We start from the raw sequence: 71,108 nt of genomic DNA, 5'->3' as shown, positions 1-71,108 counted from the left end.
AGCTTGTAGATGCGACTGTGGTAAAACGAGGAGCAAGTGGCAGGAGTAACTATGACTCTCTTAAGGTAGCCAAATGCCTCGTCAACAGGCGAATTCCAACGGCAAACTCGAGGAGCTCCCAGCAGGAGTACTGTGAAAGTCTTAAGGTCAACAAATAATGGCGTATCGCTTCTGGTGAACTAGCCAGAGTAAGCTTGTAGATGTGACTGTGGTAAAATGGGGAGCAAGTGGCAGGAGTAACTATGACTCTCTTAAGGTAGCCAAATGCCTCGTCAACAGGAGAATTCCAACGGCAAACTCGAGGAGCTCCCGGCAGGAGTACTGTGAAAGTCTTAAGGACAACAAATAATGGCGTATCGCTTCTGGTGAACTGGCCAGAGTAAGCTTGTAGATGCGACTGTGGTAAAACGAGGAGCAAGTGGCAGGAGTAACTATGACTCTCTTAAGGTAGCCAAATGCCTCGTCAACAGGCGAATTCCAACGGCAAACTCGAGGAGCTCCCGGAAGGAGTACTGTGAAAGCCTTAAGGTCAACAAATAATGGCGTATCGCTTCTGGTGAACTAGCCAGAGTAAGCTTGTAGATGTGACTGTGGTAAAATGGGGAGCAAGTGGCAGGAGTAACTATGACTCTCTTAGGGTTGCCAAATGACTCGTCAAAAGGCGAATTACATCGGCAAACCCGAGGAGCTCCCGGAAGGAGTACTGTGAAAGTCTTAAGGTCAACAAATAATGGCGTATCGCTCTGGTGAACTGGCCAGAGTAAGCTTGTAGATGCGACTGTGGTAAAACGAGGAGCAAGTGGCAGGAGTAACTATGAGTCTCTTAAGGTAGCCAAATGCCTCGTCAACAGGCGAATTCCAACGGCAAACTCGAGGAGCTCCCGGCAGGAGTACTGTGAAAGTCTTAAGGTCAACAAATAATGGCGTATCGCTTCTGGTGAACTGGCCAGAGTAAGCTTGTAGATGCGACTGTGGTAAAATGGGGAGCAAGTGGCAGGAGTAACTATGACTCTCTTAGGGTTGCCAAATAACTCGTCAAAAGGCGAATTTCATCGGCAAACCCGAGGAGCTCCCGGAAGGAGTACTGTGAAAGTCTTAAGATCAACAAATAATGGCGTATCGCTTCTGGTGAACTAGCCAGAGTAAGCTTGTAGATGCGACTGTGGTAAAACGAGGAGCAAGTGGCAGGAGTAACTATGACTCTCTTAAGGTAGCCAAATGCCTCGTCAACAGGCGAATTCCAACGGCAAACTCGAGGAGCTCCCAGCAGGAGTACTGTGAAAGTCTTAAGGTCAACAAATAATGGCGTATCGCTTCTGGTGGACTGGCCAGAGTAAGCTTGTAGATGCGACTGTGGTAAAACGAGGAGCAAGTGGCAGGAGTAACTATGACTCTCTTAAGGTAGCCAAATGCCTCGTCAACAGGCGAATTCCAACGGCAAACTCGAGGAGCTCCCAGCAGGAGTACTGTGAAAGTCTTAAGGTCAACAAATAATGGCGTATCGCTTCTGGTGAACTAGCCAGAGTAAGCTTGTAGATGTGACTGTGGTAAAATGGGGAGCAAGTGGCAGGAGTAACTATGACTCCTTTAAGGTTGCCAAATGACTCGTCAACAGGCGAATTCCAACGGCAAACTCGAGGAGCTCCCGGAAGGAGTACTGTGAAAGTCTTAAGATCAACAAATAATGGCGTATCGCTTCTGGTGAACTAGCCAGAGTAAGCTTGTAGATGCGACTGTGGTAAAACGAGGAGCAAGTGGCAGGAGTAACTATGACTCTCTTAAGGTAGCCAAATGCCTCGTCAACAGGCGAATTCCAACGGCAAACTCGAGGAGCTCCCAGCAGGAGTACTGTGAAAGTCTTAAGGTCAACAAATAATGGCGTATCGCTTCTGGTGAACTAGCCAGAGTAAGCTTGTAGATGTGACTGTGGTAAAATGGGGAGCAAGTGGCAGGAGTAACTATGACTCTCTTAAGGTAGCCAAATGCCTCGTCAACAGGAGAATTCCAACGGCAAACTCGAGGAGCTCCCGGCAGGAGTACTGTGAAAGTCTTAAGGACAACAAATAATGGCGTATCGCTTCTGGTGAACTGGCCAGAGTAAGCTTGTAGATGCGACTGTGGTAAAACGAGGAGCAAGTGGCAGGAGTAACTATGACTCTCTTAAGGTAGCCAAATGCCTCGTCAACAGGCGAATTCCAACGGCAAACTCGAGGAGCTCCCGGAAAGAGTACTGTGAAAGTCTTAAGATCAACAAATAATGGCGTATCGCTTCTGGTGAACTAGCCAGAGTAAGCTTGTAGATGCGACTGTGGTAAAACGAGGAGCAAGTGGCAGGAGTAACTATAACTCTCTTAAGGTAGTCAAATGCCTCGTCAACAGGCGAATTCCAACGGCAAACTCGAGGAGCTCCCGGAAGGAGTACTGTGAAAGCCTTAAGGTCAACAAATAATGGCGTATCGCTCCTGGTGAACTGGCCAGAGTAAGCTTGTAGATGTGACTGTGTGAAACGGGGTGCAACTGGCAGGAGTAACTATGACTCTCTTAAGGTAGCCAAATGACTCGTCAAAAGGCGAATTACATCGGCAAACCCGAGGAGCTCCCGGAAGGAGTACTGTGAAAGTCTTAAGATCAACAAATAATGGCGTATCGCTTCTGGTGAACTAGCCAGAGTAAGCTTGTAGATGTGACTGTGGTAAAACGAGGAGCAAGTGGCAGGAGTAACTATGACTCTCTTAAGGTAGCCAAATGCCTCGTCAACAGGCGAATTCCAACGGCAAACTCGAGGAGCTCCCGGAAGGAGTACTGTGAAAGTCTTAAGATCAACAAATAATGGCGTATCGCTTCTGGTGAACTAGCCAGAGTAAGCTTGTAGATGCGACTGTGGTAAAACGAGGAGCAAGTGGCAGGAGTAACTATGACTCTCTTAAGGTAGCCAAATGCCTCGTCAACAGGCGAATTCCAACGGCAAACTCGAGGAGCTCCCGGCAGGAGTACTGTGAAAGTCTTAAGATCAACAAATAATGGCGTATCGCTTCTGGTGAACTAGCCAGAGTAAGCTTGTAGATGCGACTGTGGTAAAACGAGGAGCAAGTGGCAGGAGTAACTATGACTCTCTTAAGGTAGCCAAATGCCTCGTCAACAGGCGAATTCCAACGGCAAACTCGAGGAGCTCCCGGCAGGAGTACTGTGAAAGTCTTAAGGACAACAAATAATGGCGTATCGCTTCTGGTGAACTAGCCAGAGTAAGCTTGTAGATGCGACTGTGGTAAAACGAGGAGCAAGTGGCAGGAGTAACTATGACTCTCTTAAGGTAGCCAAATGCCTCGTCAACAGGCGAATTCCAACGGCAAACTCGAGGAGCTCCGAGCAGGAGTACTGTGAAAGTCTTAAGGTCAACAAATAATGGCGTATCGCTTCTGGTGAACTAGCCAGAGTAAGCTTGTAGATGTGACTGTGGTAAAATGGGGAGCAAGTGGCAGGAGTAACTATGACTCTCTTAAGGTAGCCAAATGCCTCGTCAACAGGAGAATTCCAACGGCAAACTCGAGGAGCTCCCGGCAGGAGTACTGTGAAAGTCTTAAGGACAACAAATAATGGCGTATCGCTTCTGGTGAACTGGCCAGAGTAAGCTTGTAGATGCGACTGTGGTAAAACGAGGAGCAAGTGGCAGGAGTAACTATGACTCTCTTAAGGTAGCCAAATGCCTCGTCAACAGGCGAATTCCAACGGCAAACTCGAGGAGCTCCCGGAAGGAGTACTGTGAAAGCCTTAAGGTCAACAAATAATGGCGTATCGCTTCTGGTGAACTAGCCAGAGTAAGCTTGTAGATGTGACTGTGGTAAAATGGGGAGCAAGTGGCAGGAGTAACTATGACTCTCTTAGGGTTGCCAAATGACTCGTCAAAAGGCGAATTACATCGGCAAACCCGAGGAGCTCCCGGAAGGAGTACTGTGAAAGTCTTAAGGTCAACAAATAATGGCGTATCGCTCTGGTGAACTGGCCAGAGTAAGCTTGTAGATGCGACTGTGGTAAAACGAGGAGCAAGTGGCAGGAGTAACTATGAGTCTCTTAAGGTAGCCAAATGCCTCGTCAACAGGCGAATTCCAACGGCAAACTCGAGGAGCTCCCGGCAGGAGTACTGTGAAAGTCTTAAGGTCAACAAATAATGGCGTATCGCTTCTGGTGAACTGGCCAGAGTAAGCTTGTAGATGCGACTGTGGTAAAATGGGGAGCAAGTGGCAGGAGTAACTATGACTCTCTTAGGGTTGCCAAATAACTCGTCAAAAGGCGAATTTCATCGGCAAACCCGAGGAGCTCCCGGAAGGAGTACTGTGAAAGTCTTAAGATCAACAAATAATGGCGTATCGCTTCTGGTGAACTAGCCAGAGTAAGCTTGTAGATGCGACTGTGGTAAAACGAGGAGCAAGTGGCAGGAGTAACTATGACTCTCTTAAGGTAGCCAAATGCCTCGTCAACAGGCGAATTCCAACGGCAAACTCGAGGAGCTCCCAGCAGGAGTACTGTGAAAGTCTTAAGGTCAACAAATAATGGCGTATCGCTTCTGGTGGACTGGCCAGAGTAAGCTTGTAGATGCGACTGTGGTAAAACGAGGAGCAAGTGGCAGGAGTAACTATGACTCTCTTAAGGTAGCCAAATGCCTCGTCAACAGGCGAATTCCAACGGCAAACTCGAGGAGCTCCCAGCAGGAGTACTGTGAAAGTCTTAAGGTCAACAAATAATGGCGTATCGCTTCTGGTGAACTAGCCAGAGTAAGCTTGTAGATGTGACTGTGGTAAAATGGGGAGCAAGTGGCAGGAGTAACTATGACTCCTTTAAGGTTGCCAAATGACTCGTCAACAGGCGAATTCCAACGGCAAACTCGAGGAGCTCCCGGAAGGAGTACTGTGAAAGTCTTAAGATCAACAAATAATGGCGTATCGCTTCTGGTGAACTAGCCAGAGTAAGCTTGTAGATGCGACTGTGGTAAAACGAGGAGCAAGTGGCAGGAGTAACTATGACTCTCTTAAGGTAGCCAAATGCCTCGTCAACAGGCGAATTCCAACGGCAAACTCGAGGAGCTCCCAGCAGGAGTACTGTGAAAGTCTTAAGGTCAACAAATAATGGCGTATCGCTTCTGGTGAACTAGCCAGAGTAAGCTTGTAGATGTGACTGTGGTAAAATGGGGAGCAAGTGGCAGGAGTAACTATGACTCTCTTAAGGTAGCCAAATGCCTCGTCAACAGGAGAATTCCAACGGCAAACTCGAGGAGCTCCCGGCAGGAGTACTGTGAAAGTCTTAAGGACAACAAATAATGGCGTATCGCTTCTGGTGAACTAGCCAGAGTAAGCTTGTAGATGCGACTGTGGTAAAACGAGGAGCAAGTGGCAGGAGTAACTATGACTCTCTTAAGGTAGCCAAATGCCTCGTCAACAGGCGAATTCCAACGGCAAACTCGAGGAGCTCCCAGCAGGAGTACTGTGAAAGTCTTAAGGTCAACAAATAATGGCGTATCGCTTCTGGTGAACTAGCCAGAGTAAGCTTGTAGATGTGACTGTGGTAAAATGGGGAGCAAGTGGCAGGAGTAACTATGACTCTCTTAAGGTAGCCAAATGCCTCGTCAACAGGAGAATTCCAACGGCAAACTCGAGGAGCTCCCGGCAGGAGTACTGTGAAAGTCTTAAGGACAACAAATAATGGCGTATCGCTTCTGGTGAACTAGCCAGAGTAAGCTTGTAGATGTGACTGTGGTAAAATGGGGAGCAAGTGGCAGGAGTAACTATGACTCTCTTAAGGTAGCCAAATGCCTCGTCAACAGGAGAATTCCAACGGCAAACTCGAGGAGCTCCCGGCAGGAGTACTGTGAAAGTCTTAAGGACAACAAATAATGGCGTATCGCTTCTGGTGAACTAGCCAGAGTAAGCTTGTAGATGCGACTGTGGTAAAACGAGGAGCAAGTGGCAGGAGTAACTATGACTCTCTTAAGGTAGCCAAATGCCTCGTCAACAGGCGAATTCCAACGGCAAACTCGAGGAGCTCCCAGCAGGAGTACTGTGAAAGTCTTAAGGTCAACAAATAATGGCGTATCGCTTCTGGTGAACTAGCCAGAGTAAGCTTGTAGATGTGACTGTGGTAAAATGGGGAGCAAGTGGCAGGAGTAACTATGACTCTCTTAAGGTAGCCAAATGCCTCGTCAACAGGAGAATTCCAACGGCAAACTCGAGGAGCTCCCGGCAGGAGTACTGTGAAAGTCTTAAGGACAACAAATAATGGCGTATCGCTTCTGGTGAACTGGCCAGAGTAAGCTTGTAGATGCGACTGTGGTAAAACGAGGAGCAAGTGGCAGGAGTAACTATGACTCTCTTAAGGTAGCCAAATGCCTCGTCAACAGGCGAATTCCAATGGCAAACTCGAGGAGCTCCCGGAAGGAGTACTGTGAAAGCCTTAAGGTCAACAAATAATGGCGTATCGCTTCTGGTGAACTAGCCAGAGTAAGCTTGTAGATGTGACTGTGGTAAAATGGGGAGCAAGTGGCAGGAGTAACTATGACTCTCTTAGGGTTGCCAAATGACTCGTCAAAAGGCGAATTACATCGGCAAACCCGAGGAGCTCCCGGAAGGAGTACTGTGAAAGTCTTAAGGTCAACAAATAATGGCGTATCGCTCTGGTGAACTGGCCAGAGTAAGCTTGTAGATGCGACTGTGGTAAAACGAGGAGCAAGTGGCAGGAGTAACTATGAGTCTCTTAAGGTAGCCAAATGCCTCGTCAACAGGCGAATTCCAACGGCAAACTCGAGGAGCTCCCGGCAGGAGTACTGTGAAAGTCTTAAGGTCAACAAATAATGGCGTACCGCTTCTGGTGAACTGGCCAGAGTAAGCTTGTAGATGCGACTGTGGTAAAATGGGGAGCAAGTGGCAGGAGTAACTATGACTCTCTTAGGGTTGCCAAATAACTCGTCAAAAGGCGAATTTCATCGGCAAACCCGAGGAGCTCCCGGAAGGAGTACTGTGAAAGTCTTAAGATCAACAAATAATGGCGTATCGCTTCTGGTGAACTAGCCAGAGTAAGCTTGTAGATGCGACTGTGGTAAAACGAGGAGCAAGTGGCAGGAGTAACTATGACTCTCTTAAGGTAGCCAAATGCCTCGTCAACAGGCGAATTCCAACGGCAAACTCGAGGAGCTCCCAGCAGGAGTACTGTGAAAGTCTTAAGGTCAACAAATAATGGCGTATCGCTTCTGGTGGACTGGCCAGAGTAAGCTTGTAGATGCGACTGTGGTAAAACGAGGAGCAAGTGGCAGGAGTAACTATGACTCTCTTAAGGTAGCCAAATGCCTCGTCAACAGGCGAATTCCAACGGCAAACTCGAGGAGCTCCCAGCAGGAGTACTGTGAAAGTCTTAAGGTCAACAAATAATGGCGTATCGCTTCTGGTGAACTAGCCAGAGTAAGCTTGTAGATGTGACTGTGGTAAAATGGGGAGCAAGTGGCAGGAGTAACTATGACTCCTTTAAGGTTGCCAAATGACTCGTCAACAGGCGAATTCCAACGGCAAACTCGAGGAGCTCCCGGAAGGAGTACTGTGAAAGTCTTAAGATCAACAAATAATGGCGTATCGCTTCTGGTGAACTAGCCAGAGTAAGCTTGTAGATGCGACTGTGGTAAAACGAGGAGCAAGTGGCAGGAGTAACTATGACTCTCTTAAGGTAGCCAAATGCCTCGTCAACAGGCGAATTCCAACGGCAAACTCGAGGAGCTCCCAGCAGGAGTACTGTGAAAGTCTTAAGGTCAACAAATAATGGCGTATCGCTTCTGGTGAACTAGCCAGAGTAAGCTTGTAGATGTGACTGTGGTAAAATGGGGAGCAAGTGGCAGGAGTAACTATGACTCTCTTAAGGTAGCCAAATGCCTCGTCAACAGGAGAATTCCAACGGCAAACTCGAGGAGCTCCCGGCAGGAGTACTGTGAAAGTCTTAAGGACAACAAATAATGGCGTATCGCTTCTGGTGAACTAGCCAGAGTAAGCTTGTAGATGCGACTGTGGTAAAACGAGGAGCAAGTGGCAGGAGTAACTATGACTCTCTTAAGGTAGCCAAATGCCTCGTCAACAGGCGAATTCCAACGGCAAACTCGAGGAGCTCCCAGCAGGAGTACTGTGAAAGTCTTAAGGTCAACAAATAATGGCGTATCGCTTCTGGTGAACTAGCCAGAGTAAGCTTGTAGATGTGACTGTGGTAAAATGGGGAGCAAGTGGCAGGAGTAACTATGACTCTCTTAAGGTAGCCAAATGCCTCGTCAACAGGAGAATTCCAACGGCAAACTCGAGGAGCTCCCGGCAGGAGTACTGTGAAAGTCTTAAGGACAACAAATAATGGCGTATCACTTCTGGTGAACTAGCCAGAGTAAGCTTGTAGATGTGACTGTGGTAAAATGGGGAGCAAGTGGCAGGAGTAACTATGACTCTCTTAAGGTAGCCAAATGCCTCGTCAACAGGAGAATTCCAACGGCAAACTCGAGGAGCTCCCGGCAGGAGTACTGTGAAAGTCTTAAGGACAACAAATAATGGCGTATCGCTTCTGGTGAACTAGCCAGAGTAAGCTTGTAGATGCGACTGTGGTAAAACGAGGAGCAAGTGGCAGGAGTAACTATGACTCTCTTAAGGTAGCCAAATGCCTCGTCAACAGGCGAATTCCAACGGCAAACTCGAGGAGCTCCCAGCAGGAGTACTGTGAAAGTCTTAAGGTCAACAAATAATGGCGTATCGCTTCTGGTGAACTAGCCAGAGTAAGCTTGTAGATGTGACTGTGGTAAAATGGGGAGCAAGTGGCAGGAGTAACTATGACTCCTTTAAGGTTGCCAAATGACTCGTCAACAGGCGAATTCCAACGGCAAACTCGAGGAGCTCCCGGAAGGAGTACTGTGAAAGTCTTAAGATCAACAAATAATGGCGTATCGCTTCTGGTGAACTAGCCAGAGTAAGCTTGTAGATGCGACTGTGGTAAAACGAGGAGCAAGTGGCAGGAGTAACTATGACTCTCTTAAGGTAGCCAAATGCCTCGTCAACAGGCGAATTCCAACGGCAAACTCGAGGAGCTCCCAGCAGGAGTACTGTGAAAGTCTTAAGGTCAACAAATAATGGCGTATCGCTTCTGGTGAACTAGCCAGAGTAAGCTTGTAGATGTGACTGTGGTAAAATGGGGAGCAAGTGGCAGGAGTAACTATGACTCTCTTAAGGTAGCCAAATGCCTCGTCAACAGGAGAATTCCAACGGCAAACTCGAGGAGCTCCCGGCAGGAGTACTGTGAAAGTCTTAAGGACAACAAATAATGGCGTATCGCTTCTGGTGAACTAGCCAGAGTAAGCTTGTAGATGCGACTGTGGTAAAACGAGGAGCAAGTGGCAGGAGTAACTATGACTCTCTTAAGGTAGCCAAATGCCTCGTCAACAGGCGAATTCCAACGGCAAACTCGAGGAGCTCCCAGCAGGAGTACTGTGAAAGTCTTAAGGTCAACAAATAATGGCGTATCGCTTCTGGTGAACTAGCCAGAGTAAGCTTGTAGATGTGACTGTGGTAAAATGGGGAGCAAGTGGCAGGAGTAACTATGACTCTCTTAAGGTAGCCAAATGCCTCGTCAACAGGAGAATTCCAACGGCAAACTCGAGGAGCTCCCGGCAGGAGTACTGTGAAAGTCTTAAGGACAACAAATAATGGCGTATCGCTTCTGGTGAACTAGCCAGAGTAAGCTTGTAGATGTGACTGTGGTAAAATGGGGAGCAAGTGGCAGGAGTAACTATGACTCTCTTAAGGTAGCCAAATGCCTCGTCAACAGGAGAATTCCAACGGCAAACTCGAGGAGCTCCCGGCAGGAGTACTGTGAAAGTCTTAAGGACAACAAATAATGGCGTATCGCTTCTGGTGAACTAGCCAGAGTAAGCTTGTAGATGCGACTGTGGTAAAACGAGGAGCAAGTGGCAGGAGTAACTATGACTCTCTTAAGGTAGCCAAATGCCTCGTCAACAGGCGAATTCCAACGGCAAACTCGAGGAGCTCCCAGCAGGAGTACTGTGAAAGTCTTAAGGTCAACAAATAATGGCGTATCGCTTCTGGTGAACTAGCCAGAGTAAGCTTGTAGATGTGACTGTGGTAAAATGGGGAGCAAGTGGCAGGAGTAACTATGACTCCTTTAAGGTTGCCAAATGACTCGTCAACAGGCGAATTCCAACGGCAAACTCGAGGAGCTCCCGGAAGGAGTACTGTGAAAGTCTTAAGATCAACAAATAATGGCGTATCGCTTCTGGTGAACTAGCCAGAGTAAGCTTGTAGATGCGACTGTGGTAAAACGAGGAGCAAGTGGCAGGAGTAACTATGACTCTCTTAAGGTAGCCAAATGCCTCGTCAACAGGCGAATTCCAACGGCAAACTCGAGGAGCTCCCAGCAGGAGTACTGTGAAAGTCTTAAGGTCAACAAATAATGGCGTATCGCTTCTGGTGAACTAGCCAGAGTAAGCTTGTAGATGTGACTGTGGTAAAATGGGGAGCAAGTGGCAGGAGTAACTATGACTCTCTTAAGGTAGCCAAATGCCTCGTCAACAGGAGAATTCCAACGGCAAACTCGAGGAGCTCCCGGCAGGAGTACTGTGAAAGTCTTAAGGACAACAAATAATGGCGTATCGCTTCTGGTGAACTAGCCAGAGTAAGCTTGTAGATGCGACTGTGGTAAAACGAGGAGCAAGTGGCAGGAGTAACTATGACTCTCTTAAGGTAGCCAAATGCCTCGTCAACAGGCGAATTCCAACGGCAAACTCGAGGAGCTCCCAGCAGGAGTACTGTGAAAGTCTTAAGGTCAACAAATAATGGCGTATCGCTTCTGGTGAACTAGCCAGAGTAAGCTTGTAGATGTGACTGTGGTAAAATGGGGAGCAAGTGGCAGGAGTAACTATGACTCTCTTAAGGTAGCCAAATGCCTCGTCAACAGGAGAATTCCAACGGCAAACTCGAGGAGCTCCCGGCAGGAGTACTGTGAAAGTCTTAAGGACAACAAATAATGGCGTATCGCTTCTGGTGAACTAGCCAGAGTAAGCTTGTAGATGTGACTGTGGTAAAATGGGGAGCAAGTGGCAGGAGTAACTATGACTCTCTTAAGGTAGCCAAATGCCTCGTCAACAGGAGAATTCCAACGGCAAACTCGAGGAGCTCCCGGCAGGAGTACTGTGAAAGTCTTAAGGACAACAAATAATGGCGTATCGCTTCTGGTGAACTAGCCAGAGTAAGCTTGTAGATGCGACTGTGGTAAAACGAGGAGCAAGTGGCAGGAGTAACTATGACTCTCTTAAGGTAGCCAAATGCCTCGTCAACAGGCGAATTCCAACGGCAAACTCGAGGAGCTCCCAGCAGGAGTACTGTGAAAGTCTTAAGGTCAACAAATAATGGCGTATCGCTTCTGGTGAACTAGCCAGAGTAAGCTTGTAGATGTGACTGTGGTAAAATGGGGAGCAAGTGGCAGGAGTAACTATGACTCCTTTAAGGTTGCCAAATGACTCGTCAACAGGCGAATTCCAACGGCAAACTCGAGGAGCTCCCGGCAGGAGTACTGTGAAAGTCTTAAGATCAACAAATAATGGCGTATCGCTTCTGGTGAACTAGCCAGAGTAAGCTTGTAGATGCGACTGTGGTAAAACGAGGAGCAAGTGGCAGGAGTAACTATGACTCTCTTAAGGTAGCCAAATGCCTCGTCAACAGGCGAATTCCAACGGCAAACTCGAGGAGCTCCCAGCAGGAGTACTGTGAAAGTCTTAAGGTCAACAAATAATGGCGTATCGCTTCTGGTGAACTAGCCAGAGTAAGCTTGTAGATGTGACTGTGGTAAAATGGGGAGCAAGTGGCAGGAGTAACTATGACTCCTTTAAGGTTGCCAAATGACTCGTCAACAGGCGAATTCCAACGGCAAACTCGAGGAGCTCCCGGAAGGAGTACTGTGAAAGCCTTAAGGTCAACAAATAATGGCGTATCGCTCCTGGTGAACTGGCCAGAGTAAGCTTGTAGATGTGACTGTGTGAAACGGGGTGCAACTGGCAGGAGTAACTATGACTCTCTTAAGGTAGCCAAATGACTCGTCAAAAGGCGAATTACATCGGCAAACCCGAGGAGCTCCCGGAAGGAGTACTGTGAAAGTCTTAAGATCAACAAATAATGGCGTATCGCTTCTGGTGAACTAGCCAGAGTAAGCTTGTAGATGTGACTGTGGTAAAACGAGGAGCAAGTGGCAGGAGTAACTATGACTCTCTTAAGGTAGCCAAATGTCTCGTCAACAGGCGAATTCCAACGGCAAACTCGAGGAGCTCCCGGAAGGAGTACTGTGAAAGTCTTAAGATCAACATATAATGGCGTATCGCTTCTGGTGAACTAGCCAGAGTAAGCTTGTAGATGCGACTGTGGTAAAACGAGGAGCAAGTGGCAGGAGTAACTATGACTCTCTTAAGGTAGCCAAATGCCTCGTCAACAGGCGAATTCCAACGGCAAACTCGAGGAGCTCCCAGCAGGAGTACTGTGAAAGTCTTAAGGTCAACAAATAATGGCGTATCGCTTCTGGTGAACTAGCCAGAGTAAGCTTGTAGATGTGACTGTGGTAAAATGGGGAGCAAGTGGCAGGAGTAACTATGACTCCTTTAAGGTTGCCAAATGACTCGTCAACAGGCGAATTCCAACGGCAAACTCGAGGAGCTCCCGGAAGGAGTACTGTGAAAGTCTTAAGATCAACAAATAATGGCGTATCGCTTCTGGTGAACTAGCCAGAGTAACCTTGTAGATGCGACTGTGGTAAAACGAGGAGCAAGTGGCAGGAGTAACTATGACTCTCTTAAGGTAGCCAAATGCCTCGTCAACAGGAGAATTCCAACGGCAAACTCGAGGAGCTCCCGGCAGGAGTACTGTGAAAGTCTTAAGGACAACAAATAATGGCGTATCGCTTCTGGTGAACTAGCCAGAGTAAGCTTGTAGATGCGACTGTGGTAAAACGAGGAGCAAGTGGCAGGAGTAACTATGACTCTCTTAAGGTAGCCAAATGCCTCGTCAACAGGCGAATTCCAACGGCAAACTCGAGGAGCTCCCAGCAGGAGTACTGTGAAAGTCTTAAGGTCAACAAATAATGGCGTATCGCTTCTGGTGAACTAGCCAGAGTAAGCTTGTAGATGTGACTGTGGTAAAATGGGGAGCAAGTGGCAGCAGTAACTATGACTCCTTTAAGGTTGCCAAATGACTCGTCAACAGGCGAATTCCAACGGCAAACTCGAGGAGCTCCCGGCAGGAGTACTGTGAAAGTCTTAAGATCAACAAATAATGGCGTATCGCTTCTGGTGAACTAGCCAGAGTAAGCTTGTAGATGCGACTGTGGTAAAACGAGGAGCAAGTGGCAGGAGTAACTATGACTCTCTTAAGGTAGCCAAATGCCTCGTCAACAGGCGAATTCCAACGGCAAACTCGAGGAGCTCCCAGCAGGAGTACTGTGAAAGTCTTAAGGTCAACAAATAATGGCGTATCGCTTCTGGTGAACTAGCCAGAGTAAGCTTGTAGATGTGACTGTGGTAAAATGGGGAGCAAGTGGCAGGAGTAACTATGACTCCTTTAAGGTTGCCAAATGACTCGTCAACAGGCGAATTCCAACGGCAAACTCGAGGAGCTCCCGGAAGGAGTACTGTGAAAGCCTTAAGGTCAACAAATAATGGCGTATCGCTCCTGGTGAACTGGCCAGAGTAAGCTTGTAGATGTGACTGTGTGAAACGGGGTGCAACTGGCAGGAGTAACTATGACTCTCTTAAGGTAGCCAAATGACTCGTCAAAAGGCGAATTACATCGGCAAACCCGAGGAGCTCCCGGAAGGAGTACTGTGAAAGTCTTAAGATCAACAAATAATGGCGTATCGCTTCTGGTGAACTAGCCAGAGTAAGCTTGTAGATGTGACTGTGGTAAAACGAGGAGCAAGTGGCAGGAGTAACTATGACTCTCTTAAGGTAGCCAAATGCCTCGTCAACAGGCGAATTCCAACGGCAAACTCGAGGAGCTCCCGGAAGGAGTACTGTGAAAGTCTTAAGATCAACATATAATGGCGTATCGCTTCTGGTGAACTAGCCAGAGTAAGCTTGTAGATGCGACTGTGGTAAAACGAGGAGCAAGTGGCAGGAGTAACTATGACTCTCTTAAGGTAGCCAAATGCCTCGTCAACAGGCGAATTCCAACGGCAAACTCGAGGAGCTCCCAGCAGGAGTACTGTGAAAGTCTTAAGGTCAACAAATAATGGCGTATCGCTTCTGGTGAACTAGCCAGAGTAAGCTTGTAGATGTGACTGTGGTAAAATGGGGAGCAAGTGGCAGGAGTAACTATGACTCCTTTAAGGTTGCCAAATGACTCGTCAACAGGCGAATTCCAACGGCAAACTCGAGGAGCTCCCGGAAGGAGTACTGTGAAAGTCTTAAGATCAACAAATAATGGCGTATCGCTTCTGGTGAACTAGCCAGAGTAAGCTTGTAGATGCGACTGTGGTAAAACGAGGAGCAAGTGGCAGGAGTAACTATGACTCTCTTAAGGTAGCCAAATGCCTCGTCAACAGGAGAATTCCAACGGCAAACTCGAGGAGCTCCCGGCAGGAGTACTGTGAAAGTCTTAAGGACAACAAATAATGGCGTATCGCTTCTGGTGAACTAGCCAGAGTAAGCTTGTAGATGCGACTGTGGTAAAACGAGGAGCAAGTGGCAGGAGTAACTATGACTCTCTTAAGGTAGCCAAATGCCTCGTCAACAGGCGAATTCCAACGGCAAACTCGAGGAGCTCCCAGCAGGAGTACTGTGAAAGTCTTAAGGTCAACAAATAATGGCGTATCGCTTCTGGTGAACTAGCCAGAGTAAGCTTGTAGATGTGACTGTGGTAAAATGGGGAGCAAGTGGCAGGAGTAACTATGACTCCTTTAAGGTTGCCAAATGACTCGTCAACAGGCGAATTCCAACGGCAAACTCGAGGAGCTCCCGGCAGGAGTACTGTGAAAGTCTTAAGATCAACAAATAATGGCGTATCGCTTCTGGTGAACTAGCCAGAGTAAGCTTGTAGATGCGACTGTGGTAAAACGAGGAGCAAGTGGCAGGAGTAACTATGACTCTCTTAAGGTAGCCAAATGCCTCGTCAACAGGCGAATTCCAACGGCAAACTCGAGGAGCTCCCAGCAGGAGTACTGTGAAAGTCTTAAGGTCAACAAATAATGGCGTATCGCTTCTGGTGAACTAGCCAGAGTAAGCTTGTAGATGTGACTGTGGTAAAATGGGGAGCAAGTGGCAGGAGTAACTATGACTCCTTTAAGGTTGCCAAATGACTCGTCAACAGGCGAATTCCAACGGCAAACTCGAGGAGCTCCCGGAAGGAGTACTGTGAAAGCCTTAAGGTCAACAAATAATGGCGTATCGCTCCTGGTGAACTGGCCAGAGTAAGCTTGTAGATGTGACTGTGTGAAACGGGGTGCAACTGGCAGGAGTAACTATGACTCTCTTAAGGTAGCCAAATGACTCGTCAAAAGGCGAATTACATCGGCAAACCCGAGGAGCTCCCGGAAGGAGTACTGTGAAAGTCTTAAGATCAACAAATAATGGCGTATCGCTTCTGGTGAACTAGCCAGAGTAAGCTTGTAGATGTGACTGTGGTAAAACGAGGAGCAAGTGGCAGGAGTAACTATGACTCTCTTAAGGTAGCCAAATGCCTCGTCAACAGGCGAATTCCAACGGCAAACTCGAGGAGCTCCCGGAAGGAGTACTGTGAAAGTCTTAAGATCAACATATAATGGCGTATCGCTTCTGGTGAACTAGCCAGAGTAAGCTTGTAGATGCGACTGTGGTAAAACGAGGAGCAAGTGGCAGGAGTAACTATGACTCTCTTAAGGTAGCCAAATGCCTCGTCAACAGGCGAATTCCAACGGCAAACTCGAGGAGCTCCCGGCAGGAGTACTGTGAAAGTCTTAAGATCAACAAATAATGGCGTATCGCTTCTGGTGAACTAGCCAGAGTAAGCTTGTAGATGCGACTGTGGTAAAACGAGGAGCAAGTGGCAGGAGTAACTATGACTCTCTTAAGGTAGCCAAATGCCTCGTCAACAGGCGAATTCCAACGGCAAACTCGAGGAGCTCCCGGCAGGAGTACTGTGAAAGTCTTAAGGTCAACAAATAATGGCGTATCGCTTCTGGTGAACTAGCCAGAGTAAGCTTGTAGATGTGACTGTGGTAAAATGGGGAGCAAGTGGCAGGAGTAACTATGACTCTCTTAAGGTAGCCAAATGCCTCGTCAACAGGAGAATTCCAACGGCAAACTCGAGGAGCTCCCGGCAGGAGTACTGTGAAAGTCTTAAGGACAACAAATAATGGCGTATCGCTTCTGGTGAACTAGCCAGAGTAAGCTTGTAGATGCGACTGTGGTAAAACGAGGAGCAAGTGGCAGGAGTAACTATGACTCTCTTAAGGTAGCCAAATGCCTCGTCAACAGGCGAATTCCAACGGCAAACTCGAGGAGCTCCCAGCAGGAGTACTGTGAAAGTCTTAAGGTCAACAAATAATGGCGTATCGCTTCTGGTGAACTAGCCAGAGTAAGCTTGTAGATGTGACTGTGGTAAAATGGGGAGCAAGTGGCAGGAGTAACTATGACTCTCTTTAAGGTAGCCAAATGCCTCGTCAACAGGCGAATTCCAACGGCAAACTCGAGGAGCTCCCGGAAGGAGTACTGTGAAAGTCTTAAGATCAACAAACAATGGCGTATCGCTTCTGGTGAACTAGCCAGAGTAAGCTTGTAGATGCGACTGTGGTAAAACGAGGAGCAAGTGGCAGGAGTAACTATGACTCTCTTAAGGTAGCCAAATGCCTCGTCAACAGGCGAATTCCAACGGCAAACTCGAGGAGCTCCCGGCAGGAGTACTGTGAAAGTCTTAAGATCAACAAATAATGGCGTATCGCTTCTGGTGAACTAGCCAGAGTAAGCTTGTAGATGCGACTGTGGTAAAACGAGGAGCAAGTGGCAGGAGTAACTATGACTCTCTTAAGGTAGCCAAATGCCTCGTCAACAGGCGAATTCCAACGGCAAACTCGAGGAGCTCCCGGCAGGAGTACTGTGAAAGTCTTAAGATGAACAAATAATGGCGTATCGCTTCTGGTGAACTAGCCAGAGTAAGCTTGTAGATGCGACTGTGGTAAAACGAGGAGCAAGTGGCAGGAGTAACTATGACTCTCTTAAGGTAGCCAAATGCCTCGTCAACAGGCAAATTCCAACGGCAAACTCGAGGAGCTCCCGGCAGGAGTACTGTGAAAGTCTTAAGGACAACAAATAATGGCGTATCGCTTCTGGTGAACTAGCCAGAGTAAGCTTGTAGATGCGACTGTGGTAAAACGAGGAGCAAGTGGCAGGAGTAACTATGACTCTCTTAAGGTAGCCAAATGCCTCGTCAACAGGCGAATTCCAACGGCAAACTCGAGGAGCTCCCAGCAGGAGTACTGTGAAAGTCTTAAGGTCAACAAATAATGGCGTATCGCTTCTGGTGAACTAGCCAGAGTAAGCTTGTAGATGTGACTGTGGTAAAATGGGGAGCAAGTGGCAGGAGTAACTATGACTCTCTTAAGGTAGCCAAATGCCTCGTCAACAGGAGAATTCCAACGGCAAACTCGAGGAGCTCCCGGCAGGAGTACTGTGAAAGTCTTAAGGACAACAAATAATGGCGTATCGCTTCTGGTGAACTAGCCAGAGTAAGCTTGTAGATGCGACTGTGGTAAAACGAGGAGCAAGTGGCAGGAGTAACTATGACTCTCTTAAGGTAGCCAAATGCCTCGTCAACAGGCGAATTCCAACGGCAAACTCGAGGAGCTCCCAGCAGGAGTACTGTGAAAGTCTTAAGGTCAACAAATAACGGCGTATCGCTTCTGGTGAACTAGCCAGAGTAAGCTTGTAGATGTGACTGTGGTAAAATGGGGAGCAAGTGGCAGGAGTAACTATGACTCTCTTAAGGTAGCCAAATGCCTCGTCAACAGGCGAATTCCAACGGCAAACTCGAGGAGCTCCCGGAAGGAGTACTGTGAAAGTCTTAAGATCAACAAACAATGGCGTATCGCTTCTGGTGAACTAGCCAGAGTAAGCTTGTAGATGCGACTGTGGTAAAACGAGGAGCAAGTGGCAGGAGTAACTATGACTCTCTTAAGGTAGCCAAATGCCTCGCCAACAGGCGAATTCCAACGGCAAACTCGAGGAGCTCCCGGCAGGAGTACTGTGAAAGTCTTAAGATCAACAAATAATGGCGTATCGCTTCTGGTGAACTAGCCAGAGTAAGCTTGTAGATGCGACTGTGGTAAAACGAGGAGCAAGTGGCAGGAGTAACTATGACTCTCTTAAGGTAGCCAAATGCCTCGTCAACAGGCGAATTCCAACGGCAAACTCGAGGAGCTCCCGGCAGGAGTACTGTGAAAGTCTTAAGATCAACAAATAATGGCGTATCGCTTCTGGTGAACTAGCCAGAGTAAGCTTGTAGATGCGACTGTGGTAAAACGAGGAGCAAGTGGCAGGAGTAACTATGACTCTCTTAAGGTAGCCAAATGCCTCGTCAACAGGCGAATTCCAACGGCAAACTCGAGGAGCTCCCGGCAGGAGTACTGTGAAAGTCTTAAGGACAACAAATAATGGCGTATCGCTTCTGGTGAACTAGCCAGAGTAAGCTTGTAGATGCGACTGTGGTAAAACGAGGAGCAAGTGGCAGGAGTAACTATGACTCTCTTAAGGTAGCCAAATGCCTCGTCAACAGGCGAATTCCAACGGCAAACTCGAGGAGCTCCCAGCAGGAGTACTGTGAAAGTCTTAAGGTCAACAAATAATGGCGTATCGCTTCTGGTGAACTAGCCAGAGTAAGCTTGTAGATGTGACTGTGGTAAAATGGGGAGCAAGTGGCAGGAGTAACTATGACGCTCTTAAGGTAGCCAAATGCCTCGTCAACAGGAGAATTCCAACGGCAAACTCGAGGAGCTCCCGGCAGGAGTACTGTGAAAGTCTTAAGATCAACAAATAATGGCGTATCGCTTCTGGTGAACTAGCCAGAGTAAGCTTGTAGATGCGACTGTGGTAAACCGAGGAGCAAGTGGCAGGAGTAACTATGACTCTCTTAAGGTAGCCAAATGCCTCGTCAACAGGCGAATTCCAACGGCAAACTCGAGGAGCTCCCAGCAGGAGTACTGTGAAAGTCTTAAGGTCAACAAATAATGGCGTATCGCTTCTGGTGAACTAGCCAGAGTAAGCTTGTAGATGTGACTGTGGTAAAATGGGGAGCAAGTGGCAGGAGTAACTATGACTCTCTTAAGGTAGCCAAATGCCTCGTCAACAGGAGAATTCCAACGGCAAACTCGAGGAGCTCCCGGCAGGAGTACTGTGAAAGTCTTAAGGACAACAAATAATGGCGTATCGCTTCTGGTGAACTAGCCAGAGTAAGCTTGCAGATGTGACTGTGGTAAAATGGGGAGCAAGTGGCAGGAGTAACTATGACTCTCTTAAGGTAGCCAAATGCCTCGTCAACAGGAGAATTCCAACGGCAAACTCGAGGAGCTCCCGGCAGGAGTACTGTGAAAGTCTTAAGGACAACAAATAATGGCGTATCGCTTCTGGTGAACTAGCCAGAGTAAGCTTGTAGATGCGACTGTGGTAAAACGAGGAGCAAGTGGCAGGAGTAACTATGACTCTCTTAAGGTAGCCAAATGCATCGTCAACAGGCGAATTCCAACGGCAAACTCGAGGAGCTCCCAGCAGGAGTACTGTGAAAGTCTTAAGGTCAACAAATAATGGCGTATCGCTTCTGGTGAACTAGCCAGAGTAAGCTTGTAGATGTGACTGTGGTAAAATGGGGAGCAAGTGGCAGGAGTAACTATGACTCCTTTAAGGTTGCCAAATGACTCGTCAACAGGCGAATTCCAACGGCAAACTCGAGGAGCTCCCGGAAGGAGTACTGTGATAGTCTTAAGATCAACAAATAATGGCGTATCGCTTCTGGTGAACTAGCCAGAGTAAGCTTGTAGATGCGACTGTGGTAAAACGAGGAGCAAGTGGCAGGAGTAACTATGACTCTCTTAAGGTAGCCAAATGCCTCGTCAACAGGCGAATTCCAACGGCAAACTCGAGGAGCTCCCGGAAGGAGTACTGTGAAAGTCTTAAGATCAACAAATAATGGCGTATCGCTTCTGGTGAACTAGCCAGAGTAAGCTTGTAGATGCGACTGTGGTAAAACGAGGAGCAAGTGGCAGGAGTAACTATAACTCTCTTAAGGTAGCCAAATGCCTCGTCAACAGGCGAATTCCAACGGCAAACTCGAGGAGCTCCCGGAAGGAGTACTGTGAAAGCCTTAAGGTCAACAAATAATGGCGTATCGCTCCTGGTGAACTGGCCAGAGTAAGCTTGTAGATGTGACTGTGTGAAACGGGGTGCAACTGGCAGGAGTAACTATGACTCTCTTAAGGTAGCCAAATGACTCGTCAAAAGGCGAATTACATCGGCAAACCCGAGGAGCTCCCGGAAGGAGTACTGTGAAAGTCTTAAGATCAACAAATAATGGCGTATCGCTTCTGGTGAACTAGCCAGAGTAAGCTTGTAGATGTGACTGTGGTAAAACGAGGAGCAAGTGGCAGGAGTAACTATGACTCTCTTAAGGTAGCCAAATGCCTCGTCAACAGGCGAATTCCAACGGCAAACTCGAGGAGCTCCCGGAAGGAGTACTGTGAAAGTCTTAAGATCAACAAATAATGGCGTATCGCTTCTGGTGAACTAGCCAGAGTAAGCTTGTAGATGCGACTGTGGTAAAACGAGGAGCAAGTGGCAGGAGTAACTATGACTCTCTTAAGGTAGCCAAATGCCTCGTCAACAGGCGAATTCCAACGGCAAACTCGAGGAGCTCCCGGCAGGAGTACTGTGAAAGTCTTAAGATCAACAAATAATGGCGTATCGCTTCTGGTGAACTAGCCAGAGTAAGCTTGTAGATGCGACTGTGGTAAAACGAGGAGCAAGTGGCAGGAGTAACTATGACTCTCTTAAGGTAGCCAAATGCCTCGTCAACAGGCGAATTCCAACGGCAAACTCGAGGAGCTCCCGGCAGGAGTACTGTGAAAGTCTTAAGGACAACAAATAATGGCGTATCGCTTCTGGTGAACTAGCCAGAGTAAGCTTGTAGATGCGACTGTGGTAAAACGAGGAGCAAGTGGCAGGAGTAACTATGACTCTCTTAAGGTAGCCAAATGCCTCGTCAACAGGCGAATTCCAACGGCAAACTCGAGGAGCTCCCAGCAGGAGTACTGTGAAAGTCTTAAGGTCAACAAATAATGGCGTATCGCTTCTGGTGAACTAGCCAGAGTAAGCTTGTAGATGTGACTGTGGTAAAATGGGGAGCAAGTGGCAGGAGTAACTATGACTCTCTTAAGGTAGCCAAATGCCTCGTCAACAGGAGAATTCCAACGGTAAACTCGAGGAGCTCCCGGCAGGAGTACTGTGAAAGTCTTAAGGACAACAAATAATGGCGTATCGCTTCTGGTGAACTGGCCAGAGTAAGCTTGTAGATGCGACTGTGGTAAAACGAGGAGCAAGTGGCAGGAGTAACTATGACTCTCTTAAGGTAGCCAAATGCCTCGTCAACAGGCGAATTCCAACGGCAAACTCGAGGAGCTCCCGGAAGGAGTACTGTGAAAGCCTTAAGGTCAACAAATAATGGCGTATCGCTTCTGGTGAACTAGCCAGAGTAAGCTTGTAGATGTGACTGTGGTAAAATGGGGAGCAAGTGGCAGGAGTAACTATGACTCTCTTAGGGTTGCCAAATGACTCGTCAAAAGGCGAATTACATCGGCAAACCCGAGGAGCTCCCGGAAGGAGTACTGTGAAAGTCTTAAGGTCAACAAATAATGGCGTATCGCTCTGGTGAACTGGCCAGAGTAAGCTTGTAGATGCGACTGTGGTAAAACGAGGAGCAAGTGGCAGGAGTAACTATGAGTCTCTTAAGGTAGCCAAATGCCTCGTCAACAGGAGAATTCCAACGGCAAACTCGAGGAGCTCCCGGCAGGAGTACTGTGAAAGTCTTAAGGTCAACAAATAATGGCGTATCGCTTCTGGTGAACTGGCCACAGTAAGCTTGTAGATGCGACTGTGGTAAAATGGGGAGCAAGTGGCAGGAGTAACTATGACTCTCTTAGGGTTGCCAAATAACTCGTCAAAAGGCGAATTTCATCGGCAAACCCGAGGAGCTCCCGGAAGGAGTACTGTGAAAGTCTTAAGATCAACAAATAATGGCGTATCGCTTCTGGTGAACTAGCCAGAGTAAGCTTGTAGATGCGACTGTGGTAAAACGAGGAGCAAGTGGCAGGAGTAACTATGACTCTCTTAAGGTAGCCAAATGCCTCGTCAACAGGCGAATTCCAACGGCAAACTCGAGGAGCTCCCAGCAGGAGTACTGTGAAAGTCTTAAGGTCAACAAATAATGGCGTATCGCTTCTGGTGGACTGGCCAGAGTAAGCTTGTAGATGCGACTGTGGTAAAACGAGGAGCAAGTGGCAGGAGTAACTATGACTCTCTTAAGGTAGCAAATGCCTCGTCAACAGGCGAATTCCAACGGCAAACTCGAGGAGCTCCCAGCAGGAGTACTGTGAAAGTCTTAAGGTCAACAAATAATGGCGTATCGCTTCTGGTGAACTAGCCAGAGTAAGCTTGTAGATGTGACTGTGGTAAAATGGGGAGCAAGTGGCAGGAGTAACTATGACTCCTTTAAGGTTGCCAAATGACTCGTCAACAGGCGAATTCCAACGGCAAACTCGAGGAGCTCCCGGAAGGAGTACTGTGAAAGTCTTAAGATCAACAAATAATGGCGTATCGCTTCTGGTGAACTAGCCAGAGTAAGCTTGTAGATGCGACTGTGGTAAAACGAGGAGCAAGTGGCAGGAGTAACTATGACTCTCTTAAGGTAGCCAAATGCCTCGTCAACAGGCGAATTCCAACGGCAAACTCGAGGAGCTCCCAGCAGGAGTACTGTGAAAGTCTTAAGGTCAACAAATAATGGCGTATCGCTTCTGGTGAACTAGCCAGAGTAAGCTTGTAGATGTGACTGTGGTAAAATGGGGAGCAAGTGGCAGGAGTAACTATGACTCTCTTAAGGTAGCCAAATGCCTCGTCAACAGGAGAATTCCAACGGCAAACTCGAGGAGCTCCCGGCAGGAGTACTGTGAAAGTCTTAAGGACAACAAATAATGGCGTATCGCTTCTGGTGAACTAGCCAGAGTAAGCTTGTAGATGCGACTGTGGTAAAACGAGGAGCAAGTGGCAGGAGTAACTATGACTCTCTTAAGGTAGCCAAATGCCTCGTCAACAGGCGAATTCCAACGGCAAACTCGAGGAGCTCCCAGCAGGAGTACTGTGAAAGTCTTAAGGTCAACAAATAATGGCGTATCGCTTCTGGTGAACTGGCCAGAGTAAGCTTGTAGATGCGACTGTGGTAAAATGGGGAGCAAGTGGCAGGAGTAACTATGACTCTCTTAAGGTAGCCAAATGCCTCGTCAACAGGAGAATTGCAACGGCAAACTCGAGGAGCTCCCGGCAGGAGTACTGTGAAAGTCTTAAGGACAACAAATAATGGCGTATCGCTTCTGGTGAACTAGCCAGAGTAAGCTTGTAGATGTGACTGTGGTAAAATGGGGAGCAAGTGGCAGGAGTAACTATGACTCTCTTAAGGTAGCCAAATGCCTCGTCAACAGGAGAATTCCAACGGCAAACTCGAGGAGCTCCCGGCAGGAGTACTGTGAAAGTCTTAAGGACAACAAATAATGGCGTATCGCTTCTGGTGAACTAGCCAGAGTAAGCTTGTAGATGCGACTGTGGTAAAACGAGGAGCAAGTGGCAGGAGTAACTATGACTCTCTTAAGGTAGCCAAATGCCTCGTCAACAGGCGAATTCCAACGGCAAACTCGAGGAGCTCCCAGCAGGAGTACTGTGAAAGTCTTAAGGTCAACAAATAATGGCGTATCGCTTCTGGTGAACTAGCCAGAGTAAGCTTGTAGATGCGACTGTGGTAAAACGAGGAGCAAGTGGCAGGAGTAACTATAACTCTCTTAAGGTAGCCAAATGCCTCGTCAACAGGCGAATTCCAACGGCAAACTCGAGGAGCTCCCGGAAGGAGTACTGTGAAAGCCTTAAGGTCAACAAATAATGGCGTATCGCTCCTGGTGAACTGGCCAGAGTAAGCTTGTAGATGTGACTGTGTGAAACGGGGTGCAACTGGCAGGAGTAACTATGACTCTCTTAAGGTAGCCAAATGACTCGTCAAAAGGCGAATTACATCGGCAAACCCAAGGAGCTCCCGGAAGGAGTACTGTGAAAGTCTTAAGGACAACAAATAATGGCGTATCGCTTCTGGTGAACTAGCCAGAGTAAGCTTGTAGATGCGACTGTGGTAAAACGAGGAGCAAGTGGCAGGAGTAACTATGACTCTCTTAAGGTAGCCAAATGCCTCGTCAACAGGCGAATTCCAACGGCAAACTCGAGGAGCTCCCAGCAGGAGTACTGTGAAAGTCTTAAGGTCAACAAATAATGGCGTATCGCTTCTGGTGAACTAGCCAGAGTAAGCTTGTAGATGTGACTGTGGTAAAATGGGGAGCAAGTGGCAGGAGTAACTATGACTCTCTTAAGGTATCCAAATGCCTCGTCAACAGGAGAATTCCAACGGCAAACTCGAGGAGCTCCCGGCAGGAGTACTGTGAAAGTCTTAAGGACAACAAATAATGGCGTATCGCTTCTGGTGAACTGGCCAGAGTAAGCTTGTAGATGCGACTGTGGTAAAACGAGGAGCAAGTGGGAGGAGTAACTATGACTCTCTTAAGGTAGCCAAATGCCTCGTCAACAGGCGAATTCCAACGGCAAACTCGAGGAGCTCCCGGAAGGAGTACTGTGAAAGCCTTAAGGTCAACAAATAATGGCGTATCGCTTCTGGTGAACTAGCCAGAGTAAGCTTGTAGATGTGACTGTGGTAAAATGGGGAGCAAGTGGCAGGAGTAACTATGACTCTCTTAGGGTTGCCAAATGACTCGTCAAAAGGCGAATTACATCGGCAAACCCGAGGAGCTCCCGGAAGGAGTACTGTGAAAGTCTTAAGGTCAACAAATAATGGCGTATCGCTCTGGTGAACTGGCCAGAGTAAGCTTGTAGATGCGACTGTGGTAAAACGAGGAGCAAGTGGCAGGAGTAACTATGACTCTCTTAACGTAGCCAAATGCCTCGTCAACAGGCGAATTCCAACGGCAAACTCGAGGAGCTCCCGGCAGGAGTACTGTGAAAGTCTTAAGGTCAACAAATAATGGCGTATCGCTTCTGGTGAACTGGCCAGAGTAAGCTTGTAGATGCGACTGTGGTAAAATGGGGAGCAAGTGGCAGGAGTAACTATGACTCTCTTAGGGTTGCCAAATAACTCGTCAAAAGGCGAATTACATCGGCAAACCCGAGGAGCTCCCGGAAGGAGTACTGTGAAAGTCTTAAGATCAACAAATAATGGCGTATCGCTTCTGGTGAACTAGCCAGAGTAAGCTTGTAGATGCGACTGTGGTAAAACGAGGAGCAAGTGGCAGGAGTAACTATGACTCTCTTAAGGTAGCCAAATGCCTCGTCATCAGGCGAATTCCAACGGCAAACTCGAGGACCTCCCAGCAGGAGTACTGTGAAAGTCTTAAGGTCAACAAATAATGGCGTATCGCTTCTGGTGAACTGGCCAGAGTAAGCTTGTAGATGCGACTGTGGTAAAACGAGGAGCAAGTGGCAGGAGTAACTATGACTCCCTTAAGGTTGCCAAATGACTCGTCAACAGGCGAATTCCAACGGCAAACTCGAGGAGCTCCCGGAAGGAGTACTGTGAAAGTCTTAAGATCAACAAATAATGGCGTATCGCTTCTGGTGAACTAGCCAGAGTAAGCTTGTAGATGCGACTGTGGTAAAACGAGGAGCAAGTGGCAGGAGTAACTATGACTCTCTTAAGGTAGCCAAATGCCTCGTCAACAGGCGAATTCCAACGGCAAACTCGAGGAGCTCCCAGCAGGAGTACTGTGAAAGTCTTAAGGTCAACAAATAATGGCGTATCGCTCCTGGTGAACTGGCCAGAGTAAGCTTGTAGATGTGACTGTGTGAAACGGGGTGCAACTGGCAGGAGTAACTATGACTCTCTTAAGGTAGCCAAATGACTCGTCAAAAGGCGAATTACATCGGCAAACCCGAGGAGCTCCCGGAAGGAGTACTGTGAAAGTCTTAAGATCAACAAATAATGGCGTATCGCTTCTGGTGAACTAGCCAGAGTAAGCTTGTAGATGTGACTGTGGTAAAACGAGGAGCAAGTGGCAGGAGTAACTATGACTCTCTTAAGGTAGCCAAATGCCTCGTCAACAGGCGAATTCCAACGGCAAACTCGAGGAGCTCCCGGAAGGAGTACTGTGAAAGTCTTAAGATCAACAAATAATGGCGTATCGCTTCTGGTGAACTAGCCAGAGTAAGCTTGTAGATGCGACTGTGGTAAAACGAGGAGCAAGTGGCAGGAGTAACTATGACTCTCTTAAGGTAGCCAAATGCCTCGTCAACAGGCGAATTCCAACGGCAAACTCGAGGAGCTCCCGGCAGGAGTACTGTGAAAGTCTTAAGATCAACAAATAATGGCGTATCGCTTCTGGTGAACTAGCCAGAGTAAGCTTGTAGATGCGACTGTGGTAAAACGAGGAGCAAGTGGCAGGAGTAACTATGACTCTCTTAAGGTAGCCAAATGCCTCGTCAACAGGCGAATTCCAACGGCAAACTCGAGGAGCTCCCGGCAGGAGTACTGTGAAAGTCTTAAGGACAACAAATAATGGCGTATCGCTTCTGGTGAACTAGCCAGAGTAAGCTTGTAGATGCGACTGTGGTAAAACGAGGAGCAAGTGGCAGGAGTAACTATGACTCTCTTAAGGTAGCCAAATGCCTCGTCAACAGGCGAATTCCAACGGCAAACTCGAGGAGCTCCCAGCAGGAGTACTGTGAAAGTCTTAAGGTCAACAAATAATGGCGTATCGCTTCTGGTGAACTAGCCAGAGTAAGCTTGTAGATGTGACTGTGGTAAAATGGGGAGCAAGTGGCAGGAGTAACTATGACTCTCTTAAGGTAGCCAAATGCCTCGTCAACAGGAGAATTCCAACGGCAAACTCGAGGAGCTCCCGGCAGGAGTACTGTGAAAGTCTTAAGGACAACAAATAATGGCGTATCGCTTCTGGTGAACTGGCCAGAGTAAGCTTGTAGATGCGACTGTGGTAAAACGAGGAGCAAGTGGCAGGAGTAACTATGACTCTCTTAAGGTAGCCAAATGCCTCGTCAACAGGCGAATTCCAACGGCAAACTCGAGGAGCTCCCGGAAGGAGTACTGTGAAAGCCTTAAGGTCAACAAATAATGGCGTATCGCTTCTGGTGAACTAGCCAGAGTAAGCTTGTAGATGTGACTGTGGTAAAATGGGGAGCAAGTGGCAGGAGTAACTATGACTCTCTTAGGGTTGCCAAATGACTCGTCAAAAGGCGAATTACATCGGCAAACCCGAGGAGCTCCCGGAAGGAGTACTGTGAAAGTCTTAAGGTCAACAAATAATGGCGTATCGCTCTGGTGAACTGGCCAGAGTAAGCTTGTAGATGCGACTGTGGTAAAACGAGGAGCAAGTGGCAGGAGTAACTATGAGTCTCTTAAGGTAGCCAAATGCCTCGTCAACAGGAGAATTCCAACGGCAAACTCGAGGAGCTCCCGGCAGGAGTACTGTGAAAGTCTTAAGGTCAACAAATAATGGCGTATCGCTTCTGGTGAACTGGCCAGAGTAAGCTTGTAGATGCGACTGTGGTAAAATGGGGAGCAAGTGGCAGGAGTAACTATGACTCTCTTAGGGTTGCCAAATAACTCGTCAAAAGGCGAATTTCATCGGCAAACCCGAGGAGCTCCCGGAAGGAGTACTGTGAAAGTCTTAAGATCAACAAATAATGGCGTATCGCTTCTGGTGAACTAGCCAGAGTAAGCTTGTAGATGCGACTGTGGTAAAACGAGGAGCAAGTGGCAGGAGTAACTATGACTCTCTTAAGGTAGCCAAATGCCTCGTCAACAGGCGAATTCCAACGGCAAACTCGAGGAGCTCCCAGCAGGAGTACTGTGAAAGTCTTAAGGTCAACAAATAATGGCGTATCGCTTCTGGTGGACTGGCCAGAGTAAGCTTGTAGATGCGACTGTGGTAAAACGAGGAGCAAGTGGCAGGAGTAACTATGACTCTCTTAAGGTAGCCAAATGCCTCGTCAACAGGCGAATTCCAACGGCAAACTCGAGGAGCTCCCAGCAGGAGTACTGTGAAAGTCTTAAGGTCAACAAATAATGGCGTATCGCTTCTGGTGAACTAGCCAGAGTAAGCTTGTAGATGTGACTGTGGTAAAATGGGGAGCAAGTGGCAGGAGTAACTATGACTCCTTTAAGGTTGCCAAATGACTCGTCAACAGGCGAATTCCAACGGCAAACTCGAGGAGCTCCCGGAAGGAGTACTGTGAAAGTCTTAAGATCAACAAATAATGGCGTATCGCTTCTGGTGAACTAGCCAGAGTAAGCTTGTAGATGCGACTGTGGTAAAACGAGGAGCAAGTGGCAGGAGTAACTATAACTCTCTTAAGGTAGCCAAATGCCTCGTCAACAGGCGAATTCCAACGGCAAACTCGAGGAGCTCCCGGAAGGAGTACTGTGAAAGCCTTAAGGTCAACAAATAATGGCGTATCGCTCCTGGTGAACTGGCCAGAGTAAGCTTGTAGATGTGACTGTGTGAAACGGGGTGCAACTGGCAGGAGTAACTATGACTCTCTTAAGGTAGCCAAATGACTCGTCAAAAGGCGAATTACATCGGCAAACCCAAGGAGCTCCCGGAAGGAGTACTGTGAAAGTCTTAAGGACAACAAATAATGGCGTATCGCTTCTGGTGAACTAGCCAGAGTAAGCTTGTAGATGCGACTGTGGTAAAACGAGGAGCAAGTGGCAGGAGTAACTATGACTCTCTTAAGGTAGCCAAATGCCTCGTCAACAGGCGAATTCCAACGGCAAACTCGAGGAGCTCCCAGCAGGAGTACTGTGAAAGTCTTAAGGTCAACAAATAATGGCGTATCGCTTCTGGTGAACTAGCCAGAGTAAGCTTGTAGATGTGACTGTGGTAAAATGGGGAGCAAGTGGCAGGAGTAACTATGACTCTCTTAAGGTATCCAAATGCCTCGTCAACAGGAGAATTCCAACGGCAAACTCGAGGAGCTCCCGGCAGGAGTACTGTGAAAGTCTTAAGGACAACAAATAATGGCGTATCGCTTCTGGTGAACTGGCCAGAGTAAGCTTGTAGATGCGACTGTGGTAAAACGAGGAGCAAGTGGGAGGAGTAACTATGACTCTCTTAAGGTAGCCAAATGCCTCGTCAACAGGCGAATTCCAACGGCAAACTCGAGGAGCTCCCGGAAGGAGTACTGTGAAAGCCTTAAGGTCAACAAATAATGGCGTATCGCTTCTGGTGAACTAGCCAGAGTAAGCTTGTAGATGTGACTGTGGTAAAATGGGGAGCAAGTGGCAGGAGTAACTATGACTCTCTTAGGGTTGCCAAATGACTCGTCAAAAGGCGAATTACATCGGCAAACCCGAGGAGCTCCCGGAAGGAGTACTGTGAAAGTCTTAAGGTCAACAAATAATGGCGTATCGCTCTGGTGAACTGGCCAGAGTAAGCTTGTAGATGCGACTGTGGTAAAACGAGGAGCAAGTGGCAGGAGTAACTATGACTCTCTTAACGTAGCCAAATGCCTCGTCAACAGGCGAATTCCAACGGCAAACTCGAGGAGCTCCCGGCAGGTGTACTGTGAAAGTCTTAAGGTCAACAAATAATGGCGTATCGCTTCTGGTGAACTGGCCAGAGTAAGCTTGTAGATGCGACTGTGGTAAAATGGGGAGCAAGTGGCAGGAGTAACTATGACTCTCTTAGGGTTGCCAAATAACTCGTCAAAAGGCGAATTACATCGGCAAACCCGAGGAGCTCCCGGAAGGAGTACTGTGAAAGTCTTAAGATCAACAAATAATGGCGTATCGCTTCTGGTGAACTAGCCAGAGTAAGCTTGTAGATGCGACTGTGGTAAAACGAGGAGCAAGTGGCAGGAGTAACTATGACTCTCTTAAGGTAGCCAAATGCCTCGTCATCAGGCGAATTCCAACGGCAAACTCGAGGACCTCCCAGCAGGAGTACTGTGAAAGTCTTAAGGTCAACAAATAATGGCGTATCGCTTCTGGTGAACTGGCCAGAGTAAGCTTGTAGATGCGACTGTGGTAAAACGAGGAGCAAGTGGCAGGAGTAACTATGACTCCCTTAAGGTTGCCAAATGACTCGTCAACAGGCGAATTCCAACGGCAAACTCGAGGAGCTCCCGGAAGGAGTACTGTGAAAGTCTTAAGATCAACAAATAATGGCGTATCGCTTCTGGTGAACTAGCCAGAGTAAGCTTGTAGATGCGACTGTGGTAAAACGAGGAGCAAGTGGCAGGAGTAACTATGACTCTCTTAAGGTAGCCAAATGCCTCGTCAACAGGCGAATTCCAACGGCAAACTCGAGGAGCTCCCAGCAGGAGTACTGTGAAAGTCTTAAGGTCAACAAATAATGGCGTATCGCTTCTGGTGAACTAGCCAGAGTAAGCTTGTAGATGTGACTGTGGTAAAATGGGGAGCAAGTGGCAGGAGTAACTATGACTCTCTTAAGGTAGCCAAATGCCTCGTCAACAGGAGAATTCCAACGGCAAACTCGAGGAGCTCCCGGCAGGAGTACTGTGAAAGTCTTAAGGTCAACAAATAATGGCGTATCGCTTCTGGTGAACTAGCCAGAGTAAGCTTGTAGATGTGACTGTGGTAAAATGGGGAGCAAGTGGCAGGAGTAACTATGACTCCTTTAAGGTTGCCAAATGACTCGTCAACAGGCGAATTCCAACGGCAAACTCGAGGAGCTCCCGGAAGGAGTACTGTGAAAGTCTTAAGATCAACAAATAATGGCGTATCGCTTCTGGTGAACTAGCCAGAGTAAGCTTGTAGATGCGACTGTGGTAAAACGAGGAGCAAGTGGCAGGAGTAACTATAACTCTCTTAAGGTAGCCAAATGCCTCGTCAACAGGCGAATTCCAACGGCAAACTCGAGGAGCTCCCGGAAGGAGTACTGTGAAAGCCTTAAGGTCAACAAATAATGGCGTATCGCTCCTGGTGAACTGGCCAGAGTAAGCTTGTAGATGTGACTGTGTGAAACGGGGTGCAACTGGCAGGAGTAACTATGACTCTCTTAAGGTAGCCAAATGACTCGTCAAAAGGCGAATTACATCGGCAAACCCAAGGAGCTCCCGGAAGGAGTACTGTGAAAGTCTTAAGGACAACAAATAATGGCGTATCGCTTCTGGTGAACTAGCCAGAGTAAGCTTGTAGATGCGACTGTGGTAAAACGAGGAGCAAGTGGCAGGAGTAACTATGACTCTCTTAAGGTAGCCAAATGCCTCGTCAACAGGCGAATTCCAACGGCAAACTCGAGGAGCTCCCAGCAGGAGTACTGTGAAAGTCTTAAGGTCAACAAATAATGGCGTATCGCTTCTGGTGAACTAGCCAGAGTAAGCTTGTAGATGTGACTGTGGTAAAATGGGGAGCAAGTGGCAGGAGTAACTATGACTCTCTTAAGGTATCCAAATGCCTCGTCAACAGGAGAATTCCAACGGCAAACTCGAGGAGCTCCCGGCAGGAGTACTGTGAAAGTCTTAAGGACAACAAATAATGGCGTATCGCTTCTGGTGAACTGGCCAGAGTAAGCTTGTAGATGCGACTGTGGTAAAACGAGGAGCAAGTGGGAGGAGTAACTATGACTCTCTTAAGGTAGCCAAATGCCTCGTCAACAGGCGAATTCCAACGGCAAACTCGAGGAGCTCCCGGAAGGAGTACTGTGAAAGCCTTAAGGTCAACAAATAATGGCGTATCGCTTCTGGTGAACTAGCCAGAGTAAGCTTGTAGATGTGACTGTGGTAAAATGGGGAGCAAGTGGCAGGAGTAACTATGACTCTCTTAGGGTTGCCAAATGACTCGTCAAAAGGCGAATTACATCGGCAAACCCGAGGAGCTCCCGGAAGGAGTACTGTGAAAGTCTTAAGGTCAACAAATAATGGCGTATCGCTCTGGTGAACTGGCCAGAGTAAGCTTGTAGATGCGACTGTGGTAAAACGAGGAGCAAGTGGCAGGAGTAACTATGACTCTCTTAACGTAGCCAAATGCCTCGTCAACAGGCGAATTCCAACGGCAAACTCGAGGAGCTCCCGGCAGGTGTACTGTGAAAGTCTTAAGGTCAACAAATAATGGCGTATCGCTTCTGGTGAACTGGCCAGAGTAAGCTTGTAGATGCGACTGTGGTAAAATGGGGAGCAAGTGGCAGGAGTAACTATGACTCTCTTAGGGTTGCCAAATAACTCGTCAAAAGGCGAATTACATCGGCAAACCCGAGGAGCTCCCGGAAGGAGTACTGTGAAAGTCTTAAGATCAACAAATAATGGCGTATCGCTTCTGGTGAACTAGCCAGAGTAAGCTTGTAGATGCGACTGTGGTAAAACGAGGAGCAAGTGGCAGGAGTAACTATGACTCTCTTAAGGTAGCCAAATGCCTCGTCATCAGGCGAATTCCAACGGCAAACTCGAGGACCTCCCAGCAGGAGTACTGTGAAAGTCTTAAGGTCAACAAATAATGGCGTATCGCTTCTGGTGAACTGGCCAGAGTAAGCTTGTAGATGCGACTGTGGTAAAACGAGGAGCAAGTGGCAGGAGTAACTATGACTCCCTTAAGGTTGCCAAATGACTCGTCAACAGGCGAATTCCAACGGCAAACTCGAGGAGCTCCCGGAAGGAGTACTGTGAAAGTCTTAAGATCAACAAATAATGGCGTATCGCTTCTGGTGAACTAGCCAGAGTAAGCTTGTAGATGCGACTGTGGTAAAACGAGGAGCAAGTGGCAGGAGTAACTATGACTCTCTTAAGGTAGCCAAATGCCTCGTCAACAGGCGAATTCCAACGGCAAACTCGAGGAGCTCCCAGCAGGAGTACTGTGAAAGTCTTAAGGTCAACAAATAATGGCGTATCGCTTCTGGTGAACTAGCCAGAGTAAGCTTGTAGATGTGACTGTGGTAAAATGGGGAGCAAGTGGCAGGAGTAACTATGACTCTCTTAAGGTAGCCAAATGCCTCGTCAACAGGAGAATTCCAACGGCAAACTCGAGGAGCTCCCGGCAGGAGTACTGTGAAAGTCTTAAGGTCAACAAATAATGGCGTATCGCTTCTGGTGAACTGGCCAGAGTAAGCTTGTAGATGCGACTGTGGTAAAATGGGGAGCAAGTGGCAGGAGTAACTATGACTCTCTTAGGGTTGCCAAATAACTCGTCAAAAGGCGAATTACATCGGCAAACCCGAGGAGCTCCCGGAAGGAGTACTGTGAAAGTCTTAAGATCAACAAATAATGGCGTATCGCTTCTGGTGAACTAGCCAGAGTAAGCTTGTAGATGCGACTGTGGTAAAACGAGGAGCAAGTGGCAGGAGTAACTATGACTCTCTTAAGGTAGCCAAATGCCTCGTCAACAGGCGAATTCCAACGGCAAACTCGAGGAGCTCCCAGCAGGAGTACTGTGAAAGTCTTAAGGTCAACAAATAATGGCGTATCGCTTCTGGTGAACTAGCCAGAGTAAGCTTGTAGATGTGACTGTGGTAAAATGGGGAGCAAGTGGCAGGAGTAACTATGACTCTCTTAAGGTAGCCAAATGCCTCGTCAACAGGAGAATTCCAACGGCAAACTCGAGGAGCTCCCGGCAGGAGTACTGTGAAAGTCTTAAGGACAACAAATAATGGCGTATCGCTTCTGGTGAACTGGCCAGAGTAAGCTTGTAGATGCGACTGTGGTAAAACGAAGAGCAAGTGGCAGGAGTAACTATGACTCTCTTAAGGTAGCCAAATGCCTCGTCAACAGGCGAATTCCAGCGGCAAACTCGAGGAGCTCCCGGAAGGAGTACTGTGAAAGTCTTAAGATCAACAAATAATGGCGTATCGCTTCTGGTGAACTAGCCAGAGTAAGCTTGTAGATGCGACTGTGGTAAAACGAGGAGCAAGTGGCAGGAGTAACTATAACTCTCTTAAGGTAGCCAAATGCCTCGTCAACAGGCGAATTCCAACGGCAAACTCGAGGAGCTCCCGGAAGGAGTACTGTGAAAGCCTTAAGGTCAACAAATAATGGCGTATCGCTTCTGGTGAACTAGCCAGAGTAAGCTTGTAGATGTGACTGTGGTAAAATGGGGAGCAAGTGGCAGGAGTAACTATGACTCTCTTAGGGTTGCCAAATGACTCGTCAAAAGGCGAATTACATCGGCAAACCCGAGGAGCTCCCGGAAGGAGTACTGTGAAAGTCTTAAGGTCAACAAATAATGGCGTATCGCTTCTGGTGAACTGGCCAGAGTAAGCTTGTAGATGCGACTGTGGTAAAATGGGGAGCAAGTGGCAGGAGTAACTATGACTCTCTTAGGGTTGCCAAATAACTCGTCAAAAGGCGAATTACATCGGCAAACCCGAGGAGCTCCCGGAAGGAGTACTGTGAAAGTCTTAAGATCAACAAATAATGGCGTATCGCTTCTGGTGAACTAGCCAGAGTAAGCTTGTAGATGCGACTGTGGTAAAACGAGGAGCAAGTGGCAGGAGTAACTATGACTCTCTTAAGGTAGCCAAATGCCTCGTCATCAGGCGAATTCCAACGGCAAACTCGAGGACCTCCCAGCAGGAGTACTGTGAAAGTCTTAAGGTCAACAAATAATGGCGTATCGCTTCTGGTGAACTGGCCAGAGTAAGCTTGTAGATGCGACTGTGGTAAAACGAGGAGCAAGTGGCAGGAGTAACTATGACTCCCTTAAGGTTGCCAAATGACTCGTCAACAGGCGAATTCCAACGGCAAACTCGAGGAGCTCCCGGAAGGAGTACTGTGAAAGTCTTAAGATCAACAAATAATGGCGTATCGCTTCTGGTGAACTAGCCAGAGTAAGCTTGTAGATGCGACTGTGGTAAAACGAGGAGCAAGTGGCAGGAGTAACTATGACTCTCTTAAGGTAGCCAAATGCCTCGTCAACAGGCGAATTCCAACGGCAAACTCGAGGAGCTTCCAGCAGGAGTACTGTGAAAGTCTTAAGGTCAACAAATAATGGCGTATCGCTTCTGGTGAACTAGCCAGAGTAAGCTTGTAGATGTGACTGTGGTAAAATGGGGAGCAAGTGGCAGGAGTAACTATGACTCTCTTAAGGTAGCCAAATGCCTCGTCAACAGGAGAATTCCAACGGCAAACTCGAGGAGCTCCCGGCAGGAGTACTGTGAAAGTCTTAAGGTCAACAAATAATGGCGTATCGCTTCTGGTGAACTGGCCAGAGTAAGCTTGTAGATGCGACTGTGGTAAAATGGGGAGCAAGTGGCAGGAGTAACTATGACTCTCTTAGGGTTGCCAAATAACTCGTCAAAAGGCGAATTACATCGGCAAACCCGAGGAGCTCCCGGAAGGAGTACTGTGAAAGTCTTAAGATCAACAAATAATGGCGTATCGCTTCTGGTGAACTAGCCAGAGTAAGCTTGTAGATGCGACTGTGGTAAAACGAGGAGCAAGTGGCAGGAGTAACTATGACTCTCTTAAGGTAGCCAAATGCCTCGTCAACAGGCGAATTCCAACGGCAAACTCGAGGAGCTCCCAGCAGGAGTACTGTGAAAGTCTTAAGGTCAACAAATAATGGCGTATCGCTTCTGGTGAACTAGCCAGAGTAAGCTTGTAGATGTGACTGTGGTAAAATGGGGAGCAAGTGGCAGGAGTAACTATGACTCTCTTAAGGTAGCCAAATGCCTCGTCAACAGGAGAATTCCAACGGCAAACTCGAGGAGCTCCCGGCAGGAGTACTGTGAAAGTCTTAAGGACAACAAATAATGGCGTATCGCTTCTGGTGAACTGGCCAGAGTAAGCTTGTAGATGCGACTGTGGTAAAACGAAGAGCAAGTGGCAGGAGTAACTATGACTCTCTTAAGGTAGCCAAATGCCTCGTCAACAGGCGAATTCCAGCGGCAAACTCGAGGAGCTCCCGGAAGGAGTACTGTGAAAGTCTTAAGATCAACAAATAATGGCGTATCGCTTCTGGTGAACTAGCCAGAGTAAGCTTGTAGATGCGACTGTGGTAAAACGAGGAGCAAGTGGCAGGAGTAACTATAACTCTCTTAAGGTAGTCAAATGCCTCGTCAACAGGCGAATTCCAACGGCAAACTCGAGGAGCTCCCGGAAGGAGTACTGTGAAAGCCTTAAGGTCAACAAATAATGGCGTATCGCTCCTGGTGAACTGGCCAGAGTAAGCTTGTAGATGTGACTGTGTGAAACGGGGTGCAACTGGCAGGAGTAACTATGACTCTCTTAAGGTAGCCAAATGACTCGTCAAAAGGCGAATTACATCGGCAAACCCAAGGAGCTCCCGGAAGGAGTACTGTGAAAGTCTTAAGGACAACAAATAATGGCGTATCGCTTCTGGTGAACTAGCCAGAGTAAGCTTGTAGATGCGACTGTGGTAAAACGAGGAGCAAGTGGCAGGAGTAACTATGACTCTCTTAAGGTAGCCAAATGCCTCGTCAACAGGCGAATTCCAACGGCAAACTCGAGGAGCTCCCAGCAGGAGTACTGTGAAAGTCTTAAGGTCAACAAATAATGGCGTATCGCTTCTGGTGAACTAGCCAGAGTAAGCTTGTAGATGTGACTGTGGTAAAATGGGGAGCAAGTGGCAGGAGTAACTATGACTCTCTTAAGGTAGCCAAATGCCTCGTCAACAGGAGAATTCCAACGGCAAACTCGAGGAGCTCCCGGCAGGAGTACTGTGAAAGTCTTAAGGACAACAAATAATGGCGTATCGCTTCTGGTGAACTGGCCAGAGTAAGCTTGTAGATGCGACTGTGGTAAAATGGGGAGCAAGTGGCAGGAGTAACTATGACTCTCTTAGGGTTGCCAAATAACTCGTCAAAAGGCGAATTACATCGGCAAACCCGAGGAGCTCCCGGAAGGAGTACTGTGAAAGTCTTAAGATCAACAAATAATGGCGTATCGCTTCTGGTGAACTAGCCAGAGTAAGCTTGTAGATGCGACTGTGGTAAAACGAGGAGCAAGTGGCAGGAGTAACTATGACTCTCTTAAGGTAGCCAAATGCCTCGTCATCAGGCGAATTCCAACGTCAAACTCGAGGACCTCCCAGCAGGAGTACTGTGAAAGTCTTAAGGTCAACAAATAATGGCGTATCGCTTCTGGTGAACTGGCCAGAGTAAGCTTGTAGATGCGACTGTGGTAAAACGAAGAGCAAGTGGCAGGAGTAACTATGACTCTCTTAAGGTAGCCAAATGCCTCGTCAACAGGCGAATTCCAGCGGCAAACTCGAGGAGCTCCCGGAAGGAGTACTGTGAAAGTCTTAAGATCAACAAATAATGGCGTATCGCTTCTGGTGAACTAGCCAGAGTAAGCTTGTAGATGCGACTGTGGTAAAACGAGGAGCAAGTGGCAGGAGTAACTATAACTCTCTTAAGGTAGCCAAATGCCTCGTCAACAGGCGAATTCCAACGGCAAACTCGAGGAGCTCCCGGAAGGAGTACTGTGAAAGCCTTAAGGTCAACAAATAATGGCGTATCGCTCCTGGTGAACTGGCCAGAGTAAGCTTGTAGATGTGACTGTGTGAAACGGGGTGCAACTGGCAGGAGTAACTATGACTCTCTTAAGGTAGCCAAATGACTCGTCAAAAGGCGAATTACATCGGCAAACCCAAGGAGCTCCCGGAAGGAGTACTGTGAAAGTCTTAAGGACAACAAATAATGGCGTATCGCTTCTGGTGAACTAGCCAGAGTAAGCTTGTAGATGCGACTGTGGTAAAACGAGGAGCAAGTGGCAGGAGTAACTATGACTCTCTTAAGGTAGCCAAATGCCTCGTCAACAGGCGAATTCCAACGGCAAACTCGAGGAGCTCCCAGCAGGAGTACTGTGAAAGTCTTAAGGTCAACAAATAATGGCGTATCGCTTCTGGTGAACTAGCCAGAGTAAGCTTGTAGATGTGACTGTGGTAAAATGGGGAGCAAGTGGCAGGAGTAACTATGACTCTCTTAAGGTAGCCAAATGCCTCGTCAACAGGAGAATTCCAACGGCAAACTCGAGGAGCTCCCGGCAGGAGTACTGTGAAAGTCTTAAGGACAACAAATAATGGCGTATCGCTTCTGGTGAACTGGCCAGAGTAAGCTTGTAGATGCGACTGTGGTAAAACGAAGAGCAAGTGGCAGGAGTAACTATGACTCTCTTAAGGTAGCCAAATGCCTCGTCAACAGGCGAATTCCAGCGGCAAACTCGAGGAGCTCCCGGAAGGAGTACTGTGAAAGTCTTAAGATCAACAAATAATGGCGTATCGCTTCTGGTGAACTAGCCAGAGTAAGCTTGTAGATGCGACTGTGGTAAAACGAGGAGCAAGTGGCAGGAGTAACTATAACTCTCTTAAGGTAGCCAAATGCCTCGTCAACAGGCGAATTCCAACGGCAAACTCGAGGAGCTCCCGGAAGGAGTACTGTGAAAGCCTTAAGGTCAACAAATAATGGCGTATCGCTCCTGGTGAACTGGCCAGAGTAAGCTTGTAGATGTGACTGTGTGAAACGGGGTGCAACTGGCAGGAGTAACTATGACTCTCTTAAGGTAGCCAAATGACTCGTCAAAAGGCGAATTACATCGGCAAACCCAAGGAGCTCCCGGAAGGAGTACTGTGAAAGTCTTAAGGACAACAAATAATGGCGTATCGCTTCTGGTGAACTAGCCAGAGTAAGCTTGTAGATGCGACTGTGGTAAAACGAGGAGCAAGTGGCAGGAGTAACTATGACTCTCTTAAGGTAGCCAAATGCCTCGTCAACAGGCGAATTCCAACGGCAAACTCGAGGAGCTCCCAGCAGGAGTACTGTGAAAGTCTTAAGGTCAACAAATAATGGCGTATCGCTTCTGGTGAACTAGCCAGAGTAAGCTTGTAGATGTGACTGTGGTAAAATGGGGAGCAAGTGGCAGGAGTAACTATGACTCTCTTAAGGTAGCCAAATGCCTCGTCAACAGGAGAATTCCAACGGCAAACTCGAGGAGCTCCCGGCAGGAGTACTGTGAAAGTCTTAAGGACAACAAATAATGGCGTATCGCTTCTGGTGAACTGGCCAGAGTAAGCTTGTAGATGCGACTGTGGTAAAACGAGGAGCAAGTGGCAGGAGTAACTATGACTCTCTTAAGGTAGCCAAATGCCTCGTCAACAGGCGAATTCCAACGGCAAACTCGAGGAGCTCCCGGAAGGAGTACTGTGAAAGCCTTAAGGTCAACAAATAATGGCGTATCGCTTCTGGTGAACTAGCCAGAGTAAGCTTGTAGATGTGACTGTGGTAAAATGGGGAGCAAGTGGCAGGAGTAACTATGACTCTCTTAGGGTTGCCAAATGACTCGTCAAAAGGCGAATTACATCGGCAAACCCGAGGAGCTCCCGGAAGGAGTACTGTGAAAGTCTTAAGGTCAACAAATAATGGCGTATCGCTCTGGTGAACTGGCCAGAGTAAGCTTGTAGATGCGACTGTGGTAAAACGAGGAGCAAGTGGCAGGAGTAACTATGACTCTCTTAAGGTAGCCAAATGCCTCGTCAACAGGCGAATTCCAACGGCAAACTCGAGGAGCTCCCGGCAGGAGTACTGTGAAAGTCTTAAGGTCAACAAATAATGGCGTATCGCTTCTGGTGAACTGGCCAGAGTAAGCTTGTAGATGCGACTGTGGTAAAATGGGGAGCAAGTGGCAGGAGTAACTATGACTCTCTTAGGGTTGCCAAATAACTCGTCAAAAGGCGAATTACATCGGCAAACCCGAGGAGCTCCCGGAAGGAGTACTGTGAAAGTCTTAAGATCAACAAATAATGGCGTATCGCTTCTGGTGAACTAGCCAGAGTAAGCTTGTAGATGCGACTGTGGTAAAACGAGGAGCAAGTGGCAGGAGTAACTATGACTCTCTTAAGGTAGCCAAATGCCTCGTCATCAGGCGAATTCCAACGTCAAACTCGAGGACCTCCCAGCAGGAGTACTGTGAAAGTCTTAAGGTCAACAAATAATGGCGTATCGCTTCTGGTGAACTGGCCAGAGTAAGCTTGTAGATGCGACTGTGGTAAAACGAGGAGCAAGTGGCAGGAGTAACTATGACTCCCTTAAGGTTGCCAAATGACTCGTCAACAGGCGAATTCCAACGGCAAACTCGAGGAGCTCCCGGAAGGAGTACTGTGAAAGTCTTAAGATCAACAAATAATGGCGTATCGCTTCTGGTGAACTAGCCAGAGTAAGCTTGTAGATGCGACTGTGGTAAAACGAGGAGCAAGTGGCAGGAGTAACTATGACTCTCTTAAGGTAGCCAAATGCCTCGTCAACAGGCGAATTCCAACGGCAAACTCGAGGAGCTCCCAGCAGGAGTACTGTGAAAGTCTTAAGGTCAACAAATAATGGCGTATCGCTTCTGGTGAACTAGCCAGAGTAAGCTTGTAGATGTGACTGTGGTAAAATGGGGAGCAAGTGGCAGGAGTAACTATGACTCTCTTAAGGTAGCCAAATGCCTCGTCAACAGGAGAATTCCAACGGCAAACTCGAGGAGCTCCCGGCAGGAGTACTGTGAAAGTCTTAAGGTCAACAAATAATGGCGTATCGCTTCTGGTGAACTGGCCAGAGTAAGCTTGTAGATGCGACTGTGGTAAAACGAAGAGCAAGTGGCAGGAGTAACTATGACTCTCTTAAGGTAGCCAAATGCCTCGTCAACAGGCGAATTCCAACGGCAAACTCGAGGAGCTCCCGGAAGGAGTACTGTGAAAGTCTTAAGATCAACAAATAATGGCGTATCGCTTCTGGTGAACTAGCCAGAGTAAGCTTGTAGATGCGACTGTGGTAAAACGAGGAGCAAGTGGCAGGAGTAACTATGACTCTCTTAAGGTAACCAAATGCCTCGTCAACAGGCGAATTCCAACGGCAAACTCGAGGAGCTCCCAGCAGGAGTACTGTGAAAGTCTTAAGGTCAACAAATAATGGCGTATCGCTTCTGGTGTACTAGCCAGAGTAAGCTTGTAGATGTGACTGTGGTAAAATGGGGAGCAAGTGGCAGGAGTAACTATGACTCTCTTAAGGTAGCCAAATGCCTCGTCAACAGGAGAATTCCAACGGCAAACTCGAGGAGCTCCCGGCAGGAGTACTGTGAAAGTCTTAAGGTCAACAAATAATGGCGTATCGCTTCTGGGAACTGGCCAGAGTAAGCTTGTAGATGCGACTGTGGTAAAACGAAGAGCAAGTGGCAGGAGTAACTATGACTCTCTTAAGGTAGCCAAATGCCTCGTCAACAGGCGAATTCCAACGGCAAACTCGAGGAGCTCCCGGAAGGAGTACTGTGAAAGTCTTAAGATCAACAAATAATGGCGTATCGCTTCTGGTGAACTAGCCAGAGTAAGCTTGTAGATGCGACTGTGGTAAAACGAGGAGCAAGTGGCAGGAGTAACTATGACTCTCTTAAGGTAGCCAAATGCCTCGTCAACAGGCGAATTCCAACGGCAAACTCGAGGAGCTCCCGGAAGGAGTACTGTGAAAGCCTTAAGGTCAACAAATAATGGCGTATCGCTTCTGGTGAACTAGCCAGAGTAAGCTTGTAGATGTGACTGTGGTAAAATGGGGAGCAAGTGGCAGGAGTAACTATGACTCTCTTAGGGTTGCCAAATGACTCGTCAAAAGGCGAATTACATCGGCAAACCCGAGGAGCTCCCGGAAGGAGTACTGTGAAAGTCTTAAGGTCAACAAATAATGGCGTATCGCTCTGGTGAACTGGCCAGAGTAAGCTTGTAGATGCGACTGTGGTAAAACGAGGAGCAAGTGGCAGGAGTAACTATGACTCTCTTAAGGTAGCCAAATGCCTCGTCAACAGGCGAATTCCAACGGCAAACTCGAGGAGCTCCCGGCAGGAGTACTGTGAAAGTCTTAAGGTCAACAAATAATGGCGTATCGCTTCTGGTGAACTGGCCAGAGTAAGCTTGTAGATGCGACTGTGGTAAAATGGGGAGCAAGTGGCAGGAGTAACTATGACTCTCTTAGGGTTGCCAAATAACTCGTCAAAAGGCGAATTACATCGGCAAACCCGAGGAGCTCCCGGAAGGAGTACTGTGAAAGTCTTAAGATCAACAAATAATGGCGTATCGCTTCTGGTGAACTAGCCAGAGTAAGCTTGTAGATGCGACTGTGGTAAAACGAGGAGCAAGTGGCAGGAGTAACTATAACTCTCTTAAGGTAGCCAAATGCCTCGTCAACAGGCGAATTCCAACGGCAAACTCGAGGAGCTCCCGGAAGGAGTACTGTGAAAGCCTTAAGGTCAACAAATAATGGCGTATCGCTCCTGGTGAACTGGCCAGAGTAAGCTTGTAGATGTGACTGTGTGAAACGGGGTGCAACTGGCAGGAGTAACTATGACTCTCTTAAGGTAGCCAAATGACTCGTCAAAAGGCGAATTACATCGGCAAACCCAAGGAGCTCCCGGAAGGAGTACTGTGAAAGTCTTAAGGACAACAAATAATGGCGTATCGCTTCTGGTGAACTAGCCAGAGTAAGCTTGTAGATGCGACTGTGGTAAAACGAGGAGCAAGTGGCAGGAGTAACTATGACTCTCTTAAGGTAGCCAAATGCCTCGTCAACAGGCGAATTCCAACGGCAAACTCGAGGAGCTCCCAGCAGGAGTACTGTGAAAGTCTTAAGGTCAACAAATAATGGCGTATCGCTTCTGGTGAACTAGCCAGAGTAAGCTTGTAGATGTGACTGTGGTAAAATGGGGAGCAAGTGGCATGAGTAACTATGGCTCTCTTAAGGTAGCCAAATGCCTCGTCAACAGGAGAATTCCAACGGCAAACTCGAGGAGCTCCCGGCAGGAGTACTGTGAAAGTCTTAAGGACAACAAATAATGGCGTATCGCTTCTGGTGAACTGGCCAGAGTAAGCTTGTAGATGCGACTGTGGTAAAACGAAGAGCAAGTGGCAGGAGTAACTATGACTCTCTTAAGGTAGCCAAATGCCTCGTCAACAGGCGAATTCCAGCGGCAAACTCGAGGAGCTCCCGGAAGGAGTACTGTGAAAGTCTTAAGATCAACAAATAATGGCGTATCGCTTCTGGTGAACTAGCCAGAGTAAGCTTGTAGATGCGACTGTGGTAAAACGAGGAGCAAGTGGCAGGAGTAACTATAACTCTCTTAAGGTAGCCAAATGCCTCGTCAACAGGCGAATTCCAACGGCAAACTCGAGGAGCTCCCGGAAGGAGTACTGTGAAAGCCTTAAGGTCAACAAATAATGGCGTATCGCTCCTGGTGAACTGGCCAGAGTAAGCTTGTAGATGTGACTGTGTGAAACGGGGTGCAACTGGCAGGAGTAACTATGACTCTCTTAAGGTAGCCAAATGACTCGTCAAAAGGCGAATTACATCGGCAAACCCAAGGAGCTCCCGGAAGGAGTACTGTGAAAGTCTTAAGGACAACAAATAATGGCGTATCGCTTCTGGTGAACTAGCCAGGGTAAGCTTGTAGATGCGACTGTGGTAAAACGAGGAGCAAGTGGCAGGAGTAACTATGACTCTCTTAAGGTAGCCAAATGCCTCGTCAACAGGCGAATTCCAACGGCAAACTCGAGGAGCTCCCAGCAGGAGTACTGTGAAAGTCTTAAGGTCAACAAATAATGGCGTATCGCTTCTGGTGAACTAGCCAGAGTAAGCTTGTAGATGTGACTGTGGTAAAATGGGGAGCAAGTGGCAGGAGTAACTATGACTCTCTTAAGGTAGCCAAATGCCTCGTCAACAGGAGAATTCCAACGGCAAACTCGAGGAGCTCCCGGCAGGAGTACTGTGAAAGTCTTAAGGACAACAAATAATGGCGTATCGCTTCTGGTGAACTGGCCAGAGTAAGCTTGTAGATGCGACTGTGGTAAAACGAGGAGCAAGTGGCAGGAGTAACTATGACTCTCTTAAGGTAGCCAAATGCCTCGTCAACAGGCGAATTCCAACGGCAAACTCGAGGAGCTCCCGGAAGGAGTACTGTGAAAGCCTTAAGGTCAACAAATAATGGCGTATCGCTTCTGGTGAACTAGCCAGAGTAAGCTTGTAGATGTGACTGTGGTAAAATGGGGAGCAAGTGGCAGGAGTAACTATGACTCTCTTAGGGTTGCCAAATGACTCGTCAAAAGGCGAATTACATCGGCAAACCCGAGGAGCTCCCGGAAGGAGTACTGTGAAAGTCTTAAGGTCAACAAATAATGGCGTATCGCTCTGGTGAACTGGCCAGAGTAAGCTTGTAGATGCGACTGTGGTAAAACGAGGAGCAAGTGGCAGGAGTAACTATGACTCTCTTAAGGTAGCCAAATGCCTCGTCAACAGGCGAATTCCAACGGCAAACTCGAGGAGCTCCCGGCAGGAGTACTGTGAAAGTCTTAAGGTCAACAAATAATGGCGTATCGCTTCTGGTGAACTAGCCAGAGTAAGCTTGTAGATGTGACTGTGGTAAAATGGGGAGCAAGTGGCAGGAGTAACTATGACTCTCTTAAGGTAGCCAAATGCCTCGTCAACAGGAGAATTCCAACGGCAAACTCGAGGAGCTCCCGGCAGGAGTACTGTGAAAGTCTTAAGGACAACAAATAATGGCGTATCGCTTCTGGTGAACTAGCCAGAGTAAGCTTGTAGATGCGACTGTGGTAAAACGAGGAGCAAGTGGCAGGAGTAACTATGACTCTCTTAAGGTAGCCAAATGCCTCGTCAACAGGCGAATTCCAACGGCAAACTCGAGGAGCTCCCGGAAGGAGTACTGTGAAAGCCTTAAGGTCAACAAATAATGGCGTATCGCTTCTGGTGAACTAGCCAGAGTAAGCTTGTAGATGTGACTGTGGTAAAATGGGGAGCAAGTGGCAGGAGTAACTATGACTCTCTTAGGGTTGCCAAATGACTCGTCAAAAGGCGAATTACATCGGCAAACCCGAGGAGCTCCCGGAAGGAGTACTGTGAAAGTCTTAAGGTCAACAAATAATGGCGTATCGCTCTGGTGAACTGGCCAGAGTAAGCTTGTAGATGCGACTGTGGTAAAACGAGGAGCAAGTGGCAGGAGTAACTATGACTCTCTTAAGGTAGCCAAATGCCTCGTCAACAGGCGAATTCCAACGGCAAACTCGAGGAGCTCCCGGCAGGAGTACTGTGAAAGTCTTAAGGTCAACAAATAATGGCGTATCGCTTCTGGTGAACTGGCCAGAGTAAGCTTGTAGATGCGACTGTGGTAAAATGGGGAGCAAGTGGCAGGAGTAACTATGACTCTCTTAGGGTTGCCAAATAACTCGTCAAAAGGCGAATTACATCGGCAAACCCGAGGAGCTCCCGGAAGGAGTACTGTGAAAGTCTTAAGATCAACAAATAATGGCGTATCGCTTCTGGTGAACTAGCCAGAGTAAGCTTGTAGATGCGACTGTGGTAAAACGAGGAGCAAGTGGCAGGAGTAACTATGACTCTCTTAAGGTAGCCAAATGCCTCGTCATCAGGCGAATTCCAACGTCAAACTCGAGGACCTCCCAGCAGGAGTACTGTGAAAGTCTTAAGGTCAACAAATAATGGCGTATCGCTTCTGGTGAACTGGCCAGAGTAAGCTTGTAGATGCGACTGTGGTAAAACGAAGAGCAAGTGGCAGGAGTAACTATGACTCTCTTAAGGTAGCCAAATGCCTCGTCAACAGGCGAATTCCAGCGGCAAACTCGAGGAGCTCCCGGAAGGAGTACTGTGAAAGTCTTAAGATCAACAAATAATGGCGTATCGCTTCTGGTGAACTAGCCAGAGTAAGCTTGTAGATGCGACTGTGGTAAAACGAGGAGCAAGTGGCAGGAGTAACTATAACTCTCTTAAGGTAGCCAAATGCCTCGTCAACAGGCGAATTCCAACGGCAAACTCGAGGAGCTCCCGGAAGGAGTACTGTGAAAGCCTTAAGGTCAACAAATAATGGCGTATCGCTCCTGGTGAACTGGCCAGAGTAAGCTTGTAGATGTGACTGTGTGAAACGGGGTGCAACTGGCAGGAGTAACTATGACTCTCTTAAGGTAGCCAAATGACTCGTCAAAAGGCGAATTACATCGGCAAACCCAAGGAGCTCCCGGAAGGAGTACTGTGAAAGTCTTAAGGACAACAAATAATGGCGTATCGCTTCTGGTGAACTAGCCAGAGTAAGCTTGTAGATGCGACTGTGGTAAAACGAGGAGCAAGTGGCAGGAGTAACTATGACTCTCTTAAGGTAGCCAAATGCCTCGTCAACAGGCGAATTCCAACGGCAAACTCGAGGAGCTCCCAGCAGGAGTACTGTGAAAGTCTTAAGGTCAACAAATAATGGCGTATCGCTTCTGGTGAACTAGCCAGAGTAAGCTTGTAGATGTGACTGTGGTAAAATGGGGAGCAAGTGGCAGGAGTAACTATGGCTCTCTTAAGGTAGCCAAATGCCTCGTCAACAGGAGAATTCCAACGGCAAACTCGAGGAGCTCCCGGCAGGAGTACTGTGAAAGTCTTAAGGACAACAAATAATGGCGTATCGCTTCTGGTGAACTGGCCAGAGTAAGCTTGTAGATGCGACTGTGGTAAAACGAAGAGCAAGTGGCAGGAGTAACTATGACTCTCTTAAGGTAGCCAAATGCCTCGTCAACAGGCGAATTCCAGCGGCAAACTCGAGGAGCTCCCGGAAGGAGTACTGTGAAAGTCTTAAGATCAACAAATAATGGCGTATCGCTTCTGGTGAACTAGCCAGAGTAAGCTTGTAGATGCGACTGTGGTAAAACGAGGAGCAAGTGGCAGGAGTAACTATAACTCTCTTAAGGTAGCCAAATGCCTCGTCAACAGGCGAATTCCAACGGCAAACTCGAGGAGCTCCCGGAAGGAGTACTGTGAAAGCCTTAAGGTCAACAAATAATGGCGTATCGCTCCTGGTGAACTGGCCAGAGTAAGCTTGTAGATGTGACTGTGTGAAACGGGGTGCAACTGGCAGGAGTAACTATGACTCTCTTAAGGTAGCCAAATGACTCGTCAAAAGGCGAATTACATCGGCAAACCCAAGGAGCTCCCGGAAGGAGTACTGTGAAAGTCTTAAGGACAACAAATAATGGCGTATCGCTTCTGGTGAACTAGCCAGGGTAAGCTTGTAGATGCGACTGTGGTAAAACGAGGAGCAAGTGGCAGGAGTAACTATGACTCTCTTAAGGTAGCCAAATGCCTCGTCAACAGGCGAATTCCAACGGCAAACTCGAGGAGCTCCCAGCAGGAGTACTGTGAAAGTCTTAAGGTCAACAAATAATGGCGTATCGCTTCTGGTGAACTAGCCAGAGTAAGCTTGTAGATGTGACTGTGGTAAAATGGGGAGCAAGTGGCAGGAGTAACTATGACTCTCTTAAGGTAGCCAAATGCCTCGTCAACAGGAGAATTCCAACGGCAAACTCGAGGAGCTCCCGGCAGGAGTACTGTGAAAGTCTTAAGGACAACAAATAATGGCGTATCGCTTCTGGTGAACTGGCCAGAGTAAGCTTGTAGATGCGACTGTGGTAAAACGAGGAGCAAGTGGCAGGAGTAACTATGACTCTCTTAAGGTAGCCAAATGCCTCGTCAACAGGCGAATTCCAACGGCAAACTCGAGGAGCTCCCGGAAGGAGTACTGTGAAAGCCTTAAGGTCAACAAATAATGGCGTATCGCTTCTGGTGAACTAGCCAGAGTAAGCTTGTAGATGTGACTGTGGTAAAATGGGGAGCAAGTGGCAGGAGTAACTATGACTCTCTTAGGGTTGCCAAATGACTCGTCAAAAGGCGAATTACATCGGCAAACCCGAGGAGCTCCCGGAAGGAGTACTGTGAAAGTCTTAAGGTCAACAAATAATGGCGTATCGCTCTGGTGAACTGGCCAGAGTAAGCTTGTAGATGCGACTGTGGTAAAACGAGGAGCAAGTGGCAGGAGTAACTATGACTCTCTTAAGGTAGCCAAATGCCTCGTCAACAGGCGAATTCCAACGGCAAACTCGAGGAGCTCCCGGCAGGAGTACTGTGAAAGTCTTAAGGTCAACAAATAATGGCGTATCGCTTCTGGTGAACTAGCCAGAGTAAGCTTGTAGATGTGACTGTGGTAAAATGGGGAGCAAGTGGCAGGAGTAACTATGACTCTCTTAAGGTAGCCAAATGCCTCGTCAACAGGAGAATTCCAACGGCAAACTCGAGGAGCTCCCGGCAGGAGTACTGTGAAAGTCTTAAGGACAACAAATAATGGCGTATCGCTTCTGGTGAACTGGCCAGAGTAAGCTTGTAGATGCGACTGTGGTAAAACGAGGAGCAAGTGGCAGGAGTAACTATGACTCTCTTAAGGTAGCCAAATGCCTCGTCAACAGGCGAATTCCAACGGCAAACTCGAGGAGCTCCCGGAAGGAGTACTGTGAAAGCCTTAAGGTCAACAAATAATGGCGTATCGCTTCTGGTGAACTAGCCAGAGTAAGCTTGTAGATGTGACTGTGGTAAAATGGGGAGCAAGTGGCAGGAGTAACTATGACTCTCTTAGGGTTGCCAAATGACTCGTCAAAAGGCGAATTACATCGGCAAACCCGAGGAGCTCCCGGAAGGAGTACTGTGAAAGTCTTAAGGTCAACAAATAATGGCGTATCGCTCTGGTGAACTGGCCAGAGTAAGCTTGTAGATGCGACTGTGGTAAAACGAGGAGCAAGTGGCAGGAGTAACTATGACTCTCTTAAGGTAGCCAAATGCCTCGTCAACAGGCGAATTCCAACGGCAAACTCGAGGAGCTCCCGGCAGGAGTACTGTGAAAGTCTTAAGGTCAACAAATAATGGCGTATCGCTTCTGGTGAACCAGCCAGAGTAAGCTTGTAGATGTGACTGTGGTAAAATGGGGAGCAAGTGGCAGGAGTAACTATGACTCTCTTAAGGTAGCCAAATGCCTCGTCAACAGGAGAATTCCAACGGCAAACTCGAGGAGCTCCCGGCAGGAGTACTGTGAAAGTCTTAAGGACAACAAATAATGGCGTATCGCTTCTGGTGAACTGGCCAGAGTAAGCTTGTAGATGCGACTGTGGTAAAACGAAGAGCAAGTGGCAGGAGTAACTATGACTCTCTTAAGGTAGCCAAATGCCTCGTCAACAGGCGAATTCCAGCGGCAAACTCGAGGAGCTCCCGGAAGGAGTACTGTGAAAGTCTTAAGATCAACAAATAATGGCGTATCGCTTCTGGTGAACTAGCCAGAGTAAGCTTGTAGATGCGACTGTGGTAAAACGAGGAGCAAGTGGCAGGAGTAACTATAACTCTCTTAAGGTAGCCAAATGCCTCGTCAACAGGCGAATTCCAACGGCAAACTCGAGGAGCTCCCGGAAGGAGTACTGTGAAAGCCTTAAGGTCAACAAATAATGGCGTATCGCTCCTGGTGAACTGGCCAGAGTAAGCTTGTAGATGTGACTGTGTGAAACGGGGTGCAACTGGCAGGAGTAACTATGACTCTCTTAAGGTAGCCAAATGACTCGTCAAAAGGCGAATTACATCGGCAAACCCAAGGAGCTCCCGGAAGGAGTACTGTGAAAGTCTTAAGGACAACAAATAATGGCGTATCGCTTCTGGTGAACTAGCCAGGGTAAGCTTGTAGATGCGACTGTGGTAAAACGAGGAGCAAGTGGCAGGAGTAACTATGACTCTCTTAAGGTAGCCAAATGCCTCGTCAACAGGCGAATTCCAACGGCAAACTCGAGGAGCTCCCAGCAGGAGTACTGTGAAAGTCTTAAGGTCAACAAATAATGGCGTATCGCTTCTGGTGAACTAGCCAGAGTAAGCTTGTAGATGTGACTGTGGTAAAATGGGGAGCAAGTGGCAGGAGTAACTATGACTCTCTTAAGGTAGCCAAATGCCTCGTCAACAGGAGAATTCCAACGGCAAACTCGAGGAGCTCCCGGCAGGAGTACTGTGAAAGTCTTAAGGACAACAAATAATGGCGTATCGCTTCTGGTGAACTGGCCAGAGTAAGCTTGTAGATGCGACTGTGGTAAAACGAGGAGCAAGTGGCAGGAGTAACTATGACTCTCTTAAGGTAGCCAAATGCCTCGTCAACAGGCGAATTCCAACGGCAAACTCGAGGAGCTCCCGGAAGGAGTACTGTGAAAGCCTTAAGGTCAACAAATAATGGCGTATCGCTTCTGGTGAACTAGCCAGAGTAAGCTTGTAGATGTGACTGTGGTAAAATGGGGAGCAAGTGGCAGGAGTAACTATGACTCTCTTAGGGTTGCCAAATGACTCGTCAAAAGGCGAATTACATCGGCAAACCCGAGGAGCTCCCGGAAGGAGTACTGTGAAAGTCTTAAGGTCAACAAATAATGGCGTATCGCTCTGGTGAACTGGCCAGAGTAAGCTTGTAGATGCGACTGTGGTAAAACGAGGAGCAAGTGGCAGGAGTAACTATGACTCTCTTAAGGTAGCCAAATGCCTCGTCAACAGGCGAATTCCAACGGCAAACTCGAGGAGCTCCCGGCAGGAGTACTGTGAAAGTCTTAAGGTCAACAAATAATGGCGTATCGCTTCTGGTGAACTGGCCAGAGTAAGCTTGTAGATGCGACTGTGGTAAAATGGGGAGCAAGTGGCAGGAGTAACTATGACTCTCTTAGGGTTGCCAAATAACTCGTCAAAAGGCGAATTACATCGGCAAACCCGAGGAGCTCCCGGAAGGAGTACTGTGAAAGTCTTAAGATCAACAAATAATGGCGTATCGCTTCTGGTGAACTAGCCAGAGTAAGCTTGTAGATGCGACTGTGGTAAAACGAGGAGCAAGTGGCAGGAGTAACTATGACTCTCTTAAGGTAGCCAAATGCCTCGTCATCAGGCGAATTCCAACGTCAAACTCGAGGACCTCCCAGCAGGAGTACTGTGAAAGTCTTAAGGTCAACAAATAATGGCGTATCGCTTCTGGTGAACTGGCCAGAGTAAGCTTGTAGATGCGACTGTGGTAAAACGAGGAGCAAGTGGCAGGAGTAACTATGACTCCCTTAAGGTTGCCAAATGACTCGTCAACAGGCGAATTCCAACGGCAAACTCGAGGAGCTCCCGGAAGGAGTACTGTGAAAGTCTTAAGATCAACAAATAATGGCGTATCGCTTCTGGTGAACTAGCCAGAGTAAGCTTGTAGATGCGACTGTGGTAAAACGAGGAGCAAGTGGCAGGAGTAACTATGACTCTCTTAAGGTAGCCAAATGCCTCGTCAACAGGCGAATTCCAACGGCAAACTCGAGGAGCTCCCAGCAGGAGTACTGTGAAAGTCTTAAGGTCAACAAATAATGGCGTATCGCTTCTGGTGAACTAGCCAGAGTAAGCTTGTAGATGTGACTGTGGTAAAATGGGGAGCAAGTGGCAGGAGTAACTATGACTCTCTTAAGGTAGCCAAATGCCTCGTCAACAGGAGAATTCCAACGGCAAACTCGAGGAGCTCCCGGCAGGAGTACTGTGAAAGTCTTAAGGTCAACAAATAATGGCGTATCGCTTCTGGTGAACTGGCCAGAGTAAGCTTGTAGATGCGACTGTGGTAAAACGAAGAGCAAGTGGCAGGAGTAACTATGACTCTCTTAAGGTAGCCAAATGCCTCGTCAACAGGCGAATTCCAACGGCAAACTCGAGGAGCTCCCGGAAGGAGTACTGTGAAAGTCTTAAGATCAACAAATAATGGCGTATCGCTTCTGGTGAACTAGCCAGAGTAAGCTTGTAGATGCGACTGTGGTAAAACGAGGAGCAAGTGGCAGGAGTAACTATAACTCTCTTAAGGTAGCCAAATGCCTCGTCAACAGGCGAATTCCAACGGCAAACTCGAGGAGCTCCCGGAAGGAGTACTGTGAAAGCCTTAAGGTCAACAAATAATGGCGTATCGCTCCTGGTGAACTGGCCAGAGTAAGCTTGTAGATGTGACTGTGTGAAACGGGGTGCAACTGGCAGGAGTAACTATGACTCTCTTAAGGTAGCCAAATGACTCGTCAAAAGGCGAATTACATCGGCAAACCCAAGGAGCTCCCGGAAGGAGTACTGTGAAAGTCTTAAGGACAACAAATAATGGCGTATCGCTTCTGGTGAACTAGCCAGAGTAAGCTTGTAGATGCGACTGTGGTAAAACGAGGAGCAAGTGGCAGGAGTAACTATGACTCTCTTAAGGTAGCCAAATGCCTCGTCAACAGGCGAATTCCAACGGCAAACTCGAGGAGCTCCCAGCAGGAGTACTGTGAAAGTCTTAAGGTCAACAAATAATGGCGTATCGCTTCTGGTGAACTAGCCAGAGTAAGCTTGTAGATGTGACTGTGGTAAAATGGGGAGCAAGTGGCAGGAGTAACTATGACTCTCTTAAGGTATCCAAATGCCTCGTCAACAGGAGAATTCCAACGGCAAACTCGAGGAGCTCCCGGCAGGAGTACTGTGAAAGTCTTAAGGACAACAAATAATGGCGTATCGCTTCTGGTGAACTGGCCAGAGTAAGCTTGTAGATGCGACTGCGGTAAAACGAGGAGCAAGTGGCAGGAGTAACTATGACTCTCTTAAGGTAGCCAAATGCCTCGTCAACAGGCGAATTCCAACGGCAAACTCGAGGAGCTCCCGGAAGGAGTACTGTGAAAGCCTTAAGGTCAACAAATAATGGCGTATCGCTTCTGGTGAACTAGCCAGAGTAAGCTTGTAGATGTGACTGTGGTAAAATGGGGAGCAAGTGGCAGGAGTAACTATGACTCTCTTAGGGTTGCCAAATGACTCGTCAAAAGGCGAATTACATCGGCAAACCCGAGGAGCTCCCGGAAGGAGTACTGTGAAAGTCTTAAGGTCAACAAATAATGGCGTATCGCTCTGGTGAACTGGCCAGAGTAAGCTTGTAGATGCGACTGTGGTAAAACGAGGAGCAAGTGGCAGGAGTAACTATGACTCCCTTAAGGTAGCCAAATGCCTCGTCAACAGGCGAATTCCAACGGCAAACTCGAGGAGCTCCCGGCAGGAGTACTGTGAAAGTCTTAAGGTCAACAAATAATGGCGTATCGCTTCTGGTGAACTGGCCAGAGTAAGCTTGTAGATGCGACTGTGGTAAAATGGGGAGCAAGTGGCAGGAGTAACTATGACTCTCTTAGGGTTGCCAAATAACTCGTCAAAGGGCGAATTACATCGGCAAACCCGAGGAGCTCCCGGAAGGAGTACTGTGAAAGTCTTAAGATCAACAAATAATGGCGTATCGCTTCTGGTGAACTAGCCAGAGTAAGCTTGTAGATGCGACTGTGGTAAAACGAGGAGCAAGTGGCAGGAGTAACTATGACTCTCTTAAGGTAGCCAAATGCCTCGTCATCAGGCGAATTCCAACGGCAAACTCGAGGACCTCCCAGCAGGAGTACTGTGAAAGTCTTAAGGTCAACAAATAATGGCGTATCGCTTCTGGTGAACTGGCCAGAGTAAGCTTGTAGATGCGACTGTGGTAAAACGAGGAGCAAGTGGCAGGAGTAACTATGACTCCCTTAAGGTTGCCAAATAACTCGTCAACAGGCGAATTCCAACGGCAAACCCGAGGAGCTCCCGGAAGGAGTACTGTGAAAGTCTTAAGGTCAACAAATAATGGCGTATCGCTTCTGGTGAACTAGCCAGAGTAAGCTTGTAGATGCGACTGTGGTAAAACGAGGAGCAAGTGGCAGGAGTAACTATGACTCTCTTAAGGTAGCCAAATGCCTCGTCATCAGGCGAATTCCAACGGCAAACTCGAGGACCTCCCAGCAGGAGTACTGTGAAAGTCTTAAGGTCAACAAATAATGGCGTATCGCTTCTGGTGAACTGGCCAGAGTAAGCTTGTAGATGCGACTGTGGTAAAACGAGGAGCAAGTGGCAGGAGTAACTATGACTCCCTTAAGGTTGCCAAATGACTCGTCAACAGGCGAATTCCAACGGCAAACTCGAGGAGCTCCCGGAAGGAGTACTGTGAAAGTCTTAAGATCAACAAATAATGGCGTATCGCTTCTGGTGAACTAGCCAGAGTAAGCTTGTAGATGCGACTGTGGTAAAACGAGGAGCAAGTGGCAGGAGTAACTATGACTCTCTTAAGGTAGCCAAATGCCTCGTCAACAGGCGAATTCCAACGGCAAACTCGAGGAGCTCCCAGCAGGAGTACTGTGAAAGTCTTAAGGTCAACAAATAATGGCGTATCGCTTCTGGTGAACTAGCCAGAGTAAGCTTGTAGATGTGACTGTGGTAAAATGGGGAGCAAGTGGCAGGAGTAACTATGACTCTCTTAAGGTAGCCAAATGCCTCGTCAACAGGAGAATTCCAACGGCAAACTCGAGGAGCTCCCGGCAGGAGTACTGTGAAAGTCTTAAGGTCAACAAATAATGGCGTATCGCTTCTGGTGAACTAGCCAGAGTAAGCTTGTAGATGCGACTGTGGTAAAACGAGGAGCAAGTGGCAGGAGTAACTATGACTCTCTTAAGGTAGCCAAATGCCTCGTCAACAGGCGAATTCCAACGGCAAACTCGAGGAGCTCCCAGCAGGAGTACTGTGAAAGTCTTAAGGTCAACAAATAATGGCGTATCGCTTCTGGTGAACTAGCCAGAGTAAGCTTGTAGATGTGACTGTGGTAAAATGGGGAGCAAGTGGCAGGAGTAACTATGACTCTCTTAAGGTAGCCAAATGCCTCGTCAACAGGAGAATTCCAACGGCAAACTCGAGGAGCTCCCGGCAGGAGTACTGTGAAAGTCTTAAGGTCAACAAATAATGGCGTATCGCTTCTGGGAACTGGCCAGAGTAAGCTTGTAGATGCGACTGTGGTAAAACGAAGAGCAAGTGGCAGGAGTAACTATGACTCTCTTAAGGTAGCCAAATGCCTCGTCAACAGGCGAATTCCAACGGCAAACTCGAGGAGCTCCCGGAAGGAGTACTGTGAAAGTCTTAAGATCAACAAATAATGGCGTATCGCTTCTGGTGAACTAGCCAGAGTAAGCTTGTAGATGCGACTGTGGTAAAACGAGGAGCAAGTGGCAGGAGTAACTATGACTCTCTTAAGGTAGCCAAATGCCTCGTCAACAGGCGAATTCCAACGGCAAACTCGAGGAGCTCCCGGAAGGAGTACTGTGAAAGCCTTAAGGTCAACAAATAATGGCGTATCGCTTCTGGTGAACTAGCCAGAGTAAGCTTGTAGATGTGACTGTGGTAAAATGGGGAGCAAGTGGCAGGAGTAACTATGACTCTCTTAGGGTTGCCAAATGACTCGTCAAAAGGCGAATTACATCGGCAAACCCGAGGAGCTCCCGGAAGGAGTACTGTGAAAGTCTTAAGGTCAACAAATAATGGCGTATCGCTCTGGTGAACTGGCCAGAGTAAGCTTGTAGATGCGACTGTGGTAAAACGAGGAGCAAGTGGCAGGAGTAACTATGACTCTCTTAAGGTAGCCAAATGCCTCGTCAACAGGCGAATTCCAACGGCAAACTCGAGGAGCTCCCGGCAGGAGTACTGTGAAAGTCTTAAGGTCAACAAATAATGGCGTATCGCTTCTGGTGAACTGGCCAGAGTAAGCTTGTAGATGCGACTGTGGTAAAATGGGGAGCAAGTGGCAGGAGTAACTATGACTCTCTTAGGGTTGCCAAATAACTCGTCAAAAGGCGAATTACATCGGCAAACCCGAGGAGCTCCCGGAAGGAGTACTGTGAAAGTCTTAAGATCAACAAATAATGGCGTATCGCTTCTGGTGAACTAGCCAGAGTAAGCTTGTAGATGCGACTGTGGTAAAACGAGGAGCAAGTGGCAGGAGTAACTATGACTCTCTTAAGGTAGCCAAATGCCTCGTCATCAGGCGAATTCCAACGTCAAACTCGAGGACCTCCCAGCAGGAGTACTGTGAAAGTCTTAAGGTCAACAAATAATGGCGTATCGCTTCTGGTGAACTGGCCAGAGTAAGCTTGTAGATGCGACTGTGGTAAAACGAAGAGCAAGTGGCAGGAGTAACTATGACTCTCTTAAGGTAGCCAAATGCCTCGTCAACAGGCGAATTCCAGCGGCAAACTCGAGGAGCTCCCGGAAGGAGTACTGTGAAAGTCTTAAGATCAACAAATAATGGCGTATCGCTTCTGGTGAACTAGCCAGAGTAAGCTTGTAGATGCGACTGTGGTAAAACGAGGAGCAAGTGGCAGGAGTAACTATAACTCTCTTAAGGTAGCCAAATGCCTCGTCAACAGGCGAATTCCAACGGCAAACTCGAGGAGCTCCCGGAAGGAGTACTGTGAAAGCCTTAAGGTCAACAAATAATGGCGTATCGCTCCTGGTGAACTGGCCAGAGTAAGCTTGTAGATGTGACTGTGTGAAACGGGGTGCAACTGGCAGGAGTAACTATGACTCTCTTAAGGTAGCCAAATGACTCGTCAAAAGGCGAATTACATCGGCAAACCCAAGGAGCTCCCGGAAGGAGTACTGTGAAAGTCTTAAGGACAACAAATAATGGCGTATCGCTTCTGGTGAACTAGCCAGAGTAAGCTTGTAGATGCGACTGTGGTAAAACGAGGAGCAAGTGGCAGGAGTAACTATGACTCTCTTAAGGTAGCCAAATGCCTCGTCAACAGGCGAATTCCAACGGCAAACTCGAGGAGCTCCCAGCAGGAGTACTGTGAAAGTCTTAAGGTCAACAAATAATGGCGTATCGCTTCTGGTGAACTAGCCAGAGTAAGCTTGTAGATGTGACTGTGGTAAAATGGGGAGCAAGTGGCAGGAGTAACTATGGCTCTCTTAAGGTAGCCAAATGCCTCGTCAACAGGAGAATTCCAACGGCAAACTCGAGGAGCTCCCGGCAGGAGTACTGTGAAAGTCTTAAGGACAACAAATAATGGCGTATCGCTTCTGGTGAACTGGCCAGAGTAAGCTTGTAGATGCGACTGTGGTAAAACGAAGAGCAAGTGGCAGGAGTAACTATGACTCTCTTAAGGTAGCCAAATGCCTCGTCAACAGGCGAATTCCAGCGGCAAACTCGAGGAGCTCCCGGAAGGAGTACTGTGAAAGTCTTAAGATCAACAAATAATGGCGTATCGCTTCTGGTGAACTAGCCAGAGTAAGCTTGTAGATGCGACTGTGGTAAAACGAGGAGCAAGTGGCAGGAGTAACTATAACTCTCTTAAGGTAGCCAAATGCCTCGTCAACAGGCGAATTCCAACGGCAAACTCGAGGAGCTCCCGGAAGGAGTACTGTGAAAGCCTTAAGGTCAACAAATAATGGCGTATCGCTCCTGGTGAACTGGCCAGAGTAAGCTTGTAGATGTGACTGTGTGAAACGGGGTGCAACTGGCAGGAGTAACTATGACTCTCTTAAGGTAGCCAAATGACTCGTCAAAAGGCGAATTACATCGGCAAACCCAAGGAGCTCCCGGAAGGAGTACTGTGAAAGTCTTAAGGACAACAAATAATGGCGTATCGCTTCTGGTGAACTAGCCAGGGTAAGCTTGTAGATGCGACTGTGGTAAAACGAGGAGCAAGTGGCAGGAGTAACTATGACTCTCTTAAGGTAGCCAAATGCCTCGTCAACAGGCGAATTCCAACGGCAAACTCGAGGAGCTCCCAGCAGGAGTACTGTGAAAGTCTTAAGGTCAACAAATAATGGCGTATCGCTTCTGGTGAACTAGCCAGAGTAAGCTTGTAGATGTGACTGTGGTAAAATGGGGAGCAAGTGGCAGGAGTAACTATGACTCTCTTAAGGTAGCCAAATGCCTCGTCAACAGGAGAATTCCAACGGCAAACTCGAGGAGCTCCCGGCAGGAGTACTGTGAAAGTCTTAAGGACAACAAATAATGGCGTATCGCTTCTGGTGAACTGGCCAGAGTAAGCTTGTAGATGCGACTGTGGTAAAACGAGGAGCAAGTGGCAGGAGTAACTATGACTCTCTTAAGGTAGCCAAATGCCTCGTCAACAGGCGAATTCCAACGGCAAACTCGAGGAGCTCCCGGAAGGAGTACTGTGAAAGCCTTAAGGTCAACAAATAATGGCGTATCGCTTCTGGTGAACTAGCCAGAGTAAGCTTGTAGATGTGACTGTGGTAAAATGGGGAGCAAGTGGCAGGAGTAACTATGACTCTCTTAGGGTTGCCAAATGACTCGTCAAAAGGCGAATTCCAACGGCAAACCCGAGGAGCTCCCGGAAGGAGTACTGTGAAAATCTTAAGGTCAACAAATAATGGCGTATCGCTCTGGTGAACTGGCCAGAGTAAGCTTGTAGATGCGACTGTGGTAAAACGAGGAGCAAGTGGCAGGAGTAACTATGACTCTCTTAAGGTAGCCAAATGCCTCGTCAACAGGCGAATTCCAACGGCAAACTCGAGGAGCTCCCGGCAGGAGTACTGTGAAAGTCTTAAGGTCAACAAATAATGGCGTATCGCTTCTGGTGAACTAGCCAGAGTAAGCTTGTAGATGTGACTGTGGTAAAATGGGGAGCAAGTGGCAGGAGTAACTATGACTCTCTTAAGGTAGCCAAATGCCTCGTCAACAGGAGAATTCCAACGGCAAACTCGAGGAGCTCCCGGCAGGAGTACTGTGAAAGTCTTAAGGACAACAAATAATGGCGTATCGCTTCTGGTGAACTAGCCAGAGTAAGCTTGTAGATGCGACTGTGGTAAAACGAGGAGCAAGTGGCAGGAGTAACTATGACTCTCTTAAGGTAGCCAAATGCCTCGTCAACAGGCGAATTCCAACGGCAAACTCGAGGAGCTCCCGGAAGGAGTACTGTGAAAGCCTTAAGGTCAACAAATAATGGCGTATCGCTTCTGGTGAACTAGCCAGAGTAAGCTTGTAGATGTGACTGTGGTAAAATGGGGAGCAAGTGGCAGGAGTAACTATGACTCTCTTAGGGTTGCCAAATGACTCGTCAAAAGGCGAATTACATCGGCAAACCCGAGGAGCTCCCGGAAGGAGTACTGTGAAAGTCTTAAGGTCAACAAATAATGGCGTATCGCTCTGGTGAACTGGCCAGAGTAAGCTTGTAGATGCGACTGTGGTAAAACGAGGAGCAAGTGGCAGGAGTAACTATGACTCTCTTAAGGTAGCCAAATGCCTCGTCAACAGGCGAATTCCAACGGCAAACTCGAGGAGCTCCCGGCAGGAGTACTGTGAAAGTCTTAAGGTCAACAAATAATGGCGTATCGCTTCTGGTGAACTGGCCAGAGTAAGCTTGTAGATGCGACTGTGGTAAAATGGGGAGCAAGTGGCAGGAGTAACTATGACTCTCTTAGGGTTGCCAAATAACTCGTCAAAAGGCGAATTACATCGGCAAACCCGAGGAGCTCCCGGAAGGAGTACTGTGAAAGTCTTAAGATCAACAAATAATGGCGTATCGCTTCTGGTGAACTAGCCAGAGTAAGCTTGTAGATGCGACTGTGGTAAAACGAGGAGCAAGTGGCAGGAGTAACTATGACTCTCTTAAGGTAGCCAAATGCCTCGTCATCAGGCGAATTCCAACGTCAAACTCGAGGACCTCCCAGCAGGAGTACTGTGAAAGTCTTAAGGTCAACAAATAATGGCGTATCGCTTCTGGTGAACTGGCCAGAGTAAGCTTGTAGATGCGACTGTGGTAAAACGAAGAGCAAGTGGCAGGAGTAACTATGACTCTCTTAAGGTAGCCAAATGCCTCGTCAACAGGCGAATTCCAGCGGCAAACTCGAGGAGCTCCCGGAAGGAGTACTGTGAAAGTCTTAAGATCAACAAATAATGGCGTATCGCTTCTGGTGAACTAGCCAGAGTAAGCTTGTAGATGCGACTGTGGTAAAACGAGGAGCAAGTGGCAGGAGTAACTATAACTCTCTTAAGGTAGCCAAATGCCTCGTCAACAGGCGAATTCCAACGGCAAACTCGAGGAGCTCCCGGAAGGAGTACTGTGAAAGCCTTAAGGTCAACAAATAATGGCGTATCGCTCCTGGTGAACTGGCCAGAGTAAGCTTGTAGATGTGACTGTGTGAAACGGGGTGCAACTGGCAGGAGTAACTATGACTCTCTTAAGGTAGCCAAATGACTCGTCAAAAGGCGAATTACATCGGCAAACCCAAGGAGCTCCCGGAAGGAGTACTGTGAAAGTCTTAAGGACAACAAATAATGGCGTATCGCTTCTGGTGAACTAGCCAGAGTAAGCTTGTAGATGCGACTGTGGTAAAACGAGGAGCAAGTGGCAGGAGTAACTATGACTCTCTTAAGGTAGCCAAATGCCTCGTCAACAGGCGAATTCCAACGGCAAACTCGAGGAGCTCCCAGCAGGAGTACTGTGAAAGTCTTAAGGTCAACAAATAATGGCGTATCGCTTCTGGTGAACTAGCCAGAGTAAGCTTGTAGATGTGACTGTGGTAAAATGGGGAGCAAGTGGCAGGAGTAACTATGGCTCTCTTAAGGTAGCCAAATGCCTCGTCAACAGGAGAATTCCAACGGCAAACTCGAGGAGCTCCCGGCAGGAGTACTGTGAAAGTCTTAAGGACAACAAATAATGGCGTATCGCTTCTGGTGAACTGGCCAGAGTAAGCTTGTAGATGCGACTGTGGTAAAACGAAGAGCAAGTGGCAGGAGTAACTATGACTCTCTTAAGGTAGCCAAATGCCTCGTCAACAGGCGAATTCCAGCGGCAAACTCGAGGAGCTCCCGGAAGGAGTACTGTGAAAGTCTTAAGATCAACAAATAATGGCGTATCGCTTCTGGTGAACTAGCCAGAGTAAGCTTGTAGATGCGACTGTGGTAAAACGAGGAGCAAGTGGCAGGAGTAACTATAACTCTCTTAAGGTAGCCAAATGCCTCGTCAACAGGCGAATTCCAACGGCAAACTCGAGGAGCTCCCGGAAGGAGTACTGTGAAAGCCTTAAGGTCAACAAATAATGGCGTATCGCTCCTGGTGAACTGGCCAGAGTAAGCTTGTAGATGTGACTGTGTGAAACGGGGTGCAACTGGCAGGAGTAACTATGACTCTCTTAAGGTAGCCAAATGACTCGTCAAAAGGCGAATTACATCGGCAAACCCAAGGAGCTCCCGGAAGGAGTACTGTGAAAGTCTTAAGGACAACAAATAATGGCGTATCGCTTCTGGTGAACTAGCCAGGGTAAGCTTGTAGATGCGACTGTGGTAAAACGAGGAGCAAGTGGCAGGAGTAACTATGACTCTCTTAAGGTAGCCAAATGCCTCGTCAACAGGCGAATTCCAACGGCAAACTCGAGGAGCTCCCAGCAGGAGTACTGTGAAAGTCTTAAGGTCAACAAATAATGGCGTATCGCTTCTGGTGAACTAGCCAGAGTAAGCTTGTAGATGTGACTGTGGTAAAATGGGGAGCAAGTGGCAGGAGTAACTATGACTCTCTTAAGGTAGCCAAATGCCTCGTCAACAGGAGAATTCCAACGGCAAACTCGAGGAGCTCCCGGCAGGAGTACTGTGAAAGTCTTAAGGACAACAAATAATGGCGTATCGCTTCTGGTGAACTGGCCAGAGTAAGCTTGTAGATGCGACTGTGGTAAAACGAGGAGCAAGTGGCAGGAGTAACTATGACTCTCTTAAGGTAGCCAAATGCCTCGTCAACAGGCGAATTCCAACGGCAAACTCGAGGAGCTCCCGGAAGGAGTACTGTGAAAGCCTTAAGGTCAACAAATAATGGCGTATCGCTTCTGGTGAACTAGCCAGAGTAAGCTTGTAGATGTGACTGTGGTAAAATGGGGAGCAAGTGGCAGGAGTAACTATGACTCTCTTAGGGTTGCCAAATGACTCGTCAAAAGGCGAATTACATCGGCAAACCCGAGGAGCTCCCGGAAGGAGTACTGTGAAAGTCTTAAGGTCAACAAATAATGGCGTATCGCTCTGGTGAACTGGCCAGAGTAAGCTTGTAGATGCGACTGTGGTAAAACGAGGAGCAAGTGGCAGGAGTAACTATGACTCTCTTAAGGTAGCCAAATGCCTCGTCAACAGGCGAATTCCAACGGCAAACTCGAGGAGCTCCCGGCAGGAGTACTGTGAAAGTCTTAAGGTCAACAAATAATGGCGTATCGCTTCTGGTGAACTAGCCAGAGTAAGCTTGTAGATGTGACTGTGGTAAAATGGGGAGCAAGTGGCAGGAGTAACTATGACTCTCTTAAGGTAGCCAAATGCCTCGTCAACAGGAGAATTCCAACGGCAAACTCGAGGAGCTCCCGGCAGGAGTACTGTGAAAGTCTTAAGGACAACAAATAATGGCGTATCGCTTCTGGTGAACTGGCCAGAGTAAGCTTGTAGATGCGACTGTGGTAAAACGAGGAGCAAGTGGCAGGAGTAACTATGACTCTCTTAAGGTAGCCAAATGCCTCGTCAACAGGCGAATTCCAACGGCAAACTCGAGGAGCTCCCGGAAGGAGTACTGTGAAAGCCTTAAGGTCAACAAATAATGGCGTATCGCTTCTGGTGAACTAGCCAGAGTAAGCTTGTAGATGTGACTGTGGTAAAATGGGGAGCAAGTGGCAGGAGTAACTATGACTCTCTTAGGGTTGCCAAATGACTCGTCAAAAGGCGAATTACATCGGCAAACCCGAGGAGCTCCCGGAAGGAGTACTGTGAAAGTCTTAAGGTCAACAAATAATGGCGTATCGCTCTGGTGAACTGGCCAGAGTAAGCTTGTAGATGCGACTGTGGTAAAACGAGGAGCAAGTGGCAGGAGTAACTATGACTCTCTTAAGGTAGCCAAATGCCTCGTCAACAGGCGAATTCCAACGGCAAACTCGAGGAGCTCCCGGCAGGAGTACTGTGAAAGTCTTAAGGACAACAAATAATGGCGTATCGCTTCTGGTGAACTAGCCAGAGTAAGCTTGTAGATGTGACTGTGGTAAAATGGGGAGCAAGTGGCAGGAGTAACTATGACTCTCTTAAGGTAGCCAAATGCCTCGTCAACAGGAGAATTCCAACGGCAAACTCGAGGAGCTCCCGGCAGGAGTACTGTGAAAGTCTTAAGGACAACAAATAATGGCGTATCGCTTCTGGTGAACTGGCCAGAGTAAGCTTGTAGATGCGACTGTGGTAAAACGAAGAGCAAGTGGCAGGAGTAACTATGACTCTCTTAAGGTAGCCAAATGCCTCGTCAACAGGCGAATTCCAGCGGCAAACTCGAGGAGCTCCCGGAAGGAGTACTGTGAAAGTCTTAAGATCAACAAATAATGGCGTATCGCTTCTGGTGAACTAGCCAGAGTAAGCTTGTAGATGCGACTGTGGTAAAACGAGGAGCAAGTGGCAGGAGTAACTATAACTCTCTTAAGGTAGCCAAATGCCTCGTCAACAGGCGAATTCCAACGGCAAACTCGAGGAGCTCCCGGAAGGAGTACTGTGAAAGCCTTAAGGTCAACAAATAATGGCGTATCGCTCCTGGTGAACTGGCCAGAGTAAGCTTGTAGATGTGACTGTGTGAAACGGGGTGCAACTGGCAGGAGTAACTATGACTCTCTTAAGGTAGCCAAATGACTCGTCAAAAGGCGAATTACATCGGCAAACCCAAGGAGCTCCCGGAAGGAGTACTGTGAAAGTCTTAAGGACAACAAATAATGGCGTATCGCTTCTGGTGAACTAGCCAGGGTAAGCTTGTAGATGTGACTGTGGTAAAATGGGGAGCAAGTGGCAGGAGTAACTATGACTCTCTTAGGGTTGCCAAATGACTCGTCAAAAGGCGAATTCCAACGGCAAACCCGAGGAGCTCCCGGAAGGAGTACTGTGAAAATCTTAAGGTCAACAAATAATGGCGTATCGCTCTGGTGAACTGGCCAGAGTAAGCTTGTAGATGCGACTGTGGTAAAACGAGGAGCAAGTGGCAGGAGTAACTATGACTCTCTTAAGGTAGCCAAATGCCTCGTCAACAGGCGAATTCCAACGGCAAACTCGAGGAGCTCCCGGCAGGAGTACTGTGAAAGTCTTAAGGTCAACAAATAATGGCGTATCGCTTCTGGTGAACTAGCCAGAGTAAGCTTGTAGATGTGACTGTGGTAAAATGGGGAGCAAGTGGCAGGAGTAACTATGACTCTCTTAAGGTAGCCAAATGCCTCGTCAACAGGAGAATTCCAACGGCAAACTCGAGGAGCTCCCGGCAGGAGTACTGTGAAAGTCTTAAGGACAACAAATAATGGCGTATCGCTTCTGGTGAACTAGCCAGAGTAAGCTTGTAGATGCGACTGTGGTAAAACGAGGAGCAAGTGGCAGGAGTAACTATGACTCTCTTAAGGTAGCCAAATGCCTCGTCAACAGGCGAATTCCAACGGCAAACTCGAGGAGCTCCCGGAAGGAGTACTGTGAAAGCCTTAAGGTCAACAAATAATGGCGTATCGCTTCTGGTGAACTAGCCAGAGTAAGCTTGTAGATGTGACTGTGGTAAAATGGGGAGCAAGTGGCAGGAGTAACTATGACTCTCTTAGGGTTGCCAAATGACTCGTCAAAAGGCGAATTACATCGGCAAACCCGAGGAGCTCCCGGAAGGAGTACTGTGAAAGTCTTAAGGTCAACAAATAATGGCGTATCGCTCTGGTGAACTGGCCAGAGTAAGCTTGTAGATGCGACTGTGGTAAAACGAGGAGCAAGTGGCAGGAGTAACTATGACTCTCTTAAGGTAGCCAAATGCCTCGTCAACAGGCGAATTCCAACGGCAAACTCGAGGAGCTCCCGGCAGGAGTACTGTGAAAGTCTTAAGGTCAACAAATAATGGCGTATCGCTTCTGGTGAACTGGCCAGAGTAAGCTTGTAGATGCGACTGTGGTAAAATGGGGAGCAAGTGGCAGGAGTAACTATGACTCTCTTAGGGTTGCCAAATAACTCGTCAAAAGGCGAATTACATCGGCAAACCCGAGGAGCTCCCGGAAGGAGTACTGTGAAAGTCTTAAGATCAACAAATAATGGCGTATCGCTTCTGGTGAACTAGCCAGAGTAAGCTTGTAGATGCGACTGTGGTAAAACGAGGAGCAAGTGGCAGGAGTAACTATGACTCTCTTAAGGTAGCCAAATGCCTCGTCATCAGGCGAATTCCAACGTCAAACTCGAGGACCTCCCAGCAGGAGTACTGTGAAAGTCTTAAGGTCAACAAATAATGGCGTATCGCTTCTGGTGAACTGGCCAGAGTAAGCTTGTAGATGCGACTGTGGTAAAACGAAGAGCAAGTGGCAGGAGTAACTATGACTCTCTTAAGGTAGCCAAATGCCTCGTCAACAGGCGAATTCCAGCGGCAAACTCGAGGAGCTCCCGGAAGGAGTACTGTGAAAGTCTTAAGATCAACAAATAATGGCGTATCGCTTCTGGTGAACTAGCCAGAGTAAGCTTGTAGATGCGACTGTGGTAAAACGAGGAGCAAGTGGCAGGAGTAACTATAACTCTCTTAAGGTAGCCAAATGCCTCGTCAACAGGCGAATTCCAACGGCAAACTCGAGGAGCTCCCGGAAGGAGTACTGTGAAAGCCTTAAGGTCAACAAATAATGGCGTATCGCTCCTGGTGAACTGGCCAGAGTAAGCTTGTAGATGTGACTGTGTGAAACGGGGTGCAACTGGCAGGAGTAACTATGACTCTCTTAAGGTAGCCAAATGACTCGTCAAAAGGCGAATTACATCGGCAAACCCAAGGAGCTCCCGGAAGGAGTACTGTGAAAGTCTTAAGGACAACAAATAATGGCGTATCGCTTCTGGTGAACTAGCCAGAGTAAGCTTGTAGATGCGACTGTGGTAAAACGAGGAGCAAGTGGCAGGAGTAACTATGACTCTCTTAAGGTAGCCAAATGCCTCGTCAACAGGCGAATTCCAACGGCAAACTCGAGGAGCTCCCAGCAGGAGTACTGTGAAAGTCTTAAGGTCAACAAATAATGGCGTATCGCTTCTGGTGAACTAGCCAGAGTAAGCTTGTAGATGTGACTGTGGTAAAATGGGGAGCAAGTGGCAGGAGTAACTATGGCTCTCTTAAGGTAGCCAAATGCCTCGTCAACAGGAGAATTCCAACGGCAAACTCGAGGAGCTCCCGGCAGGAGTACTGTGAAAGTCTTAAGGACAACAAATAATGGCGTATCGCTTCTGGTGAACTGGCCAGAGTAAGCTTGTAGATGCGACTGTGGTAAAACGAAGAGCAAGTGGCAGGAGTAACTATGACTCTCTTAAGGTAGCCAAATGCCTCGTCAACAGGCGAATTCCAGCGGCAAACTCGAGGAGCTCCCGGAAGGAGTACTGTGAAAGTCTTAAGATCAACAAATAATGGCGTATCGCTTCTGGTGAACTAGCCAGAGTAAGCTTGTAGATGCGACTGTGGTAAAACGAGGAGCAAGTGGCAGGAGTAACTATAACTCTCTTAAGGTAGCCAAATGCCTCGTCAACAGGCGAATTCCAACGGCAAACTCGAGGAGCTCCCGGAAGGAGTACTGTGAAAGCCTTAAGGTCAACAAATAATGGCGTATCGCTCCTGGTGAACTGGCCAGAGTAAGCTTGTAGATGTGACTGTGTGAAACGGGGTGCAACTGGCAGGAGTAACTATGACTCTCTTAAGGTAGCCAAATGACTCGTCAAAAGGCGAATTACATCGGCAAACCCAAGGAGCTCCCGGAAGGAGTACTGTGAAAGTCTTAAGGACAACAAATAATGGCGTATCGCTTCTGGTGAACTAGCCAGGGTAAGCTTGTAGATGCGACTGTGGTAAAACGAGGAGCAAGTGGCAGGAGTAACTATGACTCTCTTAAGGTAGCCAAATGCCTCGTCAACAGGCGAATTCCAACGGCAAACTCGAGGAGCTCCCAGCAGGAGTACTGTGAAAGTCTTAAGGTCAACAAATAATGGCGTATCGCTTCTGGTGAACTAGCCAGAGTAAGCTTGTAGATGTGACTGTGGTAAAATGGGGAGCAAGTGGCAGGAGTAACTATGACTCTCTTAAGGTAGCCAAATGCCTCGTCAACAGGAGAATTCCAACGGCAAACTCGAGGAGCTCCCGGCAGGAGTACTGTGAAAGTCTTAAGGACAACAAATAATGGCGTATCGCTTCTGGTGAACTGGCCAGAGTAAGCTTGTAGATGCGACTGTGGTAAAACGAGGAGCAAGTGGCAGGAGTAACTATGACTCTCTTAAGGTAGCCAAATGCCTCGTCAACAGGCGAATTCCAACGGCAAACTCGAGGAGCTCCCGGAAGGAGTACTGTGAAAGCCTTAAGGTCAACAAATAATGGCGTATCGCTTCTGGTGAACTAGCCAGAGTAAGCTTGTAGATGTGACTGTGGTAAAATGGGGAGCAAGTGGCAGGAGTAACTATGACTCTCTTAGGGTTGCCAAATGACTCGTCAAAAGGCGAATTACATCGGCAAACCCGAGGAGCTCCCGGAAGGAGTACTGTGAAAGTCTTAAGGTCAACAAATAATGGCGTATCGCTCTGGTGAACTGGCCAGAGTAAGCTTGTAGATGCGACTGTGGTAAAACGAGGAGCAAGTGGCAGGAGTAACTATGACTCTCTTAAGGTAGCCAAATGCCTCGTCAACAGGCGAATTCCAACGGCAAACTCGAGGAGCTCCCGGCAGGAGTACTGTGAAAGTCTTAAGGTCAACAAATAATGGCGTATCGCTTCTGGTGAACTAGCCAGAGTAAGCTTGTAGATGTGACTGTGGTAAAATGGGGAGCAAGTGGCAGGAGTAACTATGACTCTCTTAAGGTAGCCAAATGCCTCGTCAACAGGAGAATTCCAACGGCAAACTCGAGGAGCTCCCGGCAGGAGTACTGTGAAAGTCTTAAGGACAACAAATAATGGCGTATCGCTTCTGGTGAACTGGCCAGAGTAAGCTTGTAGATGCGACTGTGGTAAAACGAGGAGCAAGTGGCAGGAGTAACTATGACTCTCTTAAGGTAGCCAAATGCCTCGTCAACAGGCGAATTCCAACGGCAAACTCGAGGAGCTCCCGGAAGGAGTACTGTGAAAGCCTTAAGGTCAACAAATAATGGCGTATCGCTTCTGGTGAACTAGCCAGAGTAAGCTTGTAGATGTGACTGTGGTAAAATGGGGAGCAAGTGGCAGGAGTAACTATGACTCTCTTAGGGTTGCCAAATGACTCGTCAAAAGGCGAATTACATCGGCAAACCCGAGGAGCTCCCGGAAGGAGTACTGTGAAAGTCTTAAGGTCAACAAATAATGGCGTATCGCTCTGGTGAACTGGCCAGAGTAAGCTTGTAGATGCGACTGTGGTAAAACGAGGAGCAAGTGGCAGGAGTAACTATGACTCTCTTAAGGTAGCCAAATGCCTCGTCAACAGGCGAATTCCAACGGCAAACTCGAGGAGCTCCCGGCAGGAGTACTGTGAAAGTCTTAAGGACAACAAATAATGGCGTATCGCTTCTGGTGAACTAGCCAGAGTAAGCTTGTAGATGTGACTGTGGTAAAATGGGGAGCAAGTGGCAGGAGTAACTATGACTCTCTTAAGGTAGCCAAATGCCTCGTCAACAGGAGAATTCCAACGGCAAACTCGAGGAGCTCCCGGCAGGAGTACTGTGAAAGTCTTAAGGACAACAAATAATGGCGTATCGCTTCTGGTGAACTGGCCAGAGTAAGCTTGTAGATGCGACTGTGGTAAAACGAAGAGCAAGTGGCAGGAGTAACTATGACTCTCTTAAGGTAGCCAAATGCCTCGTCAACAGGCGAATTCCAGCGGCAAACTCGAGGAGCTCCCGGAAGGAGTACTGTGAAAGTCTTAAGATCAACAAATAATGGCGTATCGCTTCTGGTGAACTAGCCAGAGTAAGCTTGTAGATGCGACTGTGGTAAAACGAGGAGCAAGTGGCAGGAGTAACTATAACTCTCTTAAGGTAGCCAAATGCCTCGTCAACAGGCGAATTCCAACGGCAAACTCGAGGAGCTCCCGGAAGGAGTACTGTGAAAGCCTTAAGGTCAACAAATAATGGCGTATCGCTCCTGGTGAACTGGCCAGAGTAAGCTTGTAGATGTGACTGTGTGAAACGGGGTGCAACTGGCAGGAGTAACTATGACTCTCTTAAGGTAGCCAAATGACTCGTCAAAAGGCGAATTACATCGGCAAACCCAAGGAGCTCCCGGAAGGAGTACTGTGAAAGTCTTAAGGACAACAAATAATGGCGTATCGCTTCTGGTGAACTAGCCAGGGTAAGCTTGTAGATGCGACTGTGGTAAAACGAGGAGCAAGTGGCAGGAGTAACTATGACTCTCTTAAGGTAGCCAAATGCCTCGTCAACAGGCGAATTCCAACGGCAAACTCGAGGAGCTCCCAGCAGGAGTACTGTGAAAGTCTTAAGGTCAACAAATAATGGCGTATCGCTTCTGGTGAACTAGCCAGAGTAAGCTTGTAGATGTGACTGTGGTAAAATGGGGAGCAAGTGGCAGGAGTAACTATGACTCTCTTAAGGTAGCCAAATGCCTCGTCAACAGGAGAATTCCAACGGCAAACTCGAGGAGCTCCCGGCAGGAGTACTGTGAAAGTCTTAAGGACAACAAATAATGGCGTATCGCTTCTGGTGAACTGGCCAGAGTAAGCTTGTAGATGCGACTGTGGTAAAACGAGGAGCAAGTGGCAGGAGTAACTATGACTCTCTTAAGGTAGCCAAATGCCTCGTCAACAGGCGAATTCCAACGGCAAACTCGAGGAGCTCCCGGAAGGAGTACTGTGAAAGCCTTAAGGTCAACAAATAATGGCGTATCGCTTCTGGTGAACTAGCCAGAGTAAGCTTGTAGATGTGACTGTGGTAAAATGGGGAGCAAGTGGCAGGAGTAACTATGACTCTCTTAGGGTTGCCAAATGACTCGTCAAAAGGCGAATTACATCGGCAAACCCGAGGAGCTCCCGGAAGGAGTACTGTGAAAGTCTTAAGGTCAACAAATAATGGCGTATCGCTCTGGTGAACTGGCCAGAGTAAGCTTGTAGATGCGACTGTGGTAAAACGAGGAGCAAGTGGCAGGAGTAACTATGACTCTCTTAAGGTAGCCAAATGCCTCGTCAACAGGCGAATTCCAACGGCAAACTCGAGGAGCTCCCGGCAGGAGTACTGTGAAAGTCTTAAGGTCAACAAATAATGGCGTATCGCTTCTGGTGAACTAGCCAGAGTAAGCTTGTAGATGTGACTGTGGTAAAATGGGGAGCAAGTGGCAGGAGTAACTATGACTCTCTTAAGGTAGCCAAATGCCTCGTCAACAGGAGAATTCCAACGGCAAACTCGAGGAGCTCCCGGCAGGAGTACTGTGAAAGTCTTAAGGACAACAAATAATGGCGTATCGCTTCTGGTGAACTGGCCAGAGTAAGCTTGTAGATGCGACTGTGGTAAAACGAGGAGCAAGTGGCAGGAGTAACTATGACTCTCTTAAGGTAGCCAAATGCCTCGTCAACAGGCGAATTCCAACGGCAAACTCGAGGAGCTCCCGGAAGGAGTACTGTGAAAGCCTTAAGGTCAACAAATAATGGCGTATCGCTTCTGGTGAACTAGCCAGAGTAAGCTTGTAGATGTGACTGTGGTAAAATGGGGAGCAAGTGGCAGGAGTAACTATGACTCTCTTAGGGTTGCCAAATGACTCGTCAAAAGGCGAATTACATCGGCAAACCCGAGGAGCTCCCGGAAGGAGTACTGTGAAAGTCTTAAGGTCAACAAATAATGGCGTATCGCTCTGGTGAACTGGCCAGAGTAAGCTTGTAGATGCGACTGTGGTAAAACGAGGAGCAAGTGGCAGGAGTAACTATGACTCTCTTAAGGTAGCCAAATGCCTCGTCAACAGGCGAATTCCAACGGCAAACTCGAGGAGCTCCCGGCAGGAGTACTGTGAAAGTCTTAAGGTCAACAAATAATGGCGTATCGCTTCTGGTGAACTGGCCAGAGTAAGCTTGTAGATGCGACTGTGGTAAAATGGGGAGCAAGTGGCAGGAGTAACTATGACTCTCTTAGGGTTGCCAAATAACTCGTCAAAAGGCGAATTACATCGGCAAACCCGA

Source organism: Schistocerca nitens, chromosome 6 (assembly GCF_023898315.1).
Source record: "Schistocerca nitens isolate TAMUIC-IGC-003100 chromosome 6, iqSchNite1.1, whole genome shotgun sequence".
NCBI classification, from domain to species: Eukaryota; Metazoa; Arthropoda; class Insecta; order Orthoptera; family Acrididae; genus Schistocerca; species Schistocerca nitens.
This window is presented reverse-complemented; position numbering follows the sequence as displayed.